Below are 72089 nucleotides of genomic sequence, written 5' to 3' on the forward strand. Positions count from 1 at the left end.
AAACATTAAAAGAGGTAGAACAATCTTACGAAATTTATAAACGTGATTGGTCTGCATTATTCTACTGCAGTTGAATAAACTTATATTTGGTAGAAAGGTTTTTAATTGCGCTTGTCATCCCTAAGAAAGAAAAAAAAGTTACACTGCATACTCTGATCCAGTGTGATGTCATGAAAAAATAAACTACAGGAACGCTGTATAGGATAAAGTCTTTCCGGTTAACATAAAAATGATCTGAGAAGAAAAGACAAACGAAACAATGAAATAAGACAATGCTTCTACTTGGAATTAACGAAATATATCCTAATCTATAAAAGAAAAGATAAGATAAGATAATTTTTATTGATCCAATCAAATGGAAATTCAGTTTGACTACAATTGACAACCTCAGCGTAACTACTGTAACAATAACAATATAGATGCAAATAAGAACAACATTCATACACGAAACACGTACACACTCACAACCAGCGCTTTATTAATTAGACAATCTATATATAATTCTTTTCTTCCCTCAAGAGATTGGACGAGAAGAAGAAGTAAAGGAAAGATCACTCTCTTATTTCTGTGGATAGTCACCCCACAAAAAAACAAAAGGGGGGGGGACAACAAGTGGGTATTCACACGTCGCTACGGATGGCTGAGTGCTGGACTGTCAAACCCCGCCCGCTCGTATCTCCCTTTCGTCCCGATTACACAATTACGGCTGATACATATAGCCGCGCGTAAGATTGGCGTTTTCCACATTTAATTACATCCCAAAATGACAATTTTTGTCTATATATTTCCATATATTTTAAGGACTTTTTCGTATATTTTGTAATTTCGGGAGACTTCCAGGAGCTCTTAGTAAATCACCAGGAGGGCACGGGAAATCTGTTTTAAGTTTTAAAATGGTTTAATTTAATAATTTATACACCTTGAATTAGCGCGGGTTCTATGAAAGTGCGGGTTAGGGTTAGGGTTAGTGCGGGGCCCACTACGGTCACATAGGTTGCAGTGGCCTAAGGCCGCACCCTCAAAATAGCGGCGTATGCTACGCCGCCGGTCGAATAGTTTATTATAATTATTTATAAATAAGGGCAAATCCCCAAAACCTGACAACTTTACAATCTTACCGATTGTAATTCAAAACTAGTCTACCTAAGGTTCTTCCCCTTCTTTCATCAACAATGCAGGAATATGAACCAAAGAAAATCAGAAAGTGATAGCAAGCGTCAGTGGGGAAATTAATTTCTTAGACATTTCGAGTCCATTAGGAAAACCAATATCCATTGTTTGTGAAGGCAAGTTCTCGGATAACAAAAGAGATCTTTTCAAACTTTATAGAAAACAGGAAGCTGAAAACCAGGAGATCATGCCCGATTCTGATTTTTGCAAAGAATGTGTGGTCAAGAAAAAAAAAGCGGAATTAAAAAAAAGGCGAAAGCTCTTTATTAAGAGAAATTGTGAAAGAATCAATAATTGAACTTGAAGCGGTTGTCTTGGCTTAAAAGTGATTAAAGTATTGAAGTATTCGTCTCAATGCAGACACAAGACACACTGAGGAACTTTTGTCAGGACGTATCTGAGCATGCTTTTTCGTTTCAGTTTCCTTGCCCAAATCTGCTGCTATTTGTCCATGTTGCCCAGTTAAACATTTTGTAAGACGACTTGGTAATACTTTAAACCTATCTGAAGGGCTTATTGACCTTAATTCACTTTATTAAACAAAATAGAGCCCAAAATGTCTTAGAAAGCAGAGCCAATTATAAATTTTAGTAAACTCTTTAAGTGTTTGTACTAATAGAGGCCTCATAGAGCTCCACTAACGACTGGTAGAGGTGTTTGAACAATAACCATAGTTATATGCCTGTCGATTCGGATCAACGTACACAAACATGTTCATCCATGCAAAGAATAAAAAAACAAGCTGTGGTCGTGACAGTTAGATTCAAATGTGAAGAATTGTCAATTCCTTTCAGTTGTGAATTTAACCAGGGGCGTAACTAGGGATTTGGGGGCCCGGGGGGATTGACCTCTTTGGGGGCCCCTTGCATTTTGACATTCGACATATGACATGGAATAATGTACGCAAAAATATATAAGCCCCAAATCAAATTGGTTCAGTATATCAGTAAACTTAACAAAAAGTAATCAAGACTCTTTTAATGAATAAAAGCTTTGTTTATTAGTTAAATAATGCACAAGTGACAAATCTCAATTGATATCGCTTCACGTCGTGCATTCTGTGCAGCAAAGACATCTATAACATCAACTACATCGATACTTTCTAGTATTTGTGACTTCACTGACATTAAAGCCATGATAAGCCTTTCTTGTGTCATTGTGCTCCTGAGATAGCTTTTGATGAACTTGAGCTTTGAGAATGATCTCTCACATGAAGTAATGGAAGTGGCCTGAGTTAGCAGTATTCGGAGGAGGTTGCAAAGTTTGAGCACACATAATTACCATATGAAGCCTGTTTCCTCAATATGTCTATTGATGATTGTATTACTGGTTTGTTGATGAAAAGTGCTCGTGCATCAATGACATCATACAAACAGGAAAAGTAGCACAGTTTGTCATAAGCGGGTCTTCATCTAACATGTGTCTTGGTTCAAGAAGAAACCCAAAGGTATCCATTTTCTTTCCAGCCTTTGAAAATGCCCTTCATCTCCATATGAAATCTGTCCAGCACGTTGAATTGCAGTTCTATTGACAGTCCTACATTAGAACTCAACTTCCCATCAAGTATTTTCTTTCTTCTATAGCTTTTATATAGCGTTACTTTCATGCTTATAGCATGCTCAGAGCGCTTTGGTCCAATCTAGGAGTTGGTTTTCCGTTCTGCCTTTAGGCGCTCAGTAAACGCAACTCTGCCCGAGTCGGGTGTCGAACCTCGAGTCCCCTTCTAGGTAGCCAAGACAAGCCAAGTTCAAGCGCACTTAGCCTCTCGACCACGCTTCCCACAGGGATCTATAGTATTCACTACCTTCTTTTGCTTTTTTGATGGATTGGGTTTTTGTCAGTTTCTCATCATTTTGCAGAAAGAATAAAAGGGTACTAATTTCTTTAGCAGCTTTCCATATATGCAGTCCAGACTTTTGTAGTTTCTTCCGAACTATATTAATTGGTAGCAAGAGCTTTGACCAGAATTCAAGATAGGCAAAAAATTCTTAATTTTCCACTGCATGAAGAAGATTCTGTCCTAATATTATATGGTACTACGTCATTGTTGGTTGTTTATGTTTTGTGCGCAAACAAAAGGATTCAGAGCATGCAAAAGTGGGAAAGATCCATATCTCGTTATGCTCGAGTATAGAAATACTCCGATAAGTGGACTGCCGTATTCACCATCACAACTGGTGACGAGTAGAAGACTCAGGGAATCATTCGAACTGATCCCAAACTATTTAAACCATCGGTAGCTGAAAATGCAGAGACATTACTCAACGAACGACAGATGAAAAGCAAAGTGAAATACAATGCAAAAGCAAGACTACCTAAAGATTATTCTGTCGGAGAGTTCGTCTAGGTCAAACATGGCAGAAAGCAGTTGTCATAAAAAACATTCAGCACCCAGATCTTACATCATAAAGACAAACGATGGAAAAACATACAGAAGAAATCAACGCTTTTTTAATAAGAGTTTCGATGAAGACATCTCTGGGTACTATGATACCGATGGAGACAATGAACTGCAAACTGTTGGAACAAACGAAACAGACAGTTATAGACCAACGTCTAGAGAACTTGTTGTGCCAGTCAAGACAACCAGAAGTGGACGAATTGTCCTAGTAGACAGGGCCGGCCTTATGCCACTGCAGCCTATGCGGTCGCAGTGGGCCCCGCGCTTTCATAGGACACGCGCTAATTCTAAGTGTACATTATTAAATTAAACCATTATAACGTATATAAAATAACAGGGTTTTCGTGACCTCCTGATTTTCCAGGGCCTCCAGGAAATCTCATGAAAAGGCAAAATATACGATAAAGTCCTGAACTTTTTTTGAATTTATTCAAATCTCCTGAAGAATAGACGAAATTGAAATTTTGGGGTGCCAATAAATAAAAAGTGGCATTTCGAGCTTTCATTTGATAAAAATGTATTGCAAAGACGAAAGTAGGCCTATTTTCTAATTCAAAAAAAAAATAATATTGACATTATGCTCATCCCTACCCAGACTAGACCCCGCGCGATCAGTTTTGCATAGGGCCCCCAAATGGTAGATATCACTCTTAAGAACTTTAAAAGGAAGGGTGTGATAATAACTTCAAAAGGAAGGATGTGCTAATATTATATGATATTACGTTATTGTTTGTTGTTTATGTTTTGTGCGAAAGCAAAAGGATTAGATGGAAATAAAAATAGAGTTTCCATTGGATTGAGGAAAGATGAATAGAGGGGTAATAACTCGAGTGTGAAGTTTAATTCTGAAATTAAAGACGCCAAACCCTAATAATGGACTATTCTTGCATTATTAAGAATAACTTTTGGATCTGTTATACTCGATTCTGTAAATTTTGCTTCAAGGTTAATTAGTGTAGCCATATAATACTCGCCATTTAGATCTATTATTAGTAAAGGTAACAAGATACCTGGAATTCGCTGTATATCATGCAGTTTTATTCGTGGCAACAAAGTTTAAAATGTAAAACTAACTTTAAAAAAAAACTTTGATTTCTGTGGGAAAAAATATTTTTAAAATGTCAACAAAGTCAACGTACTGATAGACCTAGATCTAGGTTTAGTCTTTGTGATAACTTTTTAATCCATAAATGTTGAAAAAAAAAGACACCCGTTGACACTATTTGTCAATCAAATATATTAATGTATGTATTTACAAATAAATTTCGGACACCCATTTGGGGGCCCCCCCTAGGTGGGGGCCCGGGGGGATTTTAAATTTCTCCCCCCCCCTTCCCCCCCCCTTAGTTACGCCACTGAATTTAACTAATACTATTTCAGATTTATTGAAAACAAAACACATTTAAATCTGGTTAAGCTTAACTCTTTCTCTCCTAACCGATGATACCAGCGTTTATTCCTCCAGAATGTGGTAAATAATTACGGAGAAAGAGTTAATGCTCATTCGGAAATGTCCATAGAGTAAGTTTAAATTTGTTGTTTGTGTGCGATGTTATGAAATCCTCTCCTCTACAACTGCTACATTCGCCCAAACTATCATTAATGTTTATGACTTTGATCGAAACGATTCTTCTGGGTAGATAAAAAACTGTCTAATATGTTCAAAATCACCAAATTTCAAAGATATAAAAGTGAGTACAAGTTTGTGTGGCACATCTGCATTAGCAGTGAAAAGAGTAGGCGCATAGAATCAAAAGATTGGCTACCACTGCGCTAGACTCAAGAAGAGCGAGACAACAACAAAAAAAGCTGATAATAGGTTATGTATTTTTTAAAACGGTTTATTTATTGGTTTACAGTCAGCCTTTGAAACAGATGAGCTTTACATCCTCTGGCCTCGTTGATCGCAAGGTCTGAAAAGGATTCTTTACCCTCTTTTATTTACATTACGTTCAGAGGTTGATTCATTTAATTTTGAACCGTCGCAATGACAAAGGCGTCTCCTACAGCAAACTTAAAACTTCCACTCTTTAGAACCTATAGGCGACTAAATCAATTCTAACTTCCGCCCATGCATTAGTAATAACTGAAGAGAGGCGATTCAACGAGATATAGATGTTTATCTACATGGAGACATGACAAACATATAGGACATCTGCCTTGAGCACAGCATCCAGGTATCGGCTCTAGATCTGGGCGGAAATCGTTCTCTGCTTCTCTTATGTCAACATCCTTCCCAGTCTAGTCACTAAAAGTGCGCACCTTCTGCACTATCTTGGATGGCGGTGTGCATGGCGGGGTTAAAGCAATATGTTTTTAACAAATTGCATGATTTTATTGTTTCGTTGTATATTTTAAATTTTCATTTGGGACCACCTAATTCACTTCGCCAGGGTCTCCAAATACCTAAGGCCGGCTCTGCTAGTGAGGCAGGTCGTTGAGAAGAAACTTTGTCGTAATTTCGCTCATCCGTGAAGGGCTTTCTTCTTTTTTCAAACGTCCATTTGAAAACAGTTGTTTATACAATTAAACAAAACATCAAATAGGATTACAGATATGAGAAAGGGGAGGTGATCGGAACAGTCTCTTCAGTAAGAAATGTTGTTAGATCTTGTTAATTTATATGCACTGGTGTTTGTTGGTGTCTTGTGTGTGTGTGTTTGCGTCTGTCTGTGCGTGTAGGAGTGAACGTGGTTTTTGTTGCTAGCAGCTTAACCTTTCCCCTGGCTGATCCATAACTTAGTAATTTGAGGCTTCGTTGTCCCTTTCATTGTTCCTTCGTTGTGGCTTCATTCGAAATAAATCATTTCATGTCAGATTTATAACTGTTTTGGTTGGTACGTTCAGTTCTACTGTGTCAACAGGATATCCTTCCATTGCACTGTTCGTTAGACGAGACTAATGCTCCAGAAATATATGATAAAAATAATTATCCTCGATATGCAACGTTTAAATTTCAAAATGTAAAAATCTACAATTACGTCCCTTGCACATTACACATTTTTCATCGTATTGTACCCACCCCCCCCCTTTCCAAAAAAAAAAAAAAAAACAAGATTAGAAAGAGAATTTGTGTTATCACACAAACTCAGAGGCAGGCCCCACAGGTCCACCGATGGACAAAGAATATTCAATCCATGTCTAAAGTAACACGATTTTAACCTGCAAACATAAAGAACAACATTGCAGAAAAGAAATTTCAAAGAATTATTTGGCATTGTATTTCACTTAATAACGAACTGAACAACCTCGTATTGATAATGAGAGTTTCTCACTTTTATTTATTTTTATTTTTTTGCCCTATAATTAGCTTATCAAATAGCGTTTCTTGTTATTCGATCTCTCTAAATGTGACATATTAGACAAAACTAATAGCAGTTTTTCATCTACTTTTTTAAACTAATTGTTTTTTTTTTAATTATTATTATTGATTCTTGTTTTGTCAGGTAAAAGAAATAATTGTTCAAAATTTCAGCTTGATCCAAATTTGGGTATGGGAAAAATAACATGTGCAAACTTTTGAACAGACAGACAGACATTTGTACATTTTACCAAAGAAAAACGTGTCTTTCTTGATGGCTCTTTAGAAAACCAGCAATAAGAAAATCATTTGTTAACATCAGTTAGGCGAGGCTCAAGCTGAACAATATCGTTATATATGTCAGTTCATAAAATATTAACGATGTAATAATGTCAGTAAATACATTAATATATGTCCGTACACTGTGGTAACATTTGGCCATAACAATACAATACTATCGGGAATACTTTTGATCCGTACACGTCTCCTCTTTGTCTATGGACAGAGATAGGGCTGTGTTTAAGTTCAAAGCTTCTTTTAGTCATGCTGAATATATTGAACTTAACCTTTTTACCTGCCTGAGTGGACTACCTCGGGGGCCGATTGTGAGTTTGTGTTTCAACACAACTAACTTTGTAACCTTATAAATGAATAAACTGGAAGATCATATTAAATTATGACCGTCTTTATTATTATTACAAAACCTCTATCCAACTCGTAACTTCGTGGAAAAGCCTTCTGGGTGGGTAGGTGGGTGGAAAGAACTTTAACAAGGATCACAAAAACGGCTCTAACGATTTTCTAAGAATTCTGATAGTTGATAGTATATCGTTGAGAAAAAAAATACTAGCTCGTTGGCCACAGTGGGAAAACACCAACTGTGTGTGAGATTAGTGCTAGGAAGCAGGGCCGGTCCTACAGATTGCAGGGCCCTATGCGAAACGGATTGCGCGGGGCCTAGTCTGGATAGGGATAAGGATAATAAGTGAAAATTTGAAGATTTTTGTTACAAAATAAATACGTCTTTGCATTCATACTTTACTAGGTACAAAATAACGGTCAAATTAACTTTACGAGCCATCTACAATAGAAGGTAGTTTTCCAACAAAAAAAAAGCCGATAAACATTCAGATCTGCCTTTTAGATTTACTATCGACTAGAAAAATATCGCTTTTGATTTTCTTTTAAGAGATCAAGATAGATTTAAGTCTATATTTATATGCCAGTGACTATTAAAGTAAATGAGGTATTGGAATTTCCTGTTTTGGTTAAAATTTGCCGTATTATATATTTTTTTAATTAAAGCTGATAATGCCTTTTTTTTTAATCGCGAGTAGGATTGGCGTTTTCCATTTTGAACGACACCCCAAAATGACAATTTTGTCTATTATTCAGGATATTTTATCGAGTTTTCAGGATATTTTAATACTTTCAGGAGATTTTCATGACTTTTTTTCGTATACTAAGCAATTTCATGAGATTTCCAGGAAAACCCTATAAAGTTTAAATGGTTTAATTTAATAATTTACAACTAGAATTAGCGCGGGGCCTATGAAAGTGCGGGGCCCACTGCGGCCGCATAGGCTGCAGTGCCCTAAGGCCGGCCCTGCTGGGAAGTAACTTCATGTCTGATTGAACTACCGTTGAAAACTGATGAAACAAAAGTTTGAAAGACCCGCTGCATACTAAGAAATCTATAGCCGCAATGACAGTAAGTGTACTCTGAAATCGGTGGAGAATAAAAAGGTATACTTTTTTTCTCGCCATGAATACACTTGACCCAATGATCTATTATTAGCGACGAAGTAATCTGGCACTTATTTAATCTTTTCTAAATTTTATTTTCTTCTTGAGTTGTATCTCTCTAGAAGCAAAGTGTACCAGTTCAAAAAGAAATGAGTAATCTTTAATCTTTGCTTCCTTGATCTCCTCTTCACCCCACCCCTCATTATCTCTTGTCATGAATTTGTTTTTTAAAAAACAGGATAGGTTTGGCATAACACTACTGTCGGGGGGTCAACCAAGTTCTGGGTATCAGCGTTTCGTGGAAAAGGAAAGCTGATTATTTCATGCTGTGACCTGTGTCACTAGACGTAGCAATGAGTACATAACAAGAAGAATCAATGACTGCAGCAGAATAAGGAAGTGGCTCAAGTTTATAACCTTAACACAAAGCTGATGTCATGTGAATGCCACCCGCATATTATTTAATGTTCTCAGCATTTTTTTTATCCGAAAGATATAAATTCTCTTCTCAGAAAATAATTTCGATACATATATAGATCTATATTTGAAACTTTAAGGCCAATCCTTTAAACATAAAATAAATCATTATCTACATTTCTTTCTGGTGAAATGTATTCCCTAGAATTATCTTCCTGTGTTTCAGAGCTATACTCAGACATTACGTGGAAAAACAAACTTTGGGAATTTTACATAGGAGCTATACATAATAATTAAAGCTTTTATATAGCGCTACTTTCCTGCTTATAGCATGCTCAGGGCGCTATGGTCCAATCTCCTTTTTTGGACAAGTGGAATGGAAGGGGTAAGTGGGAGAAGGTTTTCCGTGCTGCCTTTAGGCGCTCAACTCCGTTCTTTTGTTTTAAAGCAAGATTGAAGAAGACCACAAGTGACTGATTATGCCTTTAAAATATATGTGGCTGAAAAAAATTAACTAGCTAGTGTATTTTGTGTGTATTTTTAAGGTGTCCGGTGTATAGAATAAATGAATAGTTGATGAGTTAAGCATTTTGTTTTTAAGTTAAAAAATAAGTTTTGTTCACTATCTGGTACTGCAGAACCAGTTTGTGGAAGCTTTTGCGTCTGAATCTCAATTTTTTTTTTTAAATTTATTTGGCAACAAGGAAGTTCAGTTTAGCATCCTTGACATTGTTTTTGTTTTGTTTTAGATATAAGCGTGACTGACAGACGGATCAAAATACATCACAAAAAATATGGAAAAAAATATACCGCAATCCCTCACCACCACCCCCTCCCCTTCTTTTGTTTTAAATGCCGAGTTAGTCACTGAAATTTGAAAAGGTTCAGATGCCGTCACGTGACAGGCAGGTGGTCGTTGTTGAGGCTTAAAATAGTTAATTGGAAATGTATTGAATTAAAAGGACTGTTTTTTTTTATATTAAAAACGGAAACAACATTCTTTCAATAAGAACTGGCAGAGATCATAGGGTGACTAACCACAGACGTTTTGATCTAGGTTTTGTCTGGAAATTCCTTTTTTTCTTCATTTTGTTGCCTTCATTTTTAGGGGCTTTCTGGGCAGTTCATGTCTCGTTGTTTCCTCGTTTACTTTATTGCCCCAGACTTGTAGGTGTTCCTGACTTGTATACTGTTTGTCTGGCATCTACTGGTTCACCTTTCGTTAGCCATAACAAATAGTGTTGCAATGTCAACAATGTATCTTGGACAGGACTCACATCTTTGTATACTGTTTGTCTGGCATCTACTGGTTCACCTTTCGTTAGCCATAACAAATAGTGTTGCAATGTCAACAATGTATCTTGGACAGGACTCACGTCTTTGTATACTGTTTGTCTGGCATCTACTAGTTCACCTTTCATTAGTAGATACAAATAGTGTTGCACTGTCAACAATGTATCTTGGACAGGACTCACGTCTTTGTATACTGTTTGTCTGGCATCTACTGGTTCACCTTTCATTAGTAGATACAGATAGTGTTACACTGTCAACAATGTATCTTGGACAGGACTCACGTCTTTGTATACTGTTTGTCTGGCATCTACTGGTTCACCTTTCATTAGTAGATACAGATAGTGTTGCACTGTCAACAATGTATCTTGGACAGGACTCACGTCTTTGTATACTGTTTGTCTGGCATCTACTAGTTCACCTTTCATTAGTAGATACAAATAGTGTTGCACTGTCAACAATGTATCTTGGACAGGACTCACGTCTTTGTATACTGTTTGTCTGGCATCTACTGGTTCACCTTTCATTAGTAGATACAGATAGTGTTACACTGTCAACAATGTATCTTGGACAGGACTCACGTCTTTGTATACTGTTTGTCTGGCATCTACTGGTTCACCTTTCATTAGTAGATACAGATAGTGTTGCACTGTCAACAATGTATCTTGGACAGGACTCACGTCTTTGTATACTGTTTGTCTGGCATCTACTAGTTCACCTTTCATTAGTAGATACAAATAGTGTTGCAATGTCAACAATGTATCTCGGACAGGACTCACGTCTTTGAAGTCTATTTAAATTGTGAAGTACATGTAAAAAGGAATTGTACAATAAACATCTAGTTTGAAAACCTTAGACTAAGGCAATGTCTTCGATTCCGAAGATTTAAGGATGACTGCAGTATTTCACGTGAGGACTCAAACTCTATCCGCATATTTTACCACATCTGATGGAGACATTCGCTGGACAACAAATTTTATAAGAAAGAAACACTTAAAATATTTTAATTTGATTAATTTGTATTTATTCTCTTTAATACTCTCAAATAAAACAGCAACAATGATTTATTTCGACATAATCACAAAATGTCGACATTAAATTGTATTTTTTAAAGTAATAAATGGAAGCAAAAATTTATTATTTTCATTTTCAAAATATCAGCTTTTCTTTTACTTTTTTTTTATTTTTCGTAATATAAAATAATACACTGTCATAACAATAAATTAACAAAACAAAACGAAATTCAATAAATATCAATTTGAATGACTTTCATGGCCAACTTTAATATTTTGTAGTGCAAGAAAAAAAAAAAAGCAACCTTGGTTATTCAAGTCCGAATGCATAAGAGTGTACAATATATACAGGCAGTTTTGAAGATATCTCATGTGTATCACAACACCGTTTGAGTTGATATGTAAGTGCACAGACAGTTTTAGATAGGTTTCAACAGACATGAAGTTGTATTGTTTTGTGTGAAACACCAATATACCCACACAGTTGTCAGAAATAATATATATATATATATATATATATATGAATGCCTACACACACGCGCGCAAATTGGACCTCTTTCATTCTTTCTATCAATGCTCATGCTCTCTCTTTCTTTCTCTCTCTTTCTCTTTTTTTTTCTCTTTCTCTCTCTCTCTTTCTTTTTTTCCCTCTCTTTTCCTCTTTCTCTCTCTCTTTTTTTTCTCTCTTTTCCTCTTTCTCTCTTTCTTTTTTTTCTCTCTCTCTCTTTCTCTCTCTCTCTCTTTCTCTCTCTCTCTAATTTGCTTCACTTACAAATGCCCATTTTTCTCATACTATCATCACTAGATAGCCAGCTAATGTTCTAATAACGAATATTCACTTATAAGGCAGCAAGAAAGACTAGAAATGTATTGTATGTTTCATCCACTAGATACACATTGAAACAATCAAAAACAACAATACATCGTTACCGGAAGAGTCAGCTGTCAACAGTTACTCTCCACATATTGTAAAATATAAACAGTTATATATAAAAATGAAAAATAAAAAAATGCCGGACGTATCCGGTGGATTAAAGCTAGTTAAATAACACAAATGATAGCTACATTCACTAGTTTGTTATACAAGTTAAATCAATCTTCAATCATTTTGTAAGTTTTAATAGATCTGCAACATTCTACTTCAATTACCTAAACAAAATAAGTATTCATTGTATATATCTTTATTGTAAAGGCTAATACGAAAGGTATAATTCTATCTGCGAAATAATTCAATCAAAATGGCAAACTGGACATTTGAATTGTTGTTAAATTTTGTAAAAGAACTTTTAGTTTTGCAGTAGATTTTCTAGTTTGAAAATAGACTCTTGAGTTTTGCAGCTAGATTTAGAGTTTTGTTTGGACCTGGTCATCCTCAAACATCGGATTAAAGCTGGCTGCTGGGGTCACTTTGGCGATGTAGTCGGAATCTTTTCGTCTGACTTGCATCGGCTCGTAGGCGTCGCTTCCGGCCGAAGAGCTCTTGGTAGACACCGAGTCCCCTTCGGAATCCAAACTCTGGTTCAGTGCCGTCCCGCCGCTTCCGCCGGCGGCTTTCTGGCTCCTTCTGTGCAGCGGGTTGAGGCTCTCGTATACCTTGTTCATTTTCCCGGTGATGCTCTTAATGGGGCGAGGGGGAGCCAAGGAAGTGATATTGATCAGCTGGGCATCGTCCTCCACGGTGGACTCCGCGAAGCTGACGTCGAAGGAAGCATTGTTGTCGGGAGATGGCGCTGGCGGAGCACCGGTTTCGTCGTTGTCGTCATCGTTGTCATGGTGATCGTTTACAACCACAGTGTCGTCATAGACGGGAACATTCTCCATCGGGTTATTCTGATCATCCTAAATCAAATTTAAAAAAAACTACGTTATTCTATTATTTCGTTATTTAAAGGAAATTTGTTTTTAATCAACCCTTAAAGTAACACTGCTCTTCACATTGTCAATTAATCGCTTTCTGTAAAGTTAGACGAATGAATGCAGGTGTAAAACTTAGGATTTAGGTAGATTCTGATCTTATTTCGAGCTAAATCCAATAGATTTTGCTTTCAAATGTGACAAAGCATCACAAACATACATAATATGCAAAATTACTTTAAAAATAAGCCTCTATACTAAATCTTTCATTTTATCTTATATAATACAGACGTTATTTCAAAAAAGAAGATGATTACGTCCTAAGCGTCATGCATGTTAACCCATGACTTAAATTCTGCCAGGTCATTGGTTTTCCCGGTTGGCGTAGGCTACCGATTCCTGCTCTAATAGCACTAAGGAAGAAATAGCTTTTGTACAAATTTGTCCTAGCATATGGAACGAGGAATGTGCCTTTATCTTTGTGTCTTTCTGAGTATTAGATTTCATTTTGTATTTGAAGATTATGATTCAGTGTTGTATATATTATACTTTACTTTTATAAACACAGTACACATGCTCAACTAATTCTAGTACTTGTACTCAACTCGACTTGAACCAATACTTGTAATCGATTAGATCTAGTAGTTGTACGCAACTAGATCTAGCACTTGTAATCAGCTTGTACTTGTAAGGACTGGATCTAGTACTTGTACTCAACTGAGTCTATTACTCGTATTCAACTGAATCCCTACTTGTTCTGAACTAGTACATACCACGAATGCTGAGTTGAGGTGACATCCGTTTCCAACAGACGTTCTTGCTGCTATGGTCGGTGGGACTCCTCCCTCCTGGATGAGTCTGACCTTGGCAAACATGGCCTCGACCTGAGACCTCGGCACTACGCCGATACGGAAGAAGGCGAGTTTCCCCTCCTTGCTAAGCGCTCGGCAGTCGACCACAGTGGAAGCCATGTTTTCAGGAGATGGTCCGGAACATAAAATACCATCGCACTAAAGAAGAGATGTATACATAGGAAATAAGTGCCTGTATAGAAACTTTAAGAGTGCGACAAATAGCATTACACTATAAGAGTAATAAAATAAAACTAAACACATATTGGACAAACCAGCAAACTTCAAATTGAACTAACATTTACAAGTTCTGTGCCATACGTGCTAAATAGTGCTATATGTACCAATGAGTGACAAGAACTGGTATGACCAATTCCATGAACTATTGCCTTCAACAGAACAGAGAATTGGAAGTAACCAGTCCAGGACCTCTATCCCGAGTTAAATGTATATGTCTTTCCCCAAACAATTAGTATTTGGAATGAACATCTGAACATTCATCTTCTCCACAGCCATTCCATTAACTTAGGAAAATTCATTTTGTAACATTTTATAACAATCCCAACTATTCCCATCATGCTTAGGTGTGTTACAATCCCATCATGCTTAGGTGTTTTACAATCCCATTATGCTTAGGTATGTTACAATGCCATCATGCTTAGGTGTGTTACAATCCCATCATGCTTAGGTGTGTTACAATATCATCGTGCTTAGGTGTGTTACAATCCCATTATGCTTAGGTGTGTTACAATCCCATTTTGCTTAGGCGTGTTACAATACCATCATGCTTAGGTGTGTTACAATCCCATCATGCTTAGGTGTGTTACAATCCCATCATGCTTATACTCACATTCTCAAGGCCAAGTTTGGCCAAAACCTGGAGATGGTGGGTAGTATCAGCCTCTCCCGTGGGATTGGCTGACGTCACAGCTATTGGTCCAGTCTGGTCAATTAGATGAGAGGTGACAGTGTTGTCTGGCATTCGGCAGGCAATACTGTCCGGACGCCCGATGTATTTTTCTGAAGCTCCAATGCCCAGACCTTGAAGCCACTCGCCTGTGACAATAAGGCATAAGAAAAAAATTATTTAGGAATGTGATATACATGACCACGCGAAAAAAAAAACTATTGTTAATACAAGCAAAATATAAAAATACTTTAAAAAAAAAAGCAAGCTTTTATAAGGGGAAGAACTCCGCACAATATCTCTCAAAAATGTAGAAGGGATTTCCCTTATTTGATATTACAAATAATAATTAGTTACCAATAATTAATTTACTAATTGGCTAATTAAAAAAAAAATTCATAATTTGTTAGGTACAATAACTAAATGTTTAAAATAAAAAAATATGAACTGACAATGGGTGTGGGAGAAACAGCGTGTACAAACCCTTTGACAGACAGATTGACTGACAGAAAGACAGTTAATATAAGCTTTGTAAAAATGAAAATTCCATGTTCTAGAATAATTGTTACATGTTGGATATTTGGCTATTGTATGGGTTACCTTTTTATTATAAGAGAATGTTTCTCCACAATATTACAACAATGACCAGATGTGTAAAATATGTTTTCTCATTCCCCTCCCCCCCCCCCTTTTGATGTGACTTTGGATAAAGCAGCTTGCTTGAGAGAGACTTCATAACTACATTAATCGACTCTAAAGCTTCAAGCAGTCCCACGTGGAAAAGGGAGAAAAAGAGGGTTCACATTATGTTTGGGAATGAGCTTACAAAAAATATATAAAAAACTTTACCTTTAGGTACCACAAGACTGACTGTGGAAGGCCAGATCTCGTTCATCAGACCCCAGACCAGTTCTCCAAACAATTCTCTACCGGCTTCCAACTGCTCCACCTTTGAGATCCACATCGACATTGGTCTGTCTTCAGCGAGCTTCTTCGTATTGTATGCCCTCTGGTCAATGAGTATGAGATACAGGTAAAAAGTAATCGAGAAAAAATAAAGTACTTACATTGAAGTAATAAAAGATAAACCAACAGATTAGTGTCACTAACTATTAGTTCGACACTTACCTCCACAGAGTCAGGGAACTTGCAGGCAGCTACCAGTGTGTACACGGTGTCAGTAGGGATGCCACAAATTCCTCCTTTGTTCATAATATCTAGATCAAGTTTTATGAGGTTGTTATTTTTAAATGAAAAAAAAGAGAATCTCTGAGATAGAATCATACGGCATTTGGAAGAAATTTCAGTTAGAAAAAGAAGCCTGAAAAATAACTAACCTGCTATTGCTTTAACTCCACTGGCTCGACGACCGTCCGCCCAGAAAGCTTGTTCTCCTTGAGAATGAAGGTAGCTGACCTGCAAAAATGGCTTGCCCAGTGGAAGAAGCTCTTTACCCCAGACTGACCTCAAAGCTGTTGCCACGAAGCAGTACATGCAGACCACGACAAAGAGGACGGTGATGACGATCTCGTAGATGAAAGAACCATTGGCGCTAACGGCGTTGAGAAGCTGACCGACGATAATAAGATTAAACAAGAATGTCAGCAACGTCCAGGCTTTGTTGATAATGGTGGACAGCCCCAAGAGAAGAAGCCCGACCGCCAGAAACCCCACACAGCCTGTGATGATCGCTGCGGAATTGTCGAATGCAAGCGTTCCTAGACCTCTTGCCGGACCCCAGATCAACCACAAAGACCCGAAAGTGAAGAACGCACAGCTCTCAAAAGACAAACCTTTTGCAAAGCATATAGAGCCAACAATCATCTGTGCGATGCCGCCAAGGATCACAGCCCAGGGGAGAACCCAAAGACCATTAGGTGCCCAAAGTATAGCCACAGCAGCAATGGCATTCAAAGCAAAGCCAGCTATGTCAAAGCCACCGTAGCGAGAATAGCCGAGGCTAAAGTCGGCAGAGAAGAGAGACTTGGATGGTGACGAAGAGATGTCGATTGTTTTAGCGTGGGAAGAAAGAAATTTAAACTTTGTCAAGAAAAAGTTGGCAACTTTTTCAGGGTCAATGAGGCGAGTGCCAAGAGGGAGTTTGAAGCCAGAATTTTTGACACGGGAGATGTGAGCGGCGAGCCCGTAAAGGGAAAAGACAAAGAGAATCCAGCCCATGGCGCCAAGGAAGGCCCCGTTGTTGTTGTCATCGACCAGAATGGCGACGCAGAGGACGCAAAGGGCCAAGTTCTGAGGCAGCTGGTAAATCTCCCTGGTAAGTGAGATCAGGGCGATAATGGCGAAGATGATGAAGTGGATGACAGTGGCGGCAACCAAGGTGAGCGGCACGTTCTGCCCGGTGACGAAAACAACCGTAAGGTTAAAACCGTTGGTGATCCAGAAGGTAGCATGGAAAATAAAGTACAGGCCGTGGTAGATCTCGTTCCTCCTCACAGCTACAACGGCAGCGACCAGCTGGTAAAAACCTCCTACAATAACCCACGTGAACTCGGCAGAGGCGTGTCTGTAGATGCCCGTCACCTGCCCGGCGTACACAGCAGCGGCAAGGGTGTTCATCAGGTGGGCCATCGGAATATAGTCTCTTGAAGGCCTTGGGGGGTCACCACCAACCACCACCTTCCTAGACTCTCCGCTTCTAAAACGATGCCAGAGTTTGGACACAGTCATATAAAAAGTCACAGCCGCCAGCAAGAGATAGTAGGCAGCGGCGCTCCTTCGGATGGGCCTCCACAGAGACGCAATTTCGAATATGCACGAAAGAAACATTCCTAAAGCCAAAATCGCGCTGAAACGGTCTTTGTGGTGAAGGGCTCCGCCTATGAAGAACAGATACGCCAAGAGAAACGTTCCGTAGCCTGCCCAAAGAGCTTCTGAATCGTTCAAAACCACAGGGGTGAAGAACTGCACTACATGGTAGAGGCCAATCGCTGTCCACATACCACTGATGGACATCAGCAGTGACCGCAATAGACTGGTCTCTGGATCTTGTGATGTGACAACTGGGAAGATAAAGGTGATTGAAAATACAAATGTGTAAGGTTTGGAAAGAAAGGTACTAGGGAAGAAATGAATGAAAAATTACAAAAACATTTCTAGAAATAAAAATAAAGGAGCAGAGAAGATGAATAATGATAGATACAAGTCAAATAAAAAAAAAACCCTTAAAATAAAGGTTATCTAAGGATAATCATATATCTCAATACTGTAAGAACTATTTCCATTTTTTATATCAAACAAAATTAATTAACCTTTACATCATCTGGCCTATAGATTGCAATGTCTGAAAGGGATCTTTACTTTTCACTTATTTAATTAACTATTCGGATAATTTTTTTGATTGATTCATGCTTTGTCTTTGAGAATAATTAATGGACATCATTCACCAATCGTAAACAAACAACATTGAGCCACGTGTTTCCCTATCTCTTCTATACAAATTACGATATAATTTTATTCAACAATGGCTATCACGTGACAATTTTTGTTCGTTATTTTATCAATATCAATTATCACGTGACCGTTCGTTTCAGTGAATGAGGTTAAAATTTGCATCGAACAGACACAGTGAATTGATTGCAAACTCATAGAAAGAAAATACAAAGATAAAACAATCTTCCATCGGTTTAGGAACCTGCAGGTCTTTGTGATGCGATGTAAGTAGTGACTAAAGAGTTAATATAATTTAATTCACTTACCCAACAGCAACGCTGTCAGTGACAGCACCATCAGAGAGATGCCCAGGCCGAAGTTGATGGGCAGGGCATTGTCCACTATACTGAAGTTGAACACCGCCACAACGACAAAGATGATGAAGTGCGTGAACAGAGTAGCTATCAGAGCACTGGATGGACGAATGGACGCCATTTATTTTTCCGTTAGAATATTACACACCTAAAAGGGAAAAAAACAACACACATTACACAAGGTAAACAAATTTGTCTCAATACCTGGAGTTCAGCTGGGCTTTATCAACGCTTAAAGCAAAAAGATTGAGTTCCCTAAATGTTCAGTTTGACATTTCAGCAGTGTGAGAACTCCTGTGAACATATGGATGCTATTATCGATGCTATGACAAGTACCACGCTGAAAGAAAAGGTTGTGAGAGTAGTTCAACAGCTCGACTATGTACAGTACAAATGTTAGCCACGACTATGATGAGTCAAGGCTGGGATAAAGCAGGTATGTGTTTGTCACCTTTAACCTATAAATATTGATGACTTAAGAACGTTTAATCTTTATTAGTGATACATTTTTTTAAAGGAAGTCAATCCAGACGTTTATCTGACCCTGGGCTCCTACCTGGAAAGACAAGTATGTTTTCTCCATATGGACACGTACGTCATGGGTTATCACGTTGTGGTTGTGTGTCTAGAGCTATGATTGTGTGTCTAGAGCTATGATTGTGTGTCTAGAGCTATTATTGTGTGTCTAGAGCTATAGTTGTGTATCTAGTGCTATGATTGTGTCTCTATAGCTATGATTGTGTGTCTATCGCTATGATTGTGTGTCTATCGCTATAGTTGTGTATCTAGTGCTATGATTGTGTCTCTATAGCTATGATTGTGTGTCTATCGCTATGATTGTGTGTCTATAGCTATGATCGCGTGTCTAGTACTATGATTGTTGTGTGTCTAGTGATATAATTGCGTGTCTAGTGCTATGATCGTATGTCTAGGTCTAGCACCATGATTGTGTCTAGTGATATGATTGTGCATTTAGCACTATGACTGCGTTTCCACAAACTAATGCTTTGTTTGTGTTATTCTCAACTATTAAAAAGAAAATTCTACAAACACTACACTATGAGCACATTACAGGACTGGCTGGTTTTCTTCTTATTGCATTGTAATGTTCTAAGGCTTCCATCAGCAATAAAGTTTTTAGCGCCCAAGTCTACTGCACGATTGAAGGAGATGTCTACTGGAAAGGCTTTGACCAAAAGAAAAAGAATAAAGCTATATAAAGGAAAGAGCAGCATTTTTACAACCAAACGTCGGAAAACTCATTTTTCTTATCTCTGTATCAAACAAATGTAATTATTTACCACTGGTTAATTAATTAATTAGTTGATTTTTTTTATTGGTTCATGTTTTGTTAGGGACATTGAATAATTGTACAACGTTTCAAATTGATTCCTGAATGGGAAGTGGCTATAAATTGAGTTGGAAGGTATAAGCCAATGCTCTTACAAATTTCAATTCAGCTTTTACATCTATATTTGATGTCAGAAATATGGTTTTAGTATCGATAAATACATTGTGGATGCTTTTGATGCTTAGCAAAATTACGTAACAATTTGATCAAGTATTTTTTTCAAAAATCTCACATATTTTCCCCTTTCAATGGACCCGATTGACTTAGTAGCATTGAGCCTCATCGATACCGGGTAAAACTTTAAGAATAAACTTTATAAATCTATAAATTTAAACAAAATTAATTTGTTCCAACGATTTATTTTACAGACTTTTTCAAGTGTCTAGCCCCCCCCCCCTCTTTTTTTAAAATTCCAAAACTTTACACAAATTAAAGCGATGTCGGCCTATCGTAACTATAGTAGCTTGCAAGATAAGTTCAACATAAGGGGTACGCTTAGAAAGTTATTATCTTACTCTTTCGTGTATTTATTTATAAGATAAGATAAGAAGATGCAATTAAACGCATTGCGACTATATAAATGGATAAGTAAAAGTTAATTAGATAAAACTAACTATAAGGCATGAGAAATAAAGACAATTGAACTTACCTGTTAGTAGAAAATAACTGTCTGCATGAAACCAAACGAAACACTTGTTTGCAACGATTAGTTTCAACTAATTTACAAATTACCAATTAGGCAGGATGGTCAATCCAAAAACACAGATGACCGTCGGGGTCAGTTGTTTGTCCACAAAAATAAAAAAAAACAAAAAACACTCAACTCTTCGTTCGAAAAATGTTTCTGCTAACTTAAAAATCTAAACTACGCAGGATTTTTTTTGTGTGATTTTTTTTTTAACGAAACAAATAACTTTTTAGTGGAAGTTTCTTCTTGCCCGGGCTCTAACTTGATGGTAAACTAACTAAAAAGTCAAATTAAAACAAAAGAAGTACAAAAAAAAAAAAGGTCGACCGTCTATTCACCTGCCTGAGACCTAAGTGACTCGCGTGTCTTATTGTGTACTGTGTTTGTCGGCCCGGCTCATTGACGTGACGTCTGCTGGTGGAAGTTATTTTATTCTTTTCTACATGTCCGGATGTAGCTTTTTTTAACGTAAATATACCAGGGCGCTGTTTCTCGGTGGCGTGGGGTGGGGTGGGGGGCTTTTTTGTGTGGGCGTGTGTTGATGTGATTGAGTGTATGGTTATTACGTTAGGGGATGTACCAGTTCACGCTTGACTGAATGACTAATACCGAGATATCCATCTAAGTTACCTCCTACCTTAGCGATACCTAAAAGAAAAGTTTCACCATTAATTCAATGATTAAAAAGCGGATTTTAGTTTAAATTTAGAAAACTCATTAACCAATGGCACATCATGGGCTGGATATGGCAATATGTCAGACTTCGTTATTGTGTACACTATGGTGTTTGTTGTTGTATTATCGACTGTAATTAACTTTGAAGACAGAAGAGTTGAATGGTGGGAACTGATATATAAGATTCTAAAATATCGGAATTTATTTAGAAAGTAATAGATCTATTTGTGTACTGCTGATATACCGCATGGGCCATGAATACGGAAAATTAAATATTGAAAGGTTGAAAATATGGTGAAGAATTTTTTTTTTAATATCGCGTTTACAATTTCCTGCTCATATCAAGTTCATGCAATCTGGTAAAATGTCTAATGGAGATTTTCATACATGGCGGAAAACCTATAATTAGCAAACTTTTTGGTGTACAAAACAATTCCATGTTTTTAAAAAGTTACACGATAAACTTCGTGCAAATTTTAAGACTTCAGCATAGACATAAATAAATATAGACTGGAAAAAGGAAGTTACTTCATGTAACTTGAAAACATGTATATCTATTGCATTCGGATTTCTGAATTCTGAAAAGTTGCATGATCTTCATTCTTAGAGATTAAACAAAGCTACACCGCCTCCTTATTTACAATATATATATAGGTGTGTATCAAAGTTAAAAAAGCACTTTTATACTGCTCATAAATGCTTTATAATAAAGTACACAAAATTGCAAGTCACAAATTTTCGTTTCATAAAACTCTTTAATTGGCCAGTCTATATTTATTTATGTCTATGGACTTCAGAAATAAATTGTGTGAGCTCTTCAGTTAGTAAGTTTTATTTAGTTGGCAGTTTTGAAGGTTTTTTTTTTAGCGTCATTGACATTGTTTAGTTTATGTGAAAATCTCCAATGGAGGCGAGATATTATCGTAATAACGTCTTTGCTTTCGCAATCGTTCTGGGAGGTCAGTTGGATCTTGGAGGGACCATACATCTGTTCTGGGAGGTCAGTTGGATCTTGGAGGGACCATACATCTGTTCTGGGAGGTCAGTTGGATCTTGGAGGGACCATACATCTGTTCTGGGAGGTCAGTTGGATCTTGGAGGGACCATACATCTGTTCTGGGAGGTCAGTTGGATCTTGGAGGGACCATACATCTGTTCTGGGAGGTCAGTTGGATCTTGGAGGGACCATACATCTGTTCTGGGAGGTCAGTTGGATCTTGGAGGGACCATACATCTGTTCTGGGAGGTCAGTTGGATCTTGGAGGGACCATACATCTGTTCTGGGAGGTCAGTTGGATCGTGGAGGGACCATACATCTGTTCTGGGAGGTCAGGTGGATCTTGGAGGGACCATACATCTGTCCATGGGAACGAATTATCTTATCTTCTTTAATTAATTGTTGATCTGTTTGATGGAAAAACTATTTGTATGTTCACATAATGATAAGTGTCTGTGTGTGTGTTTATGTTGAGGGTTGTGAGAAAATAGAGATAAATAATAATGCTTAGGGGCCCATATTGTCAAGTAATTATAATTTCATAATTGCTGCGAAAAATATATTTAAAGTTGTGTATGTGTTTAGATCAATCAATAAAGAGCATGGAAGATACTGCTTCATTGATGATTGAATTTCACCCAGGGACACGGCAGAAACATCTCTCTCCACTAGTGGAATGAGTAGATGTATACCGTAGTATTCCATTGACTTTTATTTCATATAGAATCAAAACATTAGAAATCAATTGAAAATTGAAAAAATTTTAGCATTACATTATTTTTAAATAGTTTTTTTTTTTAATTCAACACCTTCAAATATATTCTTCCACAAAGTTCGGTCTATATTGTCTGCCCCTTTTTTTTTTGTTTTCAGTAAGTGAAAGAGTTGTCGAACTTGCTCTCCCACTGAGAACGTGAGAGAGAACAAACGCCTCACACAAAGCAACCCACAAAAGTATTGTTCACATTATTGTGTGGGGGGCGAAGTAAGAAAACGCTTTTGGTCTCATCATTTCAATTTCCCATGTTTGCAGAAGTGTAGAGAGTTATGTTTGGATTGATTCATTTCATGCTCAATTTCATAACATGTTATGTGAGCCAATTCTTCTTCATTGAGAATTGTTTTGTTTCATTGTGGAGTGACGTGCCTGTGTGTCGTTTCCCTGATAGCTCGTCATGGCTGCTAGAAATGGAAAGTTGAGTTGGCAACGCGCGAATTTACATCTTCATTTCCCACTTCTGCGTCAGTTGCGACCAGGATAGCAATATTCTACACCCCCGATCTACTGGTCATCATCAAATCAAAACACAACAACATATCCATCTGCCATCTTCAAGGAAACTGCTCCCAAAAATAAAAATCAAACGCCCACCGGCCTGCTAGTCCGGTAATAAAACAAATGTACAGATTAGTTTTGATCGAATCATCGCCATCTTCAGTGAAGCGTGGAGCACTCATTTGAAAGGCTAAGTAGCACCGTTATCATATCCGGGTCAACTTTCGCCTTCACTGATCAAGTCATAGAGCCAAGTTCTTGATTGGTGCTTATTTTTATAACTGTGACGTCACCAGCAGCGCCGCTTTAAGGATTTCGCTGTATTTATAAACACAATGTTACCTGTACAACTGCACTGACATATATTGCCTACAACAGAGGAATCGTATCACCAAGTTGAAGACGGGTATTCTAGTTTTTCGTTTCTTCCCGAACCTGTCGTTAGATTTTTAAACATTTTTTTAAAGGTTCTTTTTTTATGTCAATAACTATTTAGATTATATGTGTCTTTAAATTTGAATAAATAAATAAATAAAAAGTGGTCAGAATAGTTCAGACACTTTCGAGAAGGTCTAGTGGAAAACTCAGAGCTTGCTAGTTGAAAACTACTTTTGAGTCTATCACGAAACGTCAACAAATCAAAGGACGATCAATTGATCGCGGCAGACGATAGAACTTTGAAACGTTTGAGCTGATTTCATTGGACAAAGACTTTAAAAAAACCAACTCTGAGTAAGTTTACTAGTTTTTTTTCCCTCTTGGCTCTTTGTGCATTATGTTTGTCAAAGATCTTCTGGCTAAGGAGGTAAATTAAAACAAAGAAGTGAATCAGAAGTGGACGATGTCATGATTGTGTTGTCCTGTTTGTTGTTTGGGGGCAAATCAAACTCCAACTTTGTATAGTCAAGCATTTGTGAGTACTAGAGGAGGTCAACATGGTTCTGTAGTCACACTCCCAGGGATAATTATTGATACTGCCGACTGACGCTAGCAATCGCTACACGGGTTGACGTCTGCTAGATCAATTTAAAATCGGAAGTGCACAATTTGTACATAGATCATTACATTCTGAACTCCTTTCATGTGCCTCTCACGCGCACTTATTTGTTCAACTTCCTAAACCACGACGTGACGCTTTGTTGACCTCAAATATTAATCCTCTTATTACAAACGAGGGAACGCAACCGAATCTATCGTGTTTAATAAATATAAGCCATATATCTTATACATATTTAGCATAATTTATAATTACATACAATAAGCAAACAAGCATGGATGTGTAAGAGGTATATAACGGTTTAGTCGCTGCAGAGGTAGGCATTCTTCTTCGGAGTTACCGTTCCTTGTCGTCTGCTGGTTGGTATAATCTTATTTTGCCATGTTTCATCAGAATATTAAAAAAAAAAAAACTTAAAGTGAACTTACATAGATTGACATTGTTATAAACATTTTTTGTTTACTATATTAACTAGATCTATATCAGTAGTACATTTTATACAATATACGTCCTAGAGCTATTTTGTAATCAAAAGGAAACTGCCTTGTAACATTATAAGTAATTTGGAGCTTTAAGTATCCAAACTTTTATAGGCCAGTGAGAAAAAATTATAACCATAGACTGATTAAAACATTATGAATATATTGTAAAAACCATAGATTATTTATATAGTCTATGCCAAAAATAAAAAAAAATAAATAAAAAAGTAGATAAATTCTAATTTAAAAAACAGACTACTGGATAATAATTTTAATTAAAAATAAAAACAAATATGTCGTGTGAATAGCTGCGAGAGAATAACGGTAATATATATGTAGCCCTTTATATGCTCTAGTATATTCTTCTAATAATTATTTAAAGGAATTACTTTTCATTCTCGCTACTACCGACAGGGTCGAAAATCGTTAAAGGGAAACAAAATTCATTGTAGTTCCCTTAACAGTGTCTGAGAAATTATTATTATTATTGTTATGTTAGAAACGAACGCGTATTCATTCTCAGTCAATGCTAGTGTCGAGTTTCGTTAAAGAGAAACAAAATTCATTGTTGTCACTTAGTTTCCACTGAGGAATTTTCTGGTGATGTGGCAGGTCTGCTGCAGTGCCGCCCATCTGACTGTCACTCTGACAGGCAACGAGAATCTTGTTAGGAATGTGAAGGGCTAATAATAATAATAATAATAATAATAATAATAATAATAATAATAATTATTATTATTATTATTATTATTATTACGTTAGAAATGAATGAGTATCATTATTATTATGATTATGCTAAAGAAAGATAACCCATTAATTTAATTAGTTTGCCTCCCCTGTCACTTGTAAAGTCAATCTGTAGTAGTTTTCATTCACCAGTTCAAGAAAATGTAATGTAGACCATGGCTCCATGTAGAAAACAAAACAGGTAGATCTACAAATACATTAAAAAATAAAAAAAAATCGTTCGCCTACCCATTATTAAGATTTTTCTTAGTGTTGAGACAAAAACTTTGTGACATCCTTTGATTGTGTGAGCGTGTTGTCCTAGCGTTCCCTGTGAAACAAAGCGACTCAATGACAACACGCACTGAATGACAGCCTCGAGTTTCAGCTTTTTTGAAGGGGTTGAAACAATGGCCATGTGTGTACACTTTCCGATTCTCACAAAACTGTCCGGTGTGCTTTGTTTCTGAGTGAACTTGGACCTCTGATGTGGATACTGCATTGGAAGTTAGGAGCATATTGCCATGACATGTCGAAGTGTTTATGACATGCCTCTAGGGTGCTACCTTTCGTGAATGTTTTCTTGCCTTTCCCTGGCTTCATTAGGCTATTCTTTGCGTCTTCCAATGCAAATCGGAAAGAAGGAAGTTTTGTATGTATTCGTTCTGGAGTTGTACGAAGAAATACGGGTAGAGTCGGGTAGTTTTGATATCGACGAGAGGTCAAATCTCTGCGTTGCATCTCAAGTCTCTGTGGTTTCTTAATTGTGATTATTTTTACAAGTTGCTAGGTCTTAATGTTACCGTGTAATGTGCATTAGTGGATGAAACGTTATTTCATGGTCACTTTACATTTTTCGATGTAGCATAATAGCATACTAATAATTGTTGAATAATAAATAATAATTAAATGATACATAATTCCGGTATTATAACACTATAATAGTAATACAATAATGATATATTTATATAACTTAATTATATATACCTATAAAAGAATAGTAGCATAATAATAATAATAATAATAATAATAACATAATAAAATAATTATACTATAAGACAGCTATGGTAACGTAATAATAATTTAAAAAAAATAAACATAATGATAATAATAACGTTAGTATAATAATAAGATAAGAATAATATGCTTCATGGTGATGCCTTTTCAAAACAAACATAAACTTATCATACTGTTAATGTAAAGTTTGTGCATGTTCCCTTTCCTATCATCGCATCCAGCATGCATTGTTGATATTCTGTCATGAAACTTTTTTTTTAATTCACTATAATTGTGTAATAAAAAAGGTAATGGTTAGCGTCTTTAACTCCAGTTAGTTCTACATCAAATTCTACTTAGTTTAATTTTTATTTCCAATAAGTTCAACTTAAACTAATAACTTTAAACTCCAGTTCGTTTAATTTTTGTAACTCCAGTTAGCTCAACTCCGGTTAGTTCAACTCCAGTTCAACTCCTTATAAAATGGAAGGAGAAGCAGAAGATTTCGCTGCCATCTTGTACGCCGAGCCCGGCGCCCTGGGGCTCATTTCCAACATTGTGGCGGCCCTGATGATCGCTACAGAGAACTGCCTGGACCCTCCCTTCTCCTCCACTGCGCTCACGTTATCAGGTAGGTCTAAGTGTGTCTCAATGTGTCTTAATGGGTCTAAGTGTGTCTCAATGTGTCTAAATGTGTCTCAATGGGTCTAAGTGTGTCTTAAAGTGTCTAAATGTGCCTAACTGTGTCTACGTGTGTCTAAGTGTGTCTTAATGTTTCGAAATATGTCTACGTGTGTCTAAATGTGTCTATGTGTCTAAGCCTGTTTAATGTGTGTAAAGTGTGTTTAAATGTGTGTGACACAAAATGTAACATGAAGTATTTATTGATGTGTCGTTGGATCTTTTCTTTATGAATTTTCACAACATGGATATAAATAGAAAGTCAGAACTATGAGATTTCCCCAGAAAGTCTAGCTCTATATGGATCTACATTAATTATCTGATAAAATATGTAGGTCCTAGCTGGATCGGCGTGACACTATGAAATAGGAGCCTACTTCAATATAGCATGATCTTCGGACTCAAAGTCACTCCTTTATAAAATGTCTGTTGTTTTTTTTTTACTAGGAAAATCACTTTTATGTCAATCTAGGTTTTAAATAATGAAAAAAAAATAGAAACCCTTTTGAAACAATGTTACTGTTTCATTGCCTACGTATTAAATGATTGGATACAACAATAAGAGTGTCATTTTCCTTTATTCAAGATAGGGCCTACCTATTCTACAATCATATCACTAAGAAAGACATTTTATTTTTGAAAAAAAAAAAAACAGACTATAGGATAAAGGAATGAAAGACTTTACTTCAAACCTCAAACCCCAGCTTCTATAATTAGGGCCATTCTCAAGGAAGGTTTAGACAACAAAAATGACACTAGACCATTAAATTACTTTCAAGAGGAAACCTTAACTTGCACTATTACTGACATGTTTATTTTAACTTTTATCTGTAGGTGTTCATCTGATCGTAGTTGGAGGAATTCTACAAATTGTGGCTGGACTTTTGTCGTACCGTAGATGGGATCACTTGACTGCAACAGCTTTCATCGTCTTCGGGTCCCTCTGGACATCCATGGGGATCTCCCGCATTCTGGCCGCTCAGACAGGGAACGTCGAGGCCATCCGTGTGGGGACACTCCCGGGACTTATCGGCTTCATGGCTGTGGCAGTCATCCTCTGCGTCTGCGCGGTGACGGTTAACTTCCTACTTCCGCCTGTGCTGGTTGCCATCTTGCTGACGCTGATTTTCGAAGGCGTCGGCGCCAGCTTCGCTTGGGGCAGGAGAGTGGCCGCCGCCTTTGAGCTGTTCATCGTCATCACAGGTGTGTATGCGGTGGTGGTGATGATGCTGAAGGGAGTCAGCCAGAGGTATATTCTGCCCGGCTTCGGAAACGCGCCCTACGATCCACTTCTGATGAGAGCTGCAGGAGGGCCAGCTCCAAAGAACGAAAAGAAGAAGGTCACCAAGTACTCTGAGCCGATGGGGATGGGTTTCCTTGGCAACGTGGTCCCAGCTGCGGTGTTTGCTTTCCACCATCTTGGCTTCTTTCAAGACTTCCGGCCTGCGATCGCCATGTTTATCTTCACCGCGCTCTGCCAAATCCTGGCCTCCTTTTACTCGTTCCTGCGACACGACTTCTTCCACGCAATCACCTTCATCGTCTACAGCACCTTCTGGAACTCCAGAGCGATCCTGCAGTTTCTCATCTCCATGAACCTACCCGGCATTCTGGGCGCTAGGGTTAATTTCTACGGTCAGTGGACTTTGATTGCCTTGATCATCGTCATGACGATAGTCTCATCTAGTCATAACAGGTCTGTATACGCTGCTCTATCTTTACCCTACCATATGCCCTATAACCTTTGTAGAGTATATAATTATTGCGCTCAGTTCTTTTAAATCCACACAAATTCATTTTGAACAAAAACATTGTGCCCTAACACAGAGGCGTAGCTAGGGGGGGGGGGGGGTAGGGAGGGGAGAATCGGAAAATTACCCCGGGTCCTCATTGAAGCCTACAAAATGAGTGTTATTTTTATATTATATACCCGGACCCCCAAACGATGGCAAATTCCTAGCTGCGCCACTGCTCTAACAATCATTTTTCCAAAAATAAAATAGAAGGGTTGGAAGACAGTTTTAAAATTCCCATTCTGAATATTACAAAATACTTTAAAAGTGATTGAGGTAACTATTGGAGATTTTCATACATGGCGGAAAATCTAAAAATAACAAGCTTTTTGGTGTATGCGGTGTACAAAATTAGGACCTGTTGATAAGCTGTGTTTTTTTTTCAAGTTTTCTAGTTATATATGTGCATATTTTACCAATGCAGAATCAAATTCCGTAACGCTTTTTGGGATTGTAACTTGTATTTAGTTGGCAAGCTTGAAGTTTAATTTAGCATACTTGACATTGTTTAGTTTATCGTGAAAATCTCCAATATTTATTTGTTTCTAAATTTAGTAACGTGCAAGTTCATTCACTGATGTTTCTTTTACTTTTTTTCTTCCAGAGTTGTCTTTCTTTACAATATCATATTCACCATCATGGCCATCCTGTCCATAGACCACATTCCCATCCCGGTCCACAACTTTACCTTTGGCGTGACGGCGGCTATCGTGGCTGTCCTGAGTCTGTACGTCGGCATGTCCGCCCTGGAGAACTCCATAGCCGAGAAGGCTGTGATGTACATTGGCGCCGAGCTGGTGCCTTCAGACAAGCTGAAGGCGTTTTTCGGCACCATCTTCTGCACACTAAAGTAAGTCATGTACAGTCTTCGGCACTATTAACTCTTTCTCTCCTAACTGACGATACCAACGTTGGTTCCACCAGAATGTGGTAAATAATTACGAAGAGAAAGAGTTAAATAAGATATCCTCTGATGTAGTCTCTGTGAAAGCGCAGAACGAGTATAAAGGGGAGACAACAGAAAGATAACTTTCACGATAACAATAGCGTCAGACTATTCTTATCTTATATAATACAGACATTACTTCAAAAAAAGAAGATGATTACGTCCTACGCGTCATGCATTTTGTCATGTTAACCAATGGCTTAAATTCTGCCAAGTCACTGGTTTTCCTGGTTAGCTCAGGCAACCCATTCCATGCTCTAATAGCACTAGGGATGGCTGCCTGGTCGTGCGGTTTGCGCACTGGACTGTCCTTCGGATTTATCGACGGTCGAGGGTTCAAACCCTGCCCGCTCCCATCCCCCGTCGTCCTGCCGGAGGTTTGGACTAGGAAGTAAACCTAACTTTAACTCTGAAGGAACATCCGAAATATGTAAAACATTTTACAAACATTTTAGGGAAGAAGGAGCTTTTGTACAAATTTGTCCAAGCATATGGGACGAGGAACGTATCTCCATCTGTGTGTCTATCTGAGTATTTTATTAGATTTTGTTTTTGTATTTGAAGATTAAGGTTCAGTGTTTTACGTATAATTGCTACTGTACTTTGAGTCTTCTATCCTGAAGCCATCCGTTATTTGGGATATAGGATTCTTTATAACCATCATAAGGGAATTTTTCCTTTGCTTTTTCTTCGAAATGATTGAAAGTATCGCTGGAGCCATTATAGTTCATGTTGCCTTTAGATCTAGGTAAACGATTGGCATGCAGTATCATCCTGCTAATTGTAGAACTCTTTTGTTCTCTAGGGAGAAAGAAAGCGCCACGAACGAATACGACGACGATGACGTCATCGACCTGAAAATAGTAGACACCATTGTCTACACTGGCAGCACCGTGGCCCTAATGGCACTCTCCGCCTCTGAAGCCTCTAATCCAGTACGTATTTAGAATCTCAAGTTGTATTTTTTAAAAATTTATGAGGTTTTAAAGGGAGATAACACATATATAATTTTATTTCTTTTCTTGCAGCTGTATGCTCTCCCTTGGTTGATGATTGCCGGTGTTTTCTTACACTTGTTTGCTGCCAGGTTGGCCTACGCTGCTGGCTCTTTGACCAAATCGTACTCATGCGTAGTCCTAGGCCTCATCTGGATTGTCTGGACAGCTTTCTATCTAAATGGTAAACTAAGAAAAAAAAATATTGTCAATTTTGATTCTTATTATTAATAACAAAATGTACAAAGGCCTAACGTCTCTTCTACATAGAGCAACCTATGTAGACTAAACCCAACTGGGAAAACTTGTACAATTACTAATAGGCAAATAACACGTAAACTATATCTAACATTTTATAGTTTTTGCATTGTTGGACTCTTCAAACTAAACTTCATCTTATATTGTTTTAAAAAGAGAAATAACCGTGTCCTGCGGTTTTCTCGCTAGACTGTAGTTTGGATTTATTGATGGTCCTGGGTTCAAATCCTGCTCGCTCCCATCCCCCGTCACCTGCGGGAGGTTTGGACAAGGAAGTAAACTATCTTCAAGTCCGAAAGAACATCTGAAACATGTAAAACAAACAAACAAACACATATATTTTTGAAACTCAATAAAAAAGAGAAATTCATTATATTTAAATTATTGTTATAGTTTTTTCAAACTTATTTCATTTCAGCAAATTTAGCTTTCGCTTTAAGACCACTTTCGGTTGGGCTCTTGTGTTTGTTTACTGTTGTCATGGTGATCAGCCCTTCGTTCACTCGCGTGTGGATTCCATTCACATTGTTGATGGAGCTGGTGGTCATTACTCAGGTGGTCACGGTCTTCAACACCAACCCCAGATGGATGATACTGGTCACTGCACTTTTGGCAGGTAAGGATTTTAACTTCAAGCAACTATGTGATAGAATGATGAACCGGGTGAGATGTACAGAATTCTACTTTGCCATATAGGATAAATCATTGGCTCTATGAAGTCTCATAGGGAGGCGCACTGGCTGAGTGGTATAGCGCTTGGCTTCCAAACCATGGGGTACGGGGCTCAAATCCTCCCAGCTCTAATGGTCACTTGATTTTAGTTAAGGAAAAGTAAAGGTGGTTGGTAGTTGTGCTGGTCACATGATACCCTCATTCATTGTGTGCCACCAAAACCTTTACATTATCTACTCCATAGATTGCAAGGTTTGAAAGGGGAACTGTATAAATTCTTGTAATAAAAAGTGTGAAATGTTACTATGAAACTTCTTAGCCTACAATAAATACTTCAAAAGTTGATTATCAGGTTTAAACTAGGTAAAATATTTCTTATTCGCCTTGTGTTATCCAGATAAATTATAATGCACTTCAGTTTCTATAGCTACGAAAGATTTGAATTTATTTGCTTAATGATTTTTGTGTTTTAAATAAATTTCAAATAGTCCTGTAGCTGCTATGTCAAAATGATTCTTAGTGTTGGTGGCTGCTGATAAAAAATTCACAGCTGCTATTGAAAGCAAGTTCGAAGAAAGATGGTCAACAAATCTTGTGTGGTGCCCCAATAGTCCAACAAACTAAGGGATAGGTGAAGGATCTGCTACAGAAGGCAAACAGCACAGAACAGCTGTTGTAGTAGGCAAACATCCCTGCTGTTGTAGTGGGCAAACATCCCTGCTGTTGTAGTGGGCAAACATCCCTGCTGTTGTAGTGGGCAAACATCCCTGCTGTTGTAGTGGGCAAACATCCCTGCTGTTGTAGTAGGCAAACATCCCTGCTGTTGTAGTGGGCAAACATCCCTGCTGTTGTTAAGGTATAGGTGAAAAATAACATAAATTGAATATCAACCAAACATTATTTCTACTTGACCCAAACATGCTAATTGCTGGTATGGGTTTCAGAAACTGAAGACTGAAACTGAAGACAACAAAAGTAGCTTGTAGACAGCAATAAAAATAACATACTTTAAGGTTAAGGGGCGCTCAAATATTTGACAATGTTCAATTGCTATGAAAATAACAAATTAGTCTTGATTCCCTTCTTGGTTTCAGCAATTGTAAGTTTGTATGCTGCATTCGCTGAGTATATCAACACCTTCATACAGAGTGAAGTTATCCCAGTTGGACATCCTATAATCAAGGTTTGTTAATAACATGTACCAGTGTAAAGCATTAGATAGCCCTTGCACCTTGATGTGAGGCTAAAAACAAGAAGAGTAAGTTCTCTTGTTCCCTTTTCATTCACATACAGACATGCACACTTTGCCTTATTAAACTATCTAAACAAGGGGGGTTAAGTCAAGTCAAGATGAGTAACTTCTTTTGTTCCCTTTCCAATCACATACATAAAGGCACACTTTGCTTTATTTAATTTTCTAAACAAGGGGAATTAAGTCAAGATGAGTAACTTCTCTTGTTACCTTTCCACTTACACACTTTGCACTATTATTTAATTTTATAAACAAGGGGAGTTAAGTCATCCTTAACTTGTGTATTTTACCACAGGAGAAAGTAAGTGAGGCAGACAAGGCAGAGCCACCTTGCCCACTTTTCACATCTCGCAGAAGTTCTGCCCTGAGACAGGTGGCTAAACTGCTGGACCAAGGCTGTGTCATTGGTGTTCCCACAGACACTGTTTATGCTGTGGCTGGATCATGCAAAGTTCCAGAGTCCATCAAAAAGATCTACATGGTCAAGGTAGGTAACTCCCTTACAGTCATTTAATTTTCGATTTTTTTAAATTTATTTTTGGAAGTTTTATTCTATAGCCTGACTTTTTACTTTATAATGAAATTTTACTCTATTATATAAAAGGCAAAATAAAAAAAAAACTTTTATTTAAATCAAAGCCGATATAAGGGAAAGAAACAAACAGACACTGCCATATCTCTTCAGATTTATCTCCCTTTTTCTATATAAAACAAAATTAAATAATGACCACTTATTAATTAATTAACTTATTATTTTTTTTAATTGATTCATGCATTGTCATTTGATCTGAGAATGGGAAGCTGGAGAAATAATAAATACAAGATTTGTACCAGACAGACAGATATAGGGAGTTGATATAAGCTTTGTTTATAGCACTATCGTTTTCATTCCATAAATAATTAAAGCAATGTTAGAGTAAATAAAAAAAAATGTTGCTTTGTTTGTGTATAGGGCAGACCAGCAGAGAAGCCCATATGTTTGTGTCTATCTAATCTGGATCAGTTGGCTGCAGTGGAGCCACCATTTAGTGATCTGCTCTGGAACTTCATGAAACGTTGTTATCCTGGTGGCATTAGCTGTGTGGTACCTAAAGGAGACTGGTTAAGGGTAAGTACAGTATCTTCTTTCCTTACTCTGTCATTTTGTCTCTTTCCACCATATCTCTTTGCTACATTCCACCATATCTCTTTGCTACATTCCACCATATCTCTTTGCTACATTCCACCATATCTCTTTGCTACATTCCACCATCTCTTTGCTTTATTCCTTCATATCTCTTTGCTTTATTCCACCATATTTCTTTGCTACATTCCACCATATTTCTTTGCTACATTCCACACTATCTCTTTGCTACATTCCACAATATCTCTTTGCTACATTCCACCATATTTCTTTTCTACATTCCACCATATTTCTTTTCTACATTCCACCATATTTCTTTGCTACATTCCACCATATTTCTTTGCTACATTCCATCATATCTCTTTGCTACATTCCATCATATCTCTTTGCTACATTCCATCATATCTCTTTGCTACATTCCATCATATTTCTTTGCTACATTCCATCATATCTCTTTGCTACATTCCATCATATCTCTTTGCTACATTCCATCATATTTCTTTGCTACATTCCATCATATTTCTTTGCTACATTCCACCATATTTCTTTGCTACATTCCATCATATTTCTTTGCTACATTCCACAATATCTCTCTGCTACATTCCACAATATCTCTTTGCTACATTCCACCATATTTCTTTGCTACATTCCACCATATTTCTTTGCTACATTCCATCATATCTCTTTGCTACATTCCACCATATCTCTTTGGTAAATTCCACCATATCTCTTTGTTACATTCCACCATATTTCTATGCTACATTCTACCATATCTCTTTGGTAAATTCCACCATATCTCTTTGCATTATTCCACCATATTTCTTCTTCATTCCACCATACTTTGATTTCTAATAACTGAAAATATTTATTTCCTCTCTAAAAGTTTAGCAAATAGACAATCTTTATATTCTGCTATAATTGTTAAAACAAAATTAAATTGTTGTTGTAAAAAAATATTTTCCTTAGTCATGTACATGAGTTAATCATCCCTAAAGATGAACATAATATTTTACTTTTAGAGTTGTATAAATACTATCATTAAATTAATTTATTACTTGAACATATCTGGCTAAATTGAGATTGATAAGCAGCTCATTCAAATGTATTCGTGTTTGCAGAGATTAGGTTTGGGTGATGCTGTTAATTATGTAGGCACTGAACACAGTATTTGCATTCGAGTCCCTGATAGCTCCGTGTTGGCCTACCTTGTCAGTCTGTCAGGACCAGTTGCACTGTCATCAGCCAACCCAAGCGGTGGAGATGACAGCACTCACCATGACATGGTCATCAACTCACTTGGTTTGTCATCCTTTTAGTCACTTTTATAGTTATAAAATAAATACCATAATACCACATTAAATAAGTTATAAAAGTTGAATACCAATAACCCAAACTATTGTCAAGTTAAGACTTAACACACTGAGTCGATAAATAAATATGACTTTTCAATGAAATATTATTGTACAGGAGACAAACTAGATGGTGTCGTGTGTGATGGAAAATCTAATGAACTGGTGGCTTCCACTGTAGTCAACTGTCTCAAAATTGATGAAGGTGAGTATTATCTTTTAGATTTTGAGTCCTTATCTCACAAGAAACATGAGTATCTTTAAAGTTTTGAGCCCAGCCTTGAGTGTGTCATGTCATAATAAAGTTTTGAGTCAAGCCTTGAGCTTGTGTCATGTTAAATCTTTAATCTCATGTCCTGACTGATTGTTGATTGCAAAGCTGATCATAAAGCAATCACATTTATTTAGTTGTTATCATTTGAATAGTCTTTTGTTTTCAATACGTCTGTAGCTAACGATCTCTTATTGACTAGATATTTGTTTTGTAATGATAATGAAACTTTTTCCTTATAATTAAATGATGTGATTATGCAATATTGGACATACATCTTAAATGCAACAGTGATCAATATATAATACTGTCATTTCAACAGGAATCATTACCTACTTCCGTATTGGCTGCACACCACAGGAAGTTGTTGATGGTCATTTTGAAGCTGCCAAAGCAGAAACTGCTGCCAAACCCACCAAGCTAGATATGGATGCTAAGTTGTCTTCCTAAATACCATCATTGCAAATATTTTTCAGAAAATTAACTTCAATCAACATCAAGGATTTCTGTTTACACTAGGCCATTAGACAATTATTTTTTCACATCACAGAAATTACTGTATTTTGTTTTACCATTCTTCATAAGATTATTTTTTTTTGTAATATAAATTGTTTGAATTATGGGAGCATGGATTTTACAAGCTTAAAATTTTTTCATTTGATAAGGAGAATTATAAGTTATATTTAAATGTCCTCACAAAGAATAAAGATTATTATTAATATTGTTCACAGTAGTTTAATATTTAAATTCCAAATGTTGATTAGTGTTATTTCAGGGTTTTGTATACAAGATACAGCTGAAATTATTCGTAGCTTTCAGTATTTACAAATAAATTAAAAGAACATTCATGGGTAGATCTAAAAAAATAAGTTGTGATACAAAATAAATTACAATGACATAATAACTGTATATACAAATTCTGTAAATATTTAAGTTAAATTTGTATTTGTTTTGTGTTTTCCTAAATATAATTGAACACTTACTGAATGCTGTCTTTATTTTGATGCAAGTCTCTTATTGCAATACCTCAGTATAAAAACTTCACAAGTGTGCTGGCGCACTTTGAGCTTCCTCATTTTCACACATATTGTAATCTACCAAAACTTGACTGAATATTGTGTAAATGATTTGGTTGTATACCTGGTTTAAATATTTATGCATTAAAACGTTTTGCTGTGTAAATGTTATTAGTATACTATTAGTAGAAATGTTTATTTTTAAATGATTGTTAATGAATTTTGTAGTTCTTAATAACTTAATACATGTAATCAATTTGCTTTTGTCAACTATTCAGGTTGTTTAATATTATTAATTCAGTCTGTACAATATAAGGTGCTGAATGCTCTATTGTTTTTATTTCATATAAATATTATTTATGCTGTGTGCATATATTATATAAACAAAGCAAAGCTACAAATACAAATATTTTTTGAAAACAACTTTGTTGGTATTGACTTCCTTCAACGACTATGAAAGATCATTGTTTGTATACATAATAAAGAAATATTTTTCACTTCAAAAAACAAAAATTAATATTAAAGGACGTACTAGTATAATACACAAAAAAAAGTACCCATGCTTCGAGCTGTGTGGCTGAAAGGCCAAAACCGCTCTGATACGTGTTTGCTGAGTGCCCTGAAGGCAGCACTGAAACCTCTCACATACCACCTTTCCCCACTGGTCCACAAAGAAATTGGATCACAATGCGCTGAGCATTTAATAAGCATAAATGATGTGCCATGTAAAACAATTTAAAACAAAATAAAATTGGGTTTTAGAAAAAAAAAAAAAAGATTTTGTCTTAATGTTTAGAGGTATGATTTCTGGCCATTTTGATATGGATAATGGATACCTCATTCAATTACATTAGCAAAAAGTTAGTTGGAAAAACAAGTGTCTGCACATTATTTCCAGGTCAAACATTATGGCACATTATATTATGCAGCAATAAAACGCCACAAAACATTCTGTATGGTGATAATAGAATGCAAGACAGCGGCTGGTTGCCCACTTTTAAGGTATGCTGATGTATGCAAACACAAGATGAAGCTCTTCAAAATCAACACTAACAAATGGGAAAAAGAGGCACTGGATAGATTTCCATGGAGAGCAAGCATAAAGCAAGAATCCTGGATTGCAGATGGCATACACACCAGAAGTAGAAAGAAGGGTGAAAGTAAAACAAGCGCCTGATGATTACAGATGCCCAACCTGTGACCGCAGGATTGACACCAGAGAAGATGCAAAGGGGAAAGATAATTTCTCAAGACATTAAATGCCACAGATATAACATATATACAGACTATTTGAAAAAAAGCACACAACACAAAACTTTTTCTTGATCATTTATTATTAATATTAACATCAATACAAAAATATAAATAAAATCTGAAATCTTTACAAAAATGTTTTGCAGTTCAAGAAAAAAAAATCACATAACATGCATCGCAGATTTGTGCAACCAATTTATATGATATTTGAAACAATAATATACACTGACATTGGTTTGAACATAGACTATTTAAAGCATTTAACCATCAAAACTACAAACAGCGATATCCCCATAAGCCTTGTCTAAAAAATACTAGCAGTATCCCCATACACCTTGTCTAAGAAATACTAGCAGTATCCCAATACACCTTGTCTAAGAAATAACAGCAGGTTAGTATGAGAGAAAGATTGACAGACTGCACTTTAGTATCATTCCAGTAGCTGCTTACTTGGTCAAAAGTTATTGACTACATAATTTGTTACAGCTAATTATCAATTAATACAAGTTAACAGAAGGCTTGCTGCTCCTCAGATCCGAATAAATACAAAATCTGATGACATAATATATAATTGTTTTCTTAACATGGATTAAAGAAGTTATATTTTAATTTAACTCAAATTTGAATAATTCAAACAAGAGGATGATGGGAATGAAAGAACATATGTTCAAAAAAATGTGAGATCAGTCATTCTTAAACATATATAATATACTAATTGCAACTAATTGTGAGTAACATTACATCTCAAATGACTCACAGTGATTTATAAAGAAAACAATAAAAGCTTAGTGTTGTATACAAATTACCAAAAGTTAGTTTTAGCTGCCTGAATGTTCTATCAAGCTTCATACAGTTTATGTTCATAACATTGTCCTAACAATGAGATTGATTTGGGATGTGCCATTAGTTTGTAACTGTGAGCTCTTTCTCCGTAATAACTTCTCTAATAACTGAATACATTTGTTTTGTTTAAAATATTCAAATGATCTAACAATTAACTATATTATCATCTATCAAGCACATTGCCCATTTAATTCAAGTTGTATAAAAAAAAATGGTTAAAGGGTAACTCCGATGGTTTTGACAATTTTTGATATAATATGTGTTTTGATTTATAGATAATGAATATATTATTCTTTTTTTTTTATTTGCAAGAATAACTTAGTAATTGATGTTTTTGTGACATAATTTTTCTGCGCATCCAAAACAGTCAGATTTTCACTGAATTTCTGTGTGACGTCACGACGGTGCACTCAAATCCTATTGATACTCATTGATAGGGAGGCGAAAAAGAAATTATCTTTGATAAAAAAAAAATTTTCGTTATTACATCATTAAAATACTTTAAAAGAAATTTCTAATGGTGTATTAATTATGACTGTATGTTTGACCGTAAGAAAATTATGATTTTTTTGTGCTGTTTCGACCTAACATTGGTTGACATGGAAAAAGTGATGAGAGAGCTTGACGCTGGCTCAGCCGGCGAGACACACCCCCAAGGTCAAAAGTTAAAAAGTTGGAATTGAGTTTCGTAGACGATAGATCTACTTATTAAATAAGAAATTTAATAGTAGATCTAGTATTCGTAGTAAATTTCTAGCTCACAAATCTGATTTCATTTATATTTATGAACTTCAGTTGTTTAAAATGTCTCAGTAGTATCATTAATTGAATTCTTTGGCCTGGAAATCCAATGTATTGTTGGTACTGCACCTGGTATTAACTTCAATTTTTTTTTAAAATCCCATTTCCACAGCAGTGAAGTTGCTGAAACAGCTTCTCTCAAAATGGTTTGAGCATAAACAGGAATTAGCTAATGCCTTTGTAAAATATTTGCTCTTCAGGCGAATAAGTTTTCCCCATTTTCCCTTTAAAACTTCATCTCTTGGAAACAAATGAAAAGAGACACTAATTTCTGTATCAGCATACTTGCTGATTTTATCTTTGTGATTGGAACTACTGCAACAAGCTGAAGAACAATATTTAATTTTCTTCAAGTAGAAATAGAGGTTTATAAACAATGACCGATTATAAATCAACGTGGAGACTAGATCTAGCTGTGAAGCGTAACAATAAATGCGATCCGATAGGTCTAGATCTAGACTAGAGAAGAGAGTTTATCGGTTATATAGGTCTAGATCTATATTTAGCCAGCACCTTCGTGACGTCACGTTTTTAAAAACTAAAAACATCTCGCAGAATCCCGTTTTTTTGGGGGCGTGGAGAATTTTCTGTCTAATTTATTAAATATAAAATTTTCCGAGCATTTAAATAAAAAATGATATAATGTTTACTATTACAACTTTTTACGCAGAATTTAAATATGTCAATAACTAAAATTTGAAAAACTATCGGAGTTTCCCTTTAATAAAATATCACAAAAAACAGAACCGATTATTGAATGTCTGAATGTGTTGAGTTTGAATGATGTGTTTTGTTAGATTGAGTGATGTGTATTTGTGTTTAGATTGTATGCAGGAGGTATAATGCATGATGTATTTTGTTTGCTTGCATGATGTTTTGATTTCTTGTATGATGTTTTGATTTCTTGCATGATGTTTTGTTAACTTGCATGAAGTGTTCAGTTTGATAAGTGTCAAGCTCTGTATAACTTGATTCCTCAGAGTCTGTCCACTCTATTTATGTAGTTGGATATTTCTATCAGGTTTCCATCAGGATCTCTAATGTAAATAGAACGTATGCTGCCAACAGCGCCAGTTCTTTCAACAGGACCTTCCACTATACTAATGTTTAACCTCTGAAAAACAGCAAAAGAGAATAAAACTATACAGTAACTTTTATAGTAAAAAAAAAACAACTGACGGCCACAGGAAATAGGTAGAAATTATTTGATTAAGTTACTTAGTTAATATACTTATAGAGGTATGTTACATTCACAAATAGATACTGCAATTTGTTTACTACAAAAAAATACATCTAGTGTCTTATTGCAGCATAATTCAAATAGCTCATTGAGTGACTAGATTTATTCTTGTGAAGTCAAAAAGTCTTTCGATGTGAAAAAAAAAAGCAAACAGAAAAAAACTACATAAATAAAATCCTTGGCTCAAAAGTTCAGATTCATTGGGTTCATTTCATTTATATTAATTAATTTTGCTTCAAAAATATATCTGATTTCAATAGAGTGATTCTGTCAGACATAGCTACTTCTGATGGACTTAATGAAGTTGGAAATTTCTATTCTTGGGTTTTGTTTTGTGTTTTATTCATGGTGGTGTACGAGGGAGAAAAAGGCTACATAAAAATATATTAACTCCAGAACATCGCTCCCATTGTTGATTTTACCCAACTATAAAGCTTGGATCTATGCAGGCAACATCAGTGTTTTAAAATGTATTTGTTTTTTTCTGCCGTACATATTTTTTATTGTTTAAAACATTATCTTGAATAGTTTCCCTTTGCTAAACATCCTGAATTTCTTTCAATGTGTTTTTACAGAAAGATTTTTTTAAAAGTGGGGTCTTAAAACAGCTCTAAGTTCTTTAAATTGGTGTTCTGGTTGATTGTAACATGGGATAATAAGCTCAGAACATTCATTTTATGTGTTTTAAATGGTTTTCATATAAAGTTATGTGGAAATATGAATAAATATTGTAAATAATTTTTTGTCTACTTTGGATCATAATATATCTAGACTTGACTTTTTCATAGTGGTCATTTTTCCAATATTAGTGACGGAAAATTAGCTCAAAGATTCCATTTATATTGAGATGAGTTTTCTCTATAAAGTTTTGTAACAATATGGCTATGATAAAAAATATTTATTTCCAATATGGATCATACAATTTTTCCAAGATCAGGTCTAAATGTAGATCCTGGAGGCTTTTTTGCAGTCAGTAACTTTTAATTTTTAAACTTCAAATATTAAATTTTTTTTTTTTTCAACTCATTGGCTGAGGCAGAAGTGTGTGGTAGAAAGTTTATGAGGACAAAATCAGAATCTTAAATGTCTGTATAGGTCAGTGTTAAACTGCATGACCTTCAGATCCTCACCTGTAGATGTTCTAATACATCATCTAATACACTGGTGGTCAGGAAACAAAGATCAGCTGATCCAGGGGTTGGTATATGAGATTTGGGTTCAAATTCCTTGCCATACTCGTGAAGGTTAATTTTTTGAACTCCGTAATTTAATGCTTTTCGCCCACCCTGAAAATATAAATGATCAGTCCTATATACTAAAGCACACACACAACTTTATATTAAAACATTTTTATAAGGAAAATTAATTAACTTAAGACACTGCTGCATGGCACGTGACCTGATTTAGTGAACTATTTTTCTCAATAATAAGTTATATTAGGCAATTTCTTTTTACTTTTAAAATCAAATTTTAAAAAATCACTTTATGATCAAAACTTGTGCAACACAAAAAAAAACCCACTTAAAACCAACTATCACAAACAATGTAGACAACAAAATGTTTCACAAACAAATCTCATAAGCCATGTGCATGTGCACTTAACTGTTGATTGACCCACAGCCTCCAACTTTCATGAGAAAAATTATGAAACCATGTTTAAACTATCTGCAGACAGGAAATTTATACATTTTCATAAAAAAAAAAAAAAAAAAAGACAAATTTTTTAATAGGAGCATGTTCTAAAACTTTTTGCTCATTTGAATAGATGTATCCTACCTTAAATGTTGTGACCTCCATTCCCAAAACCTTGGTGTAAAAATCGACAGTTTTATCCAAGTCTCTGACAGTCAGTACTAGGTGATCTAAACTAGCTATCTGGAAAGGGCGTCCTGAAGATTGATTGCTAGCATTCTTCACACATGCTGTGACCACTTGAGCTTTCTGTAAAAATAATTGTTACTATAAGTTGTATTTTTTAAAAATGTTTAAAAACATAAGAAATCTTGTCATTACCGGTATCATGTTTTGTTTGGTGTAATGCACAAATTGTAAGACGAATTTCCTAATGGATAATAAAGATTTTTATTATTATAATTATTATACCATATGACATAATGAACAGAAAAGATAGACTGGATGCCAAATTGAGGAGGATTCAACAGATGAAAATATTTGCTCACTACATAGAAATGTACATTATTGTAGCATATTAAAGGAATCAAAAGTTTTTAAGTTGGTGATTTTTAAGTGTAGTCAGGCAGCAACATTTACAAACAGTTTTACCATGAACCAAATATTTGCCTCTAATAACTTTACACACTATATATATATATGTCAGCCAGAGATCTAGTAGTAAACAGACATGTCATTGTTTCGCTTCTATATTGTTACGATCTCTCCTAATCAGGCCTTCTGTAAACACTGCTAAACACAACACAGCACGTATAACACATCAAGAACTTGATGACAAAGCTCCTAATAGTCTGGTGCTTTACTAATGGTCAATTAATACAGCCAATATGACAATTGGCAATACATCAACAACTAAAAATGCTCTACTGTCTCTGGTCTCTTACATTCACTTCAGGACTGCACCAGGACCGACTTCATGGCAGACTAACAGTCCTGGTCTACTCGCTGTCCTGTCTTGAGCTCCACTGCCTTACACACACTGTCTCTGGTCCATGCAGGCTTATGATCAGATGACCATAACCCGGTCCTATTCACGTGCAAAGTTCATGCCAGTACTGTCCCTTGCTCTTTGATATAGCACCTTAAACTGTATTGCTGGCCTGTGTCACATATGTCAACTGATCACACACAGTTAACCCTATTGCGTCGCAAATAGAGTTACAATATTTTCATTTAAATTATGCCCTTTTAGAGGCTGAGTTGAATTGGTTCGGCCTGCCTGTAGATTTAATTAGCATCCTTATCGAGTCCAACTAGTTGAGTAAATCTTCTTCAAACAATGGAAGAAAATTCCAGAACTATCAGAATTGTGCTACAGAAGTACTGTGTATACTAAATACAACACTAATCATCATCATCAACATCATCACCTGTTCCTTGACTTTTGTTGTAGGGGTGATGTGACAGTCTGTGTAACCAAATTCCTTCATTTTTCCTGGACAGTAGCTGGTCCATTTTTTATAGTGTCCAGCCAGCTATTCTTTAGATTACCATCTCTTCATGCTCCCCCCACTGTACCTTGAAGGATGACTTTAGACAGTGAGCCATATCTTACAATATGACCAAACCAGCTCAGCTTTCGTCTCTTCACAGTATTGAGGAATTCCTATTTTTTGCTTGAGTGTTGTTTGACTAACTCATTTGTCTTCTCCTGGTATCTGATACCCAGCATTTTCTCTATCGAAATGGTAAAAATGTTTTTTTAATATGTGGTTGAGTTGCATATTGATGTTTTGACTGCCTCTAAAATGAACTATTTCAAATTCCAACCCATGCTAAGTTGTGTTTACTAAGAGCCTAATGACAGTATGGAAACCTCATAGATTCCTTCTTTCCTCTTTCACTATACAAAAGCAATATTTTTAAAAATCTGTAAACAAACAACTTATCTGAAAATAAAAAAGTGTTAAAAACTTGCAAACTCAAACTGTTAAATCCGAATTTCCTTTGTGGAGTTGGCCAGTAAACTAAAATGTCAAAAGTGTTTAAGACTAAAGTGTCTTAAGATGGATCAAAGAAAAACATTACATTTGGAACATCCTTGTAAAGTAAAGAAAAGGTCAAAGTATGCAAAAGGTCAAAGTAGACAGGAGTAATATCTTCTGAAAGATTTTAAGCTTTATTTACAAGGCTTCATAAAGTTCACACACTCAAACTAGGAATAGGGTGTTGCAGCATTGATCACTAAAATTAAAGAGACATGTTAACAATGTTAAAATGTTACAGAACAAAACACAGCCCTTTTTTTAATACATATAATACAAAAGTAACAAGTTATATAATAGATCTATAATAATTTTAAAATAGCAAAATTTTGAAGAAATCTGAAAATACTGAAATGTTTACCAAAATAGATCTGGACTTGGAGAATGTAGGCTGCTTAAGTGCCAAAGCCAATGATAATGCACTTCTCAACATATTTAAATAGATCTAGACCTATTCTTTATTCAGTTCCGAGAGCTATGGCAGTGTGTAGAACAGTCTAATGCCCAACTGAAACTCACAATCACTGTTAATCAGTGAGTCCAGTGATTCGGAGCTCAGTTAGACTTAGTGACCAGGAAGTCGCTCAATGTGATTTGTTGATTAAATTCCGAAACTTAACGGGAATCTCCCATTTATTACTTTTTGTAAAATTTCAGACGACTAATAAACGACTCTATTTGATTACTTCAATAAAATAAATTTATAAAAAGTTAGCATTTTTCATAATTTGAATTCAATTTTTTTGGAAGATCTAGATATATTTAAATCTAAATACACGCAGTTCAAATAACATGCAAATATAGATCTAGTCAATGGGGGGAAATGTTAGAAATGTAATGCAACTTTTTTAATGAAATAGATTTAGAAATAAAACTCGATAATATTGTGATAAAAAAAAAGGAGGAAGTAATCAAGCCGGTAATGTTATTGTTTACGCTACGCTGGCAGTACTCAGACATTCTGTACTGTAGTTTAGACTGTAGTGCTACTAGAGAAGTGAATGATAAATCTAGACTAGTAGATCGTGTACTAATCTACTAGATCTAGTACTAACTTACTATCTACTCATCTTAGTCTTAGATTAACTCGTCTAGATTCACCAATATCTAAATCAAAAGTTATTAAATCTATTACTAGAACTTAGACTTAGACTTAGACTTAGATCTAGATCTATAATTATAATTATAAAATGATTTCCGATTTAATACTCTTTGGGTATGTATGTTTAGTAACGTTAGTTTAGTTTAAATTAATCATAATGTTAGTTATTAGAGTCTAGTAATGTAACAATCATAACTATTAAACTATGATTACTATGAGTATGACTTTTAGTATTAATACTATTATTATTTATTATTTTATATATTATTAGAGTCTAGTGACTCTAGTAATTGTAATGTAATAAATGTAACTATCATAACTATTAAACTAATTACTATGACTATCATACCACTATGTCAAACTATGACTATCACTATATCTATGTCAAGCTATGACTATGTGACGTATGTCTGTTAGTTACCGTTACTTACTAGATTGTAACTAGATCTATACTATTATGTATAGAATATAGGGCTTAGATAGGGTAATTTGAATAATATAGATCTAGAGTCTAGTCATGTTATAGTATTCTGAGTATTAGAATATAATTTTCACTATATATTATATATAATATAGAAATATAGATCTATACTATTAGATCTTACTGTTACTAATCTAACACTCAGTGTTACTAAGTTAGTAACGTTGTTAACTCAATAACTGTAACTTAGAAAAAAAAAAAAAGAACTGTTATTCATTTAGTTAGTGTTAATGATGTTAACTTCATTAAGTTAATCAATGACTGTCTGTAGACACTGTCTGACTGTGTGAGTGTGAATGAGTAACTTTTTTATACACTGTAGACATCTAGATCTAGAATAGAATCTAGATCTAAGATCTAGTTAGTAGTAAAAGTCTGTGTAAGTATTAGTGTGTAGCAGTGTGTGTAGGATTGTGAAGTTTAGACTACTGATAAGACGAGTGTAACTGTAATACCTAAATACTCACTAGAGTCTGCATTGAAGATTTATTGAATTGAGTTATTCATAATATATACTAGATCTATGCTTTTAATAGATTTAGAATCTAATAGATCTATTATATATTAAAATATATTCTAGATCTACATATATATATGTATATAAATTATATTCAAAGATTGTTGATTTGTTTCCAGGTTTTAGATCTAAATCTATTTAATTATTATTATAAGTATTTAAGTTAAGTTTATAAACTTGTATACTGTTTTGCCATGGACCATTCCCATTTTTTTGTTACTTATAACAATATAATGGACCACATCCCTTTTTTTTCCCTACTTCTAACAATATAATATAGATCTAATATAATAATAAAAATATATATATAACAATAATAAAATTAAACTCTCCCACATGCCACTTACATTCCTTTAGCCAGCCAATTCTAGTATCTATTACATTGAATTATGAATTGGATCACCTGTAAATTCGAGCATATCACCTCTCCCCCCCCATCCCCTCCAACTTTCCTATTTAACAAATTGGGCCTATGTATATAAATAGAATTTCAACCTTTTTTTTTATCTAAAATTTATGAAAACATTCTTCAACTTGGGAATGGTTTTTATTTATTCTTATATGAATATAAAATAATAATGCAATTTGCAAAAAAAAAAAGGAATTCCACAATAACCTCTCGAAAATAAATTGTCATCATATATAGTTTCTGAGCAATTTCCACTATAAACTTTTGCTTGAGATTGGTTTCCTGAGTCAGTGTCATAAAGACAGAAGATTCAGCCCCCATCGCCTCAGCATGGCACCTCTGAGGAAATGTCTAGTTGTGGAACTAGATAGACTAAAGAATGGGAAGCAAACAAGGCCCCTCTGGGATACCTTGGGTCAGCTTTTTTTTTGATCTCATTCAGGGTGGGGATGGAACAAACAGCCCATTGACCCTAGTCCAAAAGTCTGCCATGCTGTTCCACATAGGGGGACGACATCAGAAACCAGTTAGCTGGAGTGGCAGTCCTGCTCGGAACAGTTGTGGTTACAGTATAGGAATATGAGACAAAACTCCCATGGGTAGTGCTGCCCTCAGCCACTTATAGTGAGTAGGACCCAGGAAGGAATAGCAGTGGGCTTTGTACGCACTATGGTCCCTTTACTTGGTCCATGGCTGTTACTGCTGGTAACCCTCATACAGGACTTGCGATCAAGAGCTCCCGATCCAAGCCTGTTTGTTGCCTTTCTAACAATCAATGGGATAATGGTGCATTTGGTGCCGATTCCCTACTGCACTTTATCGAAGGTGTCATGGGGAAGCAGGTTGGAACTTAATAGCTGTGAAGGGCTTTGTCTGGAGTTTCAGAAACATCTTCAGTTAAAACATGTAACACTAAAGCTGATGTTTCAATTGTAAGCTCAAGGAAATTATGTTTGCTCATCTTTTTGTGTTGAACACAAGGCAAAAGTTATCTTTTTTTGTTGGCCCAGTCTTAAAGAGGACAAAAGAGCAGAAGCACTCTATCACAAATTAGTGAAAGACAAGTTTAGGTGTCTACACTTACTGTCATAGCAGAAAGCAGCTGACTTCTGAAAGAGACATCTAGAGAATTTTAATGCCTCTCCAGATAGATTTGAGAATTGAATAAAAGCTATAGTCAAGGACGGGGACGGCTAAATAAAGAGAACTTAACAAGAAACAGACAGCAGCTTTTTTTTTTTCTGAAGGCAACTCCATGACAATATTATAACCAATAAATACAGTTTTATTCATGAAGTTGGTCATTTCTAAATCTATTTGAGTGATGACTTTTCATAGAACTGTGCACAATACTGTTATGTAACAAAAACCCAAACAAACACTTTAACTAAATGTGTATCTTCAACAATGTTATTAGATTTTTTTCTCAAAATCTTGTCAAGTGTTTTGAAAAGAAAAATGCTCATCACATTTTTAACTGCAATTGCATGCAATTTTGTTTTTCAGCATTTTAACTTATAATGGACATATATTTTTTTAGCTTAGAAATTATTAAAGTAAATTTTGTTAACTTTGTACAATTTTTACATTGTAGGTGTTATTGACTCTAGAGATACTTGAAAAAAAAAAACAACAAAAGACAATTTTACCTCATCCATGTTTGTTGATATTTCTTTTATATCTTTGTCCATGTCAAAGATTTTGTTATCTTCTAGTTCATAGAGATAAAATACCGTCACACTAGAACTGTACTCAAGATACAGAATGTAGCCCTCAGTTCTTGGCTGGTCTGTGACCAGAATACACAAAGTGACAAAGTATGGCAACAAACCTGGTCTAGTTTTTAAATTTTTTTTTCATCTCCATTTGTGTGTGTGTCTTCAGAGCTATGTCAGAAAAAAAGGACAGCAATTTTTTTGCTTAAAAAATTGCAAATAGCTTTCAGTCTTGTTTTAAAGTCACACCATTAAAGAGTTATACACTTAATAAAGGATTTTTCAAAGTGAGAGTCAACAGAATATACTGTGTTGTTTCTCACTGTGTTGATACTTTTTTAAAATTATTATTTTTTATATAGTAAGCTCAGTCCACTATGGTCTGACCTCTTGGACTTGTGGGACGAGGGGTATCTGTGAAAACTTTGCTCACAAATTCAACTCAGTTTGAGTCAAGATTCAAACTGGAGCTCTGTCAATAGGCAACCCAGCAGTTTCTGTTACTCATCTACATAGCCCCACATACTTTAAGTAAAACCAATTTGCCCAAAGTTATCATTCATGGCGGTAGTTAATTGTACATGTTTGCAAGTCCCCTCTGGATTTGTGAGGCTACTGCCGATGGGGTCATTTCAATTGCTTAACTAACAGATTATCTGCTGCAATATAGCCGACTATACCATGATTCTGTGAAGTTCAATCTCATACTGACTCAATGTTGTGTAGTAGTTTGCATTGCTCATGAATAGCTTAAGTCTTTTTTTACACTCTCTCTAACCCAGTTGTATCATAATATACTCTCTTTCTTTTTCTCAGACAAATAAATCCAAAGGTCATCAACCCTCTCTTTCTATATTTTAATATTTGAAATAATTTAACATAAAATTTAGAAATAGACACAATTATATTGTAGATTCACAAAATATGCATGTCAGATGCCAGCTGAAAAATATATTTAAAAAACTTGATATTTAATTAAAAAATGTTTATGATGTATTTTTAGAAACTATTAATCCAGAAAGATAACTTTAGCAGCTTTTCTCTCTTTCAGAACCCTGATGTTGAATGCTGGAGCAGTGCTGAATTTCAAACTGTAAGTGATGTGTTCACACCTAAGTCCAATAATGTCTTGAAGGTTTTATTGAGTCTATTAACACATTTCTTTTTGTCAATAGAACCATCAGACTAGATGACTTTTAAGGCTGTTAGAAAATTCTTGAAATATCTAAAATAGTACATGAAATATTTCCTATAAAAAGTAATGAATAAATATATATTTGGTACTCCATTTATGTTTGATTGATTTAATTGCTACAAATTCCGAAACTGTCTATATGTAACTGCAGTCGTGTCATTATGTTATAGTGTAAGGGAGACATGGAATTTCAATTAAGGCCTTTGTTTGTCTTTGGAAGCAGACTTTGGTCTACCTGGTACAGTATGTGTTGACCCATTCAAAATAAATTTTGTAAAAGGTTATAAGTACAAATTTGGAGGGCTTTTGGCAGATCATGTGACCCTGGGTGACAATAGGTGATAGATAAATCTCTACTGACTTAAGATGGATGGTTAAATCTGTGAGATTTTAGTCTGGGTCACTGAATGGTGGTGTGGCTGTGGTTTGAGTCCTTGTTGGAACTTATCTATCTTTAACCATATTTTCTCTTCCCCTTTTTTCTCTGTATAACTATTGCACCCTAGTGCTGCTGATATGTCACATCATGTTTATTCAACATTTTTATCATCATCAAAGTTTCAGGCTCCATTTATTCTGAAAAGTAACTAACGTCTTTTTTTTTTTTTTTTTACAAAGCTTTTATTAACTGTCTGTCTGGGTGGAATCTTGTACACATTATTTCTTCAACTTCCCATTCTCTGATCAAATTGAAACTTTACACACTTGTTCATTGCTGATGACTACACATGAATCAATAAAAAAAAAAATTTAACCAAATACTTAATTAATTTTTACTAAGCTATAGGGAGATAAGCCTTGTGTAGAGAATTAGGTTGTTTGCTAAACAATTTTAACTATAGACTTTTTTGGACTATAAAACCTTCCATTTTTATAAGTACTTGTATAGATCAGTGGCTAATATGTCATTTTTTCTAACATGAAGTGAATGTTAATTATAAACTCTTTGAGTTTCTTTCTTTTTTTTAAAGAAAAGATTATTACAGTTTGTTAATATGGTCATTCATCATTTCTAGAGAAATTAACTATACTAGTCGACCCACAGCGTGCATATGCTGCTATTTTGCATGGCGGTCTTAGGCCACTGCAACCTATGCGACTGCAGAACGGAAATTATTAAAATCTTTTGAAAACATACAAATTTCCTGAAATATACAGACGAAAATTGTCATTTTGGGGTGTCATTCAATATGGAAAACGCCAGTCCTATGCTCGATAAAAAAAACATCATTATGCAATACCCGTAATTGTGGAATCTGGTGAACGAAGCTTATCGCGCCTCAAACTAATGAAGAATTACTTTAGGTCAACAATTATCGTAGATAGATTGAAACAACGTGGTACAGCAAAATCCGTTTTGCATAGGGCCCCACAATGGTTTAGTCCGGTCCTGCTATTTAGTGACGGGTGAATATAGAGTAGATTACTCCCCCCCCTCCCCCCCCCTTTTTTTTTTCCGCTAAGATTACATGGGGTAACTTTAATCTGACTTGCAGAAATAAAAGAGTGATCTTTCCTTTACTTCTTTGTGTCCAAACTGTTGAGCCATGAAGAGAATTAAATTATCACTAATTTTCCTGGCTGATTCAGGTAACCAGTTCCATGCTTCATCAACAAGGAGTTCTCATATGAGTTTGTTCTAGCATATGGGATTAAGAAATCTTTTTATTCTATGTGTCTGATTATTACAATGCCTCTAATTTTGTGTGTGAAACCTGGGTAGACATGGATCTTGAAAATGGCTCTTACTATTTTCCTAGAAATTTGACTGTTGCTGTATAGCTTTGAGAAAAGAATTTCTAGCTTCTTGGCCACACTGGGAAAACTCTAGTTTGACTGTTTTAATTTTTCAAAGTAAAAAAAAAAATTAAATTTGCCTAGAGAACCAGAAAATACCCATATATATATTGAATTACCAGCTATTACCACATTCATTCAAAAGGTTAATAAAAATGTTCTATTGTTTTTTAATCTAAACATTTATTAGTTATTAAGAGAAAAAACAATCCCTCTTTAAGTTGTATAAAGGGGATATATAGTCTTTTTAAAAGTATTTTAAATGTTTTTCTTGCTTTACTGGGTTATGTTTTTTTTTTTTTTGTAAGCTATGGTTTAATGTTTTATGTCTTACTGCTACTTTATCTTCATCTCTGTTACTGTTAGTATCTTAAACAAAAAATCTTCTTTATCTCTGATAGTATCTGTAACAAAAAATCTTCTTTATCTCTGTTAGTATGTGTAACCAAAAATCTTCTTTATCTCTGATAGTATCTGTAACAAAAAATCTTCTTTATCTCTGTTAGTATCTGTAACCAAAAATCTTCTTTATCTCTGTTTGTATCTGTAACAATGAAAGCATCTAATAACTAGTCCAATACCTAAGTCAAACTGCACTGTGAATTCTAGATTAGGCTTATCTAGTAGAGTTGTATCCGGAGGCCAGTGTCTCAACTAGGCTTAATGATATGGTGTTCAGGCTTGAAGAAAAGGGAAGCATTCTCTGGTACCACTATACCAAGAACGTCCGCAGCTCTCAAAGCTGTGGGACAATGTATCTGCAGAATCACTTGACCTGTATGGGAGCTATGAGGCATTACTCTGAATGGCAGAGCTTCTCGCCAAGACTCTACAGCAGGATTAGCCCTTCCAGCCTTGCTACCAATTGGAGTTCATCTCTGGTACCTCTCTACGGTTGCATGTGAACCTAGTTCCATCATTGGAAACATGTATTGTTGTGCTCTACCATGCTTAGTCTAAAGTAAATGTACATGTTGCCAATAGTTACATGATTTTTCCTGTTGTTTTGGTGAGAAAAAAAGTTGTCACACTACATCTGGTCTCATCCACTTCAATAGACCATAAGCTAAGCAACACCACTTCTGAGGAACAAAACACAAATTATGCTAAAGCATTGACATTTCAAAATGTTATTCTTTGTTTTTCAGGAAGCAGTCCAGAGAAGATGAAGTTTACATGCCAAATGTGGACTCAACGCTAGGTAAACTTTTTATACTGTTATAACCCTAAGGCAGGCAACTCATTGTAGTACAGTAAATTAATAAGTGTTTATTCACGGGGAAATCATAAACACTAAATAGCAACATCTCCCTTGAGCATAGCTTCTTTTTCAACTCTAGACTTGGGCAGAATTTGACATCTTCTACAATGTCAACAGTCTAGTCTCTAGCAGTGCAATCCTACTGCACTACTTGGATTGTGTCAGGCTTGGGAGTTAGTTAGGTTGTTTGATAGCTGAACAAATTAAGGTCCTGAGGTTCAACCTGACAAGAACATCTTTCACACACAGTCGTACATAGAGTAACCAACTATGTGAATGATTTAAAAAACAATTTATGGATTTAATTGTATGGTACTGATATATGTATATGTACAATGAGAATGATGAATAGATAATATATATAAAATATATATAGATAGATATGTATTCAATAATTACACATAAGCACCTTGCTACTGCTACCAACTTGTCACCATGGTTTCATAGTAAACCAGAGGCTGACACATTGATGTCACAATACTGTCAACATCGGCAATGATAGAGTTAGACCTCAACTCAACTGATCCCTAACTGGCACCAAGTGTTGTGTAATGGCCACTGACACTCAACGCTGTCCATGACCCTCAAGACTGTAATAGATACTTCTGAGAAGATAAGCGATGCGGACACTGGCACCCTATAAACAAAATAAACACAAAACTCAAGTTCTACTCTAAAACTAGAAATAGTGACAACCTCATACAACATATAAGAGTTAAAGAGATATCACAAACGAAGTAACTCATCCTAAACAGGGGTCCAACAATCCTACCAAGGAACTAGTACTTGTTTACACAGACTAATAATCTTTTACGGACCAACACACTGTCTGTTTCAACCTAATTCAGAGGGTGAACTGCCTCATGACAAAGAATGACCAATAAATGCCACGGGGCTTTGTGACGTAGCAAACAATTCATAACGAAAATAGAAGGCGCTCTCGCCCTGTACAAGGATTACGAATAGAGGAAAAAAAAAAACTAAGCAGAGTTGGGAGAAAGCAAAAGACACTTGTCCAAACTACGTGACAGATGGTCTTTGATTTTAGCTGTTTACTTACGAAGGAAGCCATGCAATAAAAATCTGTGATGCCTTTATAGTTTTATTGCCTCTTTATTTCAAAATGTTCTTTTAATCATAGAAAAAAAGGTTTTCTGTTCTATTTACATCTAAAATACATTAAAAAAAAATAAAATTTGAAGGCAAAGTCACCTCATTTTTCCATTTTTGAAAAAATGACATTTAAGCCCTAAAAAATGTATTTTCCCTGTAATGTACTGACTTAATTTAATGGCTTAATTAAAGTACAGGCATCCACTCTGTAGAAAAACAAGTTTATAGTAGTTTAAGTGTACGTTAAATATGGGAAAATTAACTCTTTCTCTCCTAATCTACGATCTCATCATTGATTTGACACCATTCAACTAAATTGATTTTTTCACTTATAAACTTTAATTTGTTTTGTGTAAAAAGAGCATGCATTCTCCTATAATTTGATGCCAAGTATAACAATAACAAACAAAACGTTATTTAAGTTTAATCAGAACAGGATAGTGAAATACAAATGAGCAAAATGAACATTACAATCGGAATGAGGAAAATAATTATGGAAAGAAAGAGTTAAGTTGAAAAGTTGGCACAGTCACCCTGTTTCACGTTATTTGAGTGTTTGTTTTTCAATATTGATTACACTCATTAAAGTGTCTCATTATTCAGAGCCCAGTTCTTGTCAAGGGTTTATAGACTACCTTTAAGATATTTATCTTTAAGAAAAAAAAAATTTTTTTTTTAATGTGTTATTATTACAAGCTGTACACATTTTAACTAAGCTGATTAAGGGAAATGTAAAGAAGTTGTCTCATTAGAGTACCTATGTATTTTTTTTTAAATTAATTTTACTTGTTTTTTTTCATTCACAGGAAACAAAATTCGTGAGTTTCTGCTTAGTCTGAGACATTTGAGAATTTTCATAGCAGTCTATAACATTTTCATCATATTTCTGATGTTAGTGTAAGTAAATTGACATAGTTTACTTTATGACCAATGATGATTTAAAATGTATTTACTTGGATTAGATTTCTTTGGCCTACTTATAAAGTTGAAAGTTTTGGGCTTATTTATTTATTTTGTTTTGTTTATTCTCAGCTTCCTGTTATGATGTTCGTGTTTTTGTGTTTGCTGTTACTGTTATTATTTTTTTCTGATGGGGAGGGAATCAGTTAAAATTTGAATTTTATGACTATCTGTTTAGAATTTTAATTAGCTTTTTTTTTTTTATTTGTTAACAGATTCTTTGGCCACTGATGATGAGACATTCATTAAAGATTTTATGACATTAACAAAAGATGTTATGACATTCACAAGCCCTTTACCAGCAGTTGTATTTTTTTTTAAAGACTAATAGTGATATGTGCTGGTTGCGTGAGTGTGTGATGTTTCTTTTAAACCAAGTGTAGTTCAATTAAATGTATTATGTGTGGGATGCAGTCAGCTGATTGATTGGACTGTCACATTAAAATGAAAGTTGTGTATTGAATGGAAAATCTAGAATGTCACAGATTTGCTAAAGTAAAATGGTTGTATAGATGTATTTCATTGATTTCTTATTTTCTATGTTCAACTTATCATTCTCAGCATACAGTGTATTGTACCAGGTTCAAAAGTTTAGTTTATTTTTAATATTATTTCAAAGTAACAATTTTTTTCTATGAAATTGTAATTTGTAATATTATTTAATTATTATTTATTATTTTTATACAAGGGAGACTACTACATAACAAAATTTTCATCTCATTATTGCAATTTTTGTCTTTTCAGTATCCTCCCTTACATTGCACATTTTTTAGTGAATACTATCACAATGTTTCCTCTATAACTTGAAATATGCAACAGAACCAAAAGTAACTAAATATTGTGCTGCTAATTATTAAATTTAACATTTTGTACATGGTGTGGACAGCTTGTAACTTCGAGCTTGGGTTTTATTGCCAACTCTTCTAGTTACAGTACAGTTAACTGATTCTTCTTCTTTTTTTGTTTTGTTTCTAATGCTATTGGACCTGTCATTATATACTAATGTTATTTAGGGGAAAATTCAAATTGTGGTCTATTATTTCTTATGTATCACTTTCTCATGTAAATATATCAAGATCATGGTCAGAATAAAGTGATGATAAAAAAAAGAAATGGAATTGGTTGTTTACAGTGTTCAGAATTTCAGAAATTTATTTCCCTGTCGACTATTTCTTTTAGTAAGTAGAAAGTAGGTCAAATTAAGTCACCATGGGGGGGGGGGGGGGTGTGGAGGACCAACACTGAAGTGTACGAGACATTCAAGGCAGGGGAAAAGAGATATTTGTAATGGTTTTGATCCTCATATGCTCAGCAAGATGTAGCTGCCCTGTTCATGGTACCAATTAAATTAAATTTGAGACCAAATAGGCCTCTTTTCAACATGCAAATTATCTAATTTTTTTTTTGATCAGACATTATCTCTGACTAAACTCACGGGTCTAACGAAATAATCAAATTACCTATCAGTGCAATAATAAATTAATAATAATTTGTTCTAAATTCAGAATTGTAACAATTTTAACGCAGGTAACTCATCGTGGGTTAGCAGTATAGGATCCAGTGTGTCTATAAGTAATAACTAAAATACAGACAGCGACTTGAAGCCTTCACACACGGAGTCTAAACCTTAGTTCCACCAGTCCCTTTTGCCAAGCTTATATCAACTCACTCTGCCTGTCTGTCTGGTAAAAAGTTTGTATTTTTCGTACACGTCATTTCTTCATTTCTCCCACACCCAATCTCGGATCAAGAGGAAATTTTACAATTTTTTTTTCTTTTACCTGACAAAACAAAAATCAATAATAAGAAAAATAACCAATTATTTTATTTGTATTTTTTTTTAATTTGGTATATCCAACAAGGGAAATAAATTTGAGTTAATCTTTATAGATACCTCTTTTACGACATTTTTTTTTTAATTTGGCAAAATAAGATCGCCTTTAGCATGCAGTCAGACGTCTTGTGGTATAGGTGTCCGATAGAGCTTAGCTGTCAAATGGTAAGTAGTGCTTCTATTCTCTACACCGGCCTCAGCTAAAACTTGATTATTTGTAAGGTTGTCTTTTCAGCTTATGCCCATTATGGAGAAAAAGGCACCTTTGATGGAAGCATTCAAGGAGCCTTAGATGCCTCATATAGAAAATTGAGCCATAAAAAACCGTGGTTAGAACCACTGCACTGTAGACATTGATAGGTGAGACACCGAAGAGAGCTATTTCGCCAAACTCTCATTTGTAGGCGCTTTTGGCCTTGTCTATGTTGACTGGCGCTTTCTGAAAACAAAGCAATGCTATTCTGGCGCTACAGACCAACATACCCAACTATGGCGCTACAGACCAACATACCAGACTATGGCGCTACAGACCAACATACCAGACTGTGGCACTACAGACCAACATACCAGACCAACATACCAGACTATGGCGCTACAGACCAACGTACCAGACTATGGCGCTACAGACCAACATACCAGACTATGGCGCTACAGACCAACATACCAGACTGTGGCGCTACAGACCAACATAACAGACTATGGCGCTACAGACCAACATACCAGACCAACATACCAGACTATGGCGCTACAGACCAACATACCAGACCAACATACCAGACTATGGCGCTACAGACCAACATACCAGACTGTGGCGCTACAGACCAACATACCAGACCAACATACCAGACTATGGCGCTACAGACCAACATACCAGACCAACATACCAGACTATGGCGCTACAGACCAACGTACCAGATTATGGCGCTACAGACCAACGTACCAGACTATGGCGCTACAGACCAACATACTAGACCAACATACCAGACTATGGCGCTACAGACCAACATACCAGACCAACATACCAGACTATGGCGCTAAAGACCAACATACCATACCAAAATACCAGACCAACATACCAGACCAATATACCAGACCAACATACCAGACCAACATACCAGACTATGGCGCTACAGACCAACATACCAGACCAACATACCAGACTATGGCGCTACAAACCAACATACCAGACCAACATACCAGACTATGGCGCTACAGACCAACATACCACACCAACATACCAGACTATGGCGCTACAGACCAACATACCACACCAACATACCAGACTATGGCGCTACAGACCAACATACCAGACCAACATACCAGACTATGGCGCTACAGACCAACATACCAGACCAACATACCAGACCAACATACCAGACTATGGCGCTACAGACCAACATACCAGACTATGGCGCTACAGACCAACATACCAGACCAACATACCAGACTATGGCGCTACAAACCAACATACCAGACCAACATACCAGACTATGGCGCTACAAACCAACATACCAGACCAACATACCAGACCAACATACCAGACTATGGCGCTACAGACCAACATACCAGACCAACATACCAGACTATGGCGCTACAGACCAACATACCAGACTATGGCGCTACAGACCAACATACCAGACTATGGCGCCTCTAAGAATTTCTTACGTTTCTAATGTTTTTAACCTAAAACGCTGACAAAAAATCTCTGATGAGTCTCGTGTTGAGATTCCGCAAGAAACAGTTCTTCCAAACACTGGATCAAGTTGAGGCGGTAATGAGAAATTTAAAATACAAAAGTCCTTTGGCTCTGATGATCTTCCAGCAGACGTTTTTAAAATGGGTGGTCCTGCTCTAACGGAAAGTTGAACAGACTTCTTCACTTTATGCTGAGGCTCCACCACCATATCCATGTACAAAAAAAAATCGAAACTTCCGACTGCTCTGATTACCCTGGGATTATACTACTACTATTAGCCAGAAAAACCCTTGTCTGAATATTCATTGACTAACTGCCCAAATATAGTAAACGATATCCTTTCTAAAAGTCAATGTTTAGGCTTATATTGGACATGATGTTCTTCTCATCATAATGCTCGAAATCAAACATGATTTTTTTTTCTTCTTATTCTACAAATTTCGAACAGTTTACATTCTTGATTAGCTTTTAGAACGAAAGCCATTTCTCTTGCTCCTGGGATAATACTATCGAAGTTTTTATCAGCTCTCAGGTCTACAAAATAATTATATCTTTTTTTCATTGATGATAAAAAAAAAAGTAGCCCGCTCTAAAAATTTACTAATGTCAACTGTTCGATTTGATATAGGCCTATAATATCATATAACAGCAGAACAAATGAATTTAAAATTCTTTTGTTTAGTATTTAGACCATAGCCATTTAGTTTTTATGAAACTAATAATATTTCTTTTTGTAAAAAGGTAAACTTTGAATAATGTTTTGGCCGCCCCCAAAAACTGGCCACCTGCGTGCAATGCACAAACTACAGAACTGTCCTCGAACTATAACAAGGGTCCTACCTGAGAACACTTCAAACGAACCAGCTGCCCACCCTCCTCACATTAATTTTTTTATTTCAGGAATTTTTTTAACATAGGTAATAATGTCAAATATAGCAACTTGGACAAATAAAACAAATAAAAAAAAATGACCACCTTTGCACTGCGTCTGTCACCACGTCTGGTTCCCTCCCTTGAAGAACTACATTTATTTTAGGATCTACCAACACGAAATATGGCCACACTTCTGACTTTTGACCCTACATTAAAGATTCCCCTTTTACTTTGATATGGAGGGTAATGAAATATTCAAGAGAGATCACTCTACTTGGCCCAAGCAGACGATTCGTTCAAGGTACAGAAATGCCATCGGGTGCTAGCGAACGCCCCTCGATTCCATCCATAACTGTCTGGATCAGTTGGACTTTTGTATCGTCTGCTGCCGTGTGTCCTGAGAGACCACCTCGTGGACACGTCAGGACATGGGCTCATGTCACCACATTAATTAACTATTAATTGCGTGCACGGGCAGCGTGGTATTAATTAAACACCGAAATGGCACCCTGGGGCGTTCTAAATATGTTGATGTTACACCCTTCTTGAGAGAGAGAGGAGACACTTGGCTCACAGCTTGCTGTAGATTACGTACATTGAAATTGTAGCGATGATATTTTATGGTGGTGGCTCTCTTCAACTAATTATGAGAAATCATTCACTTTTAATGCGAGTGGGAACAAAACATTAAGTTTCCAGGGAAAAGTACGCGGTCAATATCTAGGAATCTATTTTGAGATTTCCATACACAGTTGCTAATCCAAACATAGCAAGTTTTTAGGTGAATCCGGTGTACAGAATAAAAAGAAGTGTACATAAGCAGTTTTTTTTTTTAAAACTCTTTGATTATTTTTGTACGGCTCTTGCACTGCAGAGTCATATTTTCTAAGCTGTTCAATGTGTAGCTTTTAAGTAGACACTTCCAACTAAGAACAGGACACACACCTCTGTTAAACTACCATCTGAACAAAATAAATCCCACACATCTACCCTTTTGTAGACACTGCTCCCACCCTTTTGAAACCGTAAACCATATCCTCTTTGAATGCTCCTCCTTCCTAATCCCCCTTAGGCAGACCCTACTTCCACTACAGTCCAACATAACCAACACTCTGCACGGCAGTGCTGAACAACTGAAGAAAACAGCACACAATTTTTTCCTTGGCACAGTCTGTAAAAGAGCTCGCAGCTAAGTAGCAAAAAGCTGGCTAGAAGCAGAAGTAGACAGCACAAGTTGAATTGAACATCCTTGACATTGTTTGGTTTAGCGTGTAATCGCGACAAAGCGAGTCGTTAAATGAAGAAAGTCGTGCAATTTGAAATTTAGATATAAATCCCCAAAGATCTTTTTGTCTCAACGAAGGTCTTGCCTGTGTAGCAGTATGTTACACTTCGTTGTTTGTCAAAACGGTCTAGAGTCAAAGGGATAAGAATTATACACGTTAGAGATTCGTACCTATGGTGGGAAACAAGTGTGTCTGGTGTGCAGAGTAAAGGAAATGTTGATAAGTGGTTTCGTAGCAAGGTTACACCTGAGCCCGGGTTGTGACGTCTCCCACACACCTACTTTCCCCGGTACGTTGAGCGGGACTTAACTGGGCTCTTCTGTGTCTAATTGACAGGTCTGTACGACGTGGCAACGAGCTATTGTTCTCCACTGACCACAGGTTCTGACGTCACATGTCAGCGTTGACGCCTACTGTAACGAATGGCCTCGAACGATGCCCTTAAGCTTCGGGTCATTTGAAAAATCAATGTCATTGGTCAACCATGTAACATGTCATGACTTCGGGTCATATTCTGAATCTTCAGATATTCTGAATGTGTATTGGTCGTCAGGAACTTGAAGACTTCCCACAACGCCATTTTCCTGACTGGATGCTTGACACCAGCTTCATAGGAACATGAAGACTTTCCACAGCGCCATTAGTATTACAATCCACAATGTGAATTAAAATTGCGAATGCTGTTTCTTAGCTTAAGCCTCGTTTCCGCCTCGCCAAATTTTATATAATACCGACCTATGAAAACAAAACCCACAAATGCCCATATTGCCCACCATCTCATATTACCCCACTGACTATTACGGTAAATAAATTATTGGAACTTCTTGTTTTGGTTAAAATTCGCCTTATTATTTTTATTAGATGAAAGCTGACTTTGCCATTTTTTAATCACGAGTAGGATTGGCGTTTTCCATGTTGAATGACACCCCGAAAAGAAAATTTTGTCTATATTTTAGGATATTGTTATGAGTTTTCAGGATATTTTAATAATTTCAGATTTCCAGGAGCTCCTGGAAAATCAGGAGGCTGCAAAAACCCTGTTATGTTAAAATGGTTTAATTTAATAATTTACAACTAGTGTTAGGCGTGTTAGCGCGGGGTCTATGAAAGTGCGGAGCCCACTGCGGCCTCATAGGTTGCAGTGCCCTAAGGCAGACCCTGACTACAGTTAATAAGCTATAGTTTTTAAAAGTTATAAGATATTTTTTTTTCAATATTGAAGTTAATTTGTGCGTCCTTAAAATTGTTAAGTTTATTGTTCAAATCCCGTATGATTAAAGATTAGAGGAAGATATGCGGGAAGAAAAGAGAAAACTAACAATGTACTAGAATAAGATGTAGAGAAAGGTTGGAAATACAGAGTGTCAAAGAGAAATATAATGCAGATAAGAGAAAGATTGAAAATGTGAACACTAGTCTCCAAGAGAATAAGATGCAAATAAGAGTTTGAATATTTTAAACAAGACCCTATTGGGCACTAACATGCAGATAAGAGAAATTTTGAAAGTTATATCTCAAAGTACTGTGTAGCACTCAGAAATTAAAGATTGAAGTTAGAGCTATAGATGATACCGCTGACAAGGGCGATTATTTATAATCGTTAATAGCTTTGCACGATTTATCTCGCTTGGAACATCAAGTCGAGAGTAAACTGGCAGCGGAAAGAGACTTGGCACGCAACGTTTGTGACAACATTTTGATTTTTGGCAACGAATTGGACTTAAAGCTTGACCTCAGTGATCCCCCAGCACTATCTAACAATACATCACTCTACCACCACTGCCTCGCTTTTAGTTAGAGCAGTGATTCCCAAATGTTTTCCTTAGTGGAGCACTTCGCACATTCTGAGTATTTAGCGGAGCACTTCGCACATTCTGAGTATTTAGCGAACACTTTGCTTACTTTTTTTTAGAGAGATTAATTCACGTAGTTAATTATTCAAGTAGTTTGTATAACACATATTCAGGCCTCGCGGAACGCAGTTTGGGAAACACTGAAGTAGCGGAGAAATGACAAGACCAACGAACAGTAATGGGAGAGCATTTTCTTAAAACCAGAAAAAAAATAATTAAAAAAAATTAAAGCTTATATTAAGCGTGTTAGTATCAATTTACAGTAAAAAAAAAAAGCATATATAAAAATACATTTAAGAAGAAAACGACCTGAATTTCACCTTGTGGGCTAAACCCATCTCAGGTTTCTCTAGCCAGCGCGGTAAACCGAGACCAATCGTCCTAGAAGGCCTGAACATTGACCTGCAACGTCACAACCTGTGGGCAATTTAGACCAATAGCGTATTGCCAAGTCACAGACCTGTACGGCGTGGAAACGAGCTATTGGTCTCCACAGCCCACAGATTTCGACGTGGCAGGTTAGTAGTGAGGGCTTCTTTAGCGAATGGTCTTGCGTAAGCACTTTGCTAGCCAAGAGTCTACTAGGACGATTGTATAGTTGTCTATTGTTTCTATTTCACGTTTGTGTTCTCTAAGCATAAGACGGCAGCCTAATATAAAGGGGACTAATTCAGCTTATACCACCACTTCAGTAAAGTACTATTTCTTTCCTTTGTTTGAGATACCAAAACAAAGTACTTTATTACCAATAGTTAATTAACTAAATTATAATTTTTAAAAAATTGATTCTTGAGTTGTCAGGTAAAAGAAATAAATGTGCGAAATTTCAGATTGATTCGAGATTGGGTGCCGGAGAAATAACGTGTACAAACTTTTGGCCAGACAGACAGACACACAGACAGACAGAGTGCGTTGGTATAAGCTTTGTAAAAAAATGTTTAGAGCCTCATTATTTGTTAATACCCGTTAATTGGTGTATTTTAATTTAAGATGTCAGCATCTTTACCTAGAAGAACTAAGACATCCACCACTGCAGATCGATAGCAAACAATAATAAACATACAACCATTAAGACACTGTGTTCCATTCCGAAGATTGAGGATGTGCAGTGTTGCAACCTACATATTTTGCCCAAGCTAATGCTGACAAAGTCGTTGTCCGTCGTGACTTTATTAAAGCTTTCGTCTTCTGCACCTGTCTTAGGCAAGGTCCCAAATGTATATCCAGCAACCTTCGTGAAAGTTCCCCATCTCTTTCTTTCAGAGACTATCTATTTCCGGCTGCTTTCCTCTAAGCTAGTGAGGGCAAAATGGGACCCCCGTTTCGGAAGCCAAGCGCTCTAACAATCAGCCACTGCGCCTCCAATAGTGATAATACAGTTCAATAAAAAAAAGCCCCAGTGTGCATAACAGTAATAATGCATAAATTAATGAAATGGTTGGGACTTAATCTCAAGTGCTTGCAAGTTTCCAGGAATAAAAGTTCATTCTTTTGAACTTCACAAATATACAGACAAGAGAAAGTAATAACAGCTTCCAGAACTGATTGGACCTAGATCTACTTCAAAGTACTTCAAAGTACCAAACGGACTCAGATCCCGTACTTTAGCTCGACCTAAGCTGATTGGCTATAAGTAATTTATGGGTCAAGTGCTGACTATGTCTATATGTCCCCTCCCCCCCACCCCCTTCTCTTCGATCTCTTTTCATCGTGTCTCCCCAAACCTCCGCCCACCCCATTCCAATGCTGCTGTTGACCTGGCCAAAGGTTCTGGGGTACGTTCGGGTAGGGAGACCTCGGTAATCAGCCAATGGGAGCTGTCATCTTCAGCATGCGAACTTTATTGACCAGGAGCTAATGTCTTTAGTGAACTACTCAAGCGACGAGTTGACCCTTGACCCATTACAGACAGCTCCTATACAGCAACAGAATCTACACAAAATGGTATATGTCGGAAGAGTTAAAGGGCGGTAATGATTGGGGAGAGGTTTTTTTTTTTTCTTTCTTAGGAAACATGCTTGTAAGAAAAAAAAAGAGTAATAAGTTAGAGAAATAAATTAGAAATCTGAACTAGAGTCTAGAGAAAGGAACTACAGAAATAAATAAGAGAATTGCTAATGATCTATTTATCGCTTTATAAATGTGATAACCAAACAAGCTTTTTCTTATTATTCAGAGGGTAGTTTTGCTTGATACCAGTACAATTATTAAAAAATTCAGAACAAAGAGTGAATTATGAATCAGCAGTATTTAGGTTCCATTGCATTATTGTTTTGTGGCGTAGACGGAGACAGAGTAGTGAAAATTTATATGCCCCCCCCCCCAGCTTGTATTTGGCAATATGTTAGCATGAAGGCTAAAAACGAGTTCAAACTACTATTTATGTCATTCTAGGTCATATGGGTTCGAACCCCAAGCATAGCCCTAAATAACAAGAGGCCTTGCAGACTTACTCCAACTTAACAACAACAACAACAAAGATAAAATAACGAACACACTTAGAAAACACTTTTCAAACAGAAGAGTTCCGATGGGATGGTAGTGGAGCAGTGGGTCAAACCCGCCATGTTCACAGGGCAAGCTGAATGAGTCTCGCGAGCTACGTAATAGCCAACCCTCAGATCTATTTCCTCTTGCTTTGGTTCCATTGGTCTACTCCCGCTTGTTAAGTCACAATGGAATCGATACCATAACAGCCACACGTGTAACTCACTCACAAGAGCCGGGACTGAGTCTGTAGTGTGAATGTGTGGCGGAGTGTGTGAGTGTTTGGCTGAGTGTGTGTGTGTGTGTGCGTGCTCGTTAAGTGTATCTATGTTTGTATGTGTGTTTATGTTTGTGTTTTGTTTCTATATGTTTGTCAATATTTGCTTGTATGAATGTTGACATGGTCAACCATTGAATCGTTATAACTCATTTAGTTCATATTACATGAAAATTCTGCATTTCCCCTCCTTTGGAAGAACCCAGCCTCGTCTTCTTGTGCATCATCATCAACATCATCAATCATCATCATCATCATCATCACCACCACCATGATAATCATCATCATCATCATCACCATCATCATCATCATCATCATCATCATCATCATCATCATCATCATCATCATCATAATCATCATCATTATCATCATCATCATCACCATCATCTTCATCATCATCTCTTACTCTCTTGTTTTTTTTGTTTGTTCTCTTAAACTTTCCGTGTTGTATATTATTTCTATATTATTTTTTTTTTAGCTGCCCCCTGAAGGGGAATAGCCACCATAAGTTTTTTGTAATCTGTCTTTCTGTCCGTCCGTCTCGTAAACTAGAAAAGATATTAAAATACGACATCAAGATATTTTAGATCTTTCAAAGTTCTGATGCAATGGCTACTTTTTTTCTTTTCTGAAGGGAAAATTTTAATTTTTAAAATCAACTATGCAAACAGTTTTAAAATAAAAAATACACCATTTTTACAATTATTCACTATTAATAGTAAAAGAAAAAACGAGATATTTCAGTAAACGAGAAAATCAAATAGGCAATTTTTTTGCACACGTTTGTATTTAAAAAAAAAAATTGTATTACTAAATTCAGAACAAAAAAAGAATGTTTGACCCTTTTTTTTAAAGAGAAAAAATCTGATAGAACATACATAGCTTACGTATAAAATTGTAATAAAAGAAATTATTTGACAAAAACATATTAGACTTTCTACATAAATATGTTAAAAATATGGTAAACGGTTATCCCCCTTACTAAATAGCCTTCCGTGTTTGTTACTATTAAAAGTGAATAGTTGTAAAAATGGTGTATTTCAATGAAAAAAAAAACTGCTTGTATAGTTGATTTTAAAAATTACATTTTTCGTTTTTAGAAAAGAAAAAAGTAACCGTTGCATCAGAATTTTGAATGGTCTAAAATATCATGATGTCGGATTTTCAATATCTAATCTAGTTTACGAGATTTAAACGGGACGGACAGACGGACGGACAGACAGACCACACAAAACTAATAGCGTCTATTCCACTTTCGCAGTATGATACACGTGGATTGTAATATAACACTATAGAGTGAAGCGTTAATCAATTAAAAAAGAAACAATTAGTTAATTAGTTGTTGGTGATTCATGATTTTGTTTGAGTTCGAAATGAGGCGGATAAATGCTACTTAATGAGCGATGTGGATATATATGTGTATTTACTCTTATTACGTTTGAGCACGTTTTTTTTCTCTTCCACTTCCCACTCTCGGACCAAGTTAAAATTAGGCATAATTATTTTATAGTCGATAACAATACACGAAAATGAACCAATTAGTTAATCATTTAGAAGCCTACTAATTAATTTTGTTTTATGTAGCAGAAAGGGAGATTTCAGATAAATGTCAGTACTTTTTGTTTGTTTGTTGCTTGTTTATCTTTCGCTAGTTTTTCATCTAAAGCCAATCTCCTCTAGTAGTTAATGATCGGGTTGACGATATTGTTGATTATTCAACTGAGTGTGGCAAAGTGACGTAGGAGGCTGCGCAGTAAGGGAAAAACTATAACGGAGAAGGGGAGTGAACTAGAGGGAGAATTAGGCAAGGAGGGAGACGACTCCGAGTTGGTTTTCTTTCCATTTAATGTCCTAGTCAATTAATGATTGTTTTTTTTTTTGTCATCAACAAGTCTGGAAGCTACATCAGATTTAAACTTAAACCCCCGGGTCTTCACAGAGTTGTTCTTTCCATATAACAATAGAGCAGCGATTCTCAAGTTTTACACTGCCCCATCGAAACCCCATTAAAATTTGTTGCCTCACCATGTCTAAGCTCTGTCTGTCTGGTACAAACTTGTAACAAAATACTTCTCCCACTTCCCATTCTCGGATCAAGTTGAAACTTTGTACAATTATTCGTTCTTCCTAACAAAACAGGAATCGATTTTTTTAAAAAATCCACCAATTAGGTAATTAGACATCCATAATTAATTAATTTTGTTTGATAACAGAAAACAGGAAATGCATTTTTACAGTATTGAGAGATATGGCTGTAAATGTGGAATTATTTGTTTAATATATTTTTTAATACTGTATGCGAAGCCAAGGATGGGTGACTGCGAAGAGTCCCGAATATAATGGGGTCTCGCGAGGCCAGACAAGACAACACATTCCTGAGCGCCAGTGATATTAATTATAGTTTATTCTTTTTCTTTTTTTTTTACTGAAATAGTTTTTTAGCCTCTGGGGTGGGTGGGGGAGACGCCTCACAGTTTGAGAAACGCTGCATTAAATAGAAGAAAATCAGAATCATGGGTTGACAACTATTGAAAAAATGACATTGTTTAATTGGCCAAGAAAAACCACAACCACATGTTCATGTAGGAGTTGATTTGTACAAAGCTTTTATCAACTGACTGTCTGTCTGGTACTAAAGGTTGTCCACGTTATTTTTACCACACCCATTCACGGATCAAGTTAAAACTTTGCAGAATTGTTATACTGGCGTAGACAAAACATAATCTTTATTAAAAAAATGAACCAATTAGTCAGATGATTACTGGTAATTTAATATTTTGTTTGATACCAACAAATGAAATAAATCTTTCAGTATTCATAGATATGACAAAAAATGTAGGGTTTATGTCCCTTTACATAATTAAACAACGTCATTTCTCCAACACTTATTTTCAGATCAAATTGAAACTTATAACAATTATTTATTGCACCTAACAAAACATGAATCAATAAAAAAATTATGCAATTAGTCAATTAATCATTGGTAAATTTGGTAATTTTGCTTGATATTCAATTTTGGCAATTTTGCTTGATATTCAATAAGGGAATGACTTCTACATTATTTAGAGATAGTTGAAAATACGGAGTTCTTTCTCTTAGACAAGTTTTTTTTTCTATAGGTTTTTTTTTAGATATAGCTTTTTTTTAAAAAAATTAGGTTACTTGTTCTTTTATGGTGTACAAATAGATAATTAACTATGATGTAATTTAAAATCATGAAGTCTTTTGGCGTACTTAGCCCACACCTCTTCTCCCTGTTACTTGTTGAGTTCTGTCCCTTGAACTACTTAATAGAAGGAAAGAGAGAAAAGGGATGGATAGAAACTAAAAATCTATAATCCGATCAGGGCGGCAGCACAGTTAAGTTTACTGCTGGTCATCAAGCTCTGGGACGGGCCATCAAGCTGGGACTGCTGGACAGCTAGTGACTTGTGCGGTCATTACAGTCCTCCGGCACTTTACATCAGTCACTTTGGTCAGGGCTCCCCACTTTGCAGGGTCAGCTTTAAACAATGTGTTTGAAAACCAACGCCAGGGGAAACTACTCTGTCGATGAGATAACTCCGGCAAGTAATGGAAAATAGTGCCTTGTAGAGAAAGAAACATAATCCTTTTTTTTTATCGGAGAACATTTTGTGGATTTATTATGATACCTTATTGTAATAATAATTAAATATTCACAAATAATAATAACAATAATAATGATATTGGTAGTAAATTATTACTACTACTGCTGCTACTACTACTAATAAAAAAACATAAGTGATTTCATTTTTACAAAGCTTATTTGAGCGTCACACTGTCAGTCTGTTAAATGTTTGTATACCTTATTTCTGTCCCTTCGCAATCATATTTTATGTTAAAATTTCGCACAATTAGGAAATTAAAAAAAAAAGGTTAATTAAGTATTAGTAATTTATTATTTTGTTTGGTATCTAACAGGGGAAAGATATAGTACTTGACAGGTGTGGTTGTTTAAGTTGAATTAGTCCCCTTTATACAACTGTTAATGAACAATTGGTAATTTATTATTTTGTTTGGTATCTAACAAGGGAAAGAAATAGTACTTGACAGGTGTGGTTGTTTAAGTTGAATTAAAGAATTAGGCCGTCGATTTACTAACAAATATATAACTGTAAAACATTTTTTTTATAGAGAATGAAAGACCGAGAGAGAAAAGGGAGCAAAAGAAAAGAATGGTGTGAGGTATCAAGTGATATGGAGTAAGTGGTAGGGAGACAGGCGAGAAAGGGAACAGATTAGGAGAAGATTTGGATAGAAAATGAAAATGAGATAAAGAGATAAAGAGCAAGAAAGAGAGACTGGGAATTGGAGAGAAAGAAGATTCAGATGTAAGATATCGAGTGATGGTGTAGATATGGAAAGAAAGAGAAAAAGAGATTTAAATAGAGAAAAAGAGATTGAAAGAGAGAAAAAAGATATTGAAATAGAGAAATAGAGATTGAAAGAAAGAAATAGAGATTGAACGATAGAAAAAGAGATTGAAAGAGAGAAAAAAGAGATTGAAAGAGAGAAATAGAGATTGAAAGATAGAAAAAAGAGATTGAAAGAGAGAAATAGAGATTGAAAGAGAAAGAAAGAAGAATGGATAAATGAGAGAAAAAGAGACAGAATTAAAAAAAGAGACCAGGAGAAAAAAAGAGTGACAGCAAGAGAGAGAGAGAGAGAGAGAATTGTGTTAATGCTGTGTATGCAGAGAGAATTAGTCAGGTAAGGATGATTTGGTCTTTTACCAAACTGTGGTTCTGACTTCAGCTATAAATATCTCATAGTACACACACACAAATACTTAATCCCACACATTCACACATCTGCACTCTTAACTCCCTTTCTCATCTTATTCCTGCATACGAGTCTTTGTCTTTTCGTTAATCAATATTATACATAGGTCAATTCTCCACCTACTCAGGTCTCTCTCTCTCTCTCTCGCTCTCTCACACACACACACACCACACCCGTCCCTATTTTCGTCGTTCGCTCCATCAGAATAAAAAAACAACAACAACCACCAATTGTGTTGATGACTTGATTGCAGGCTGTACCACGAAGACCAGGTCTCCCGTGGCACCGACGACCCGTTCCGTCACGCCACTGGGATTATTTGGCTCCAATAAAGTTGGTAATGATGGGTAGAAAGGGGGGGGAGAGGGAGGTTTCACGACCAGACACACCCTCACACTTCCATCTTGTGGGAACTTTACATCAGTAAAGCTACTAGAGATCTCAGTCATATTTCATAGTGTGACCAAGACCTAGGCATAGTCCTTAACATGAAATTAATTATAACTTAGACATTATCCTTAGCGCAGACCTTATCCTAAACATAGACATAGTCCTTAACAGACAATCAAAGCCTTTAACATTAGACGCAGTCTTAACTTTAGACATACTCTGTAACACAGGCGGACGTCTTTATTACGTCCTACGCATTTCATGTGTCCATCTAGTCATGCATGTTAATCAATAACTAAAGCTATGCTAAGTCGTTGGTTTTCCTGGCTGTTTCAAGCAACCCATTCTATTCTCTAATAGAACTAGAAAAAAAGGGGAACTTGTACGAAATCTTTCTAGCGTATTGAATAAGAAATTTGCCTCTATCTTTGTATCTTTCTGAGTATTTCATTATTTCAAGAAGTAGATCTAGATCTAGACTAGATCTTAAGAGTTTTAAATCAGAAGTCTAGATCAAGTTGTATATATCATGAAAATACCAATAAATAATTACTACTACAGTGTGTAGCAGTGTTCGTACAAAGAACTGACGGTTTCAAAATCATGAGTTCGATACCCGGCTTGAGCTAAAAAAAAACATTAATTATTTTTTTTTTAAATTATTTTATTGTATTTTAAGCTGCATAATGGATGTATTGACTTTTAAAGAAATGTATTTTTTATAATGATTTTCTTGTAGCTTTGCAATGTAGCCTAAATAATCAAACCATTGGAAACGCATGTCTGTCAGTGTTGAGAAAATAGCCAGATTTTTTTCAAACTTTCTCGACAACAGAAGTTCACTCATTACTTTATGGCCTGAATAACAGCACAGCTTTTAAATTTGGATCTGAAATTTAGATTGACAAAGGCCAGGAATTTTGTTGGCTTCTCCATCGTTGTATCGATTTCTACCAGCTTGTATCGAAAG

The 72089-nt window shown here is 35.8% G+C and overlaps 5 protein-coding genes across 9 annotated transcripts; 3 read left to right on the top strand and 2 right to left on the bottom strand.

The window, feature by feature from the left end:
* Nucleotides 1-11350: 11350 nt before the first annotated feature.
* Nucleotides 11351-21654, bottom strand: LOC106062405 (uncharacterized). Of its 2 annotated transcripts, none has more exons than XM_013220679.2 (8): nucleotides 21092-21654; nucleotides 18667-18862; nucleotides 16288-17970; nucleotides 16079-16167; nucleotides 15800-15959; nucleotides 14894-15099; nucleotides 13966-14202; nucleotides 11351-13177 (listed from the first exon to the last, which is right to left on the bottom strand). In XM_013220679.2, exons 2-8 carry the CDS (start codon nucleotides 18833-18835, stop codon nucleotides 12683-12685), a joined length of 3039 nt encoding a protein of 1012 aa, XP_013076133.2. In that variant the 5' UTR covers nucleotides 18836-18862; nucleotides 21092-21654; the 3' UTR covers nucleotides 11351-12682. The 2 variants fall into 2 exon arrangements, with proteins under 2 accessions (XP_013076133.2, XP_013076124.2); XM_013220670.2 differs by having other exon boundaries at nucleotides 20715-21653.
* A 1954-nt stretch (nucleotides 21655-23608) lies between these two features.
* LOC106062371 (uncharacterized) lies at nucleotides 23609-38091 on the top strand. Of its 3 annotated transcripts, none has more exons than XM_056028835.1 (13): nucleotides 23609-24433; nucleotides 27337-27530; nucleotides 28415-29276; nucleotides 29978-30223; nucleotides 31125-31254; nucleotides 31348-31498; nucleotides 31991-32188; nucleotides 33339-33427; nucleotides 33792-33983; nucleotides 34449-34604; nucleotides 35738-35918; nucleotides 36087-36173; nucleotides 36562-38091. In XM_056028835.1, the coding sequence occupies exons 2-13, from the start codon at nucleotides 27383-27385 to the stop codon at nucleotides 36687-36689; spliced, it is 2568 nt and encodes an 855-aa protein (XP_055884810.1). In that variant the 5' UTR covers nucleotides 23609-24433; nucleotides 27337-27382; the 3' UTR covers nucleotides 36690-38091. The 3 variants fall into 3 exon arrangements, with proteins under 3 accessions (XP_055884810.1, XP_055884811.1, XP_055884812.1); XM_056028836.1 differs by lacking the exon at nucleotides 23609-24433 and adding an exon at nucleotides 24779-25057; XM_056028837.1 differs by lacking the exon at nucleotides 23609-24433 and adding an exon at nucleotides 26333-26555.
* Nucleotides 38092-38570: 479 nt separating this feature from the next.
* Nucleotides 38571-45688, bottom strand: LOC106062383 (glyoxalase domain-containing protein 5-like). 2 transcript variants are annotated; one of them, XM_013220652.2, is made up of 4 exons: nucleotides 45420-45688; nucleotides 43170-43334; nucleotides 42524-42679; nucleotides 38571-41267 (listed from the first exon to the last, which is right to left on the bottom strand). In XM_013220652.2, the coding sequence occupies exons 1-4, from the start codon at nucleotides 45501-45503 to the stop codon at nucleotides 41130-41132; spliced, it is 543 nt and encodes a 180-aa protein (XP_013076106.2). In that variant the 5' UTR covers nucleotides 45504-45688; the 3' UTR covers nucleotides 38571-41129. The 2 variants fall into 2 exon arrangements, with proteins under 2 accessions (XP_013076106.2, XP_013076114.2); XM_013220660.2 differs by having other exon boundaries at nucleotides 45432-45685.
* A 310-nt stretch (nucleotides 45689-45998) lies between these two features.
* LOC129926239 (protein SMIM7 homolog) lies at nucleotides 45999-56249 on the top strand. The gene is made up of 5 exons (XM_056028839.1): nucleotides 45999-46286; nucleotides 50346-50387; nucleotides 53435-53487; nucleotides 55467-55557; nucleotides 55836-56249. The coding sequence occupies exons 1-5, from the start codon at nucleotides 46261-46263 to the stop codon at nucleotides 55849-55851; spliced, it is 228 nt and encodes a 75-aa protein (XP_055884814.1). The 5' UTR covers nucleotides 45999-46260; the 3' UTR covers nucleotides 55852-56249.
* A 1722-nt stretch (nucleotides 56250-57971) lies between these two features.
* On the top strand, nucleotides 57972-59108 carry LOC129926222 (adhesive plaque matrix protein-like). Its single transcript, XM_056028781.1, has one exon. It carries the CDS (start codon nucleotides 57972-57974, stop codon nucleotides 59106-59108), a length of 1137 nt encoding a protein of 378 aa, XP_055884756.1.
* Nucleotides 59109-72089: the final 12981 nt, after the last annotated feature.

Source organism: Biomphalaria glabrata, chromosome 5, assembly GCF_947242115.1.
Source record: "Biomphalaria glabrata chromosome 5, xgBioGlab47.1, whole genome shotgun sequence".
Classification (NCBI taxonomy): domain Eukaryota; kingdom Metazoa; phylum Mollusca; class Gastropoda; family Planorbidae; genus Biomphalaria; species Biomphalaria glabrata.

What these genes read in the sequence shown, in the direction of transcription:
- LOC106062371 (XM_056028835.1), top strand. Translation starts at nt 27,383, where the DNA reads ATGGAAGGAGAAGCAGAAGATTTCGCTGCCATCTTGTACGCCGAGCCC. An exon ending in ACCATCTTCTGCACACTAAA is followed by an intron (nt 30,224 to 31,124) that starts GTAAGTCATGTA and finishes TTTGTTCTCTAG; the next exon opens with GGAGAAAGAAAGCGCCACGA. An exon ending in AAAAGATCTACATGGTCAAG is followed by an intron (nt 33,984 to 34,448) that starts GTAGGTAACTCC and finishes GTTTGTGTATAG; the next exon opens with GGCAGACCAGCAGAGAAGCC.
- LOC106062383 (XM_013220652.2), bottom strand. Translation starts at nt 45,503, where the DNA reads ATGTTGAGAAGTGCATTATCATTGGCTTTGGCACTTAAGCAGCCTACA. An exon ending in CTATTTTGGTAAACATTTCA is followed by an intron (nt 43,335 to 45,419) that starts GTATTTTCAGAT and finishes TTATTTTTACAG; the next exon opens with AAAGCTCAAGTGGTCACAGC. An exon ending in ATGTATTAGAACATCTACAG is followed by an intron (nt 41,268 to 42,523) that starts GTGAGGATCTGA and finishes GCTGTTTTTCAG; the next exon opens with AGGTTAAACATTAGTATAGT.
- LOC129926222 (XM_056028781.1), top strand. Translation starts at nt 57,972, where the DNA reads ATGGCGCTACAGACCAACATACCAGACTGTGGCACTACAGACCAACAT.
- LOC129926239 (XM_056028839.1), top strand. Translation starts at nt 46,261, where the DNA reads ATGATTTCCGATTTAATACTCTTTGG. An exon ending in TCCGATTTAATACTCTTTGG is followed by an intron (nt 46,287 to 50,345) that starts GTATGTATGTTT and finishes TCTCTCTTTCAG; the next exon opens with AACCCTGATGTTGAATGCTG. An exon ending in AAATGTGGACTCAACGCTAG is followed by an intron (nt 53,488 to 55,466) that starts GTAAACTTTTTA and finishes TTTCATTCACAG; the next exon opens with GAAACAAAATTCGTGAGTTT.
- LOC106062405 (XM_013220679.2), bottom strand. Translation starts at nt 18,835, where the DNA reads ATGGCGTCCATTCGTCCATCCAGTGCTCTGATAGCTACTCTGTTCACG. An exon ending in AGTTCCCTGACTCTGTGGAG is followed by an intron (nt 15,960 to 16,078) that starts GTAAGTGTCGAA and finishes CTCATTGACCAG; the next exon opens with AGGGCATACAATACGAAGAA. An exon ending in CCAAACTTGGCCTTGAGAAT is followed by an intron (nt 14,203 to 14,893) that starts GTGAGTATAAGC and finishes TCTCTTCTTTAG; the next exon opens with TGCGATGGTATTTTATGTTC.